We start from the raw sequence: 72,089 nt of genomic DNA on the forward strand, positions 1-72,089 counted from the left end.
AAGATGAGTCAAGTAAAATAATCCTTCCAGAAAAAAGGTATGAAAATGTCTACATTCCCGATGGCTTCGAAAATATAAATGGTCATATCTGCTTAACATCCATCTCTGATGATCCATAGTTATGGCATAAGAAACTTGGTCATACAAGCATGCATCTTATAGATAAACTATCCAAGCATGATTTAGTTATTGGTCTTCCCAAACTCAATTTTTCTAGAAGTCATATGTGTGATGCATGTCAGATTGGTAAACAGACTAGGAACTCTTTCAAAATCAAAGACATTGTGTCCACATCTAAGCCTTTACAACTGCTTCATATGGACTTGTTTGGACCTACTAGAACTGCTAGCATAGGAGAAAACGATATGCATTTGTTATTATTTATGACTACTCACGTTTTACATGGATGATTTTTCTATCTCATAAAGATGAAGCTTTGAAAAACTTTGAGATCTTCTATAAAAGAGTTGAACGAGAAAAGGGATATCTTATTACAACTATTCAAAATGATCATGGAGGAGAATTTGAGAGCAGAGCATTTGAAGAATTCTACAATGATCAAGGATACACTCATAATTTCTCAGCCCCAAGATCACCTCAACAGAATGGGGTAGTAGAACGGAAAAACAGAACTTTACAAGATATGGCTAGAACCATATTGCTAGAATACTCATTGCCAAACCACTTCTGGGCAGAAGCAGTAAGTACAACCTGCCATATTCTCGACAGATGTCTCATAAGGCCAATCTTGAAGAAAACTCCATACGAACTGTGGAAAGGTAAACGACCCAACATAAGCTACTTCCATACTTTTGGAAGCAAGTATTTTATCCACAACAATGGTAAGAAAAATCTTGGTAAATTTGATACAAGAAGTGATGAAGGTATATTTCTAGGTTATTCTATAAACAGTGGATCATTTAGAGTTTATAATAAACACACTTTATCTGTAGAAGAATTAGTACATGTAGTATTTGATGAAAATAACACTTTGGCTGAGAAAGGAATCATTACAGGTGATGAAGATCAAAATCAAGAAACAAATCAGTTAAGCAATCTCCAAGAGTCGACTAACAGGGTAGAAAATGTCACAGAGTCGACTGATGAAATTAGCAACAGTCAACCAGAAGTACAGATAGAGTCGACTACTCCTACAAGCATAACACGACCAAATGAATAGAGGAGTGAACCAAAATATCCTCAGAAGTTTATCATAGGAGATCCAAGTGAAGGGATGAAAACCAGAGGAGCTCACAAGAAGAAGGCAAACTTAGCCTTGATCTCCCATATTGAACCAAAGAAGATAGACGAGGCTCTCAAAGATTCAAGCTGGGTTCAGGCCATGCAGGAAGAACTGGATCAATTTGATAAGAACCAAGTGTGGAAATTGATGCCTAAGCCTGTAGACGCTACTGTAATTGGAACTAAATGGGTCTTCGGAAATAAGCTCAACGAGGATGGAAAAGTCATAAGGAACAAAGCCAGATTAGTAGCTCAAGGATATTCTCAACAAGAGGGAGTCGACTATGATGAAACCTTTGCACCAGTAGCTCGACTAGAGTCAATACAAATTCTTCTTGCATATGCATCCTTCAAGAAATTCAGACTTTTCCAGATGGATGTCAAGAGTGCCTTCTTAAATGGTTTCATTGAGGAGGAAGTATATGTAAAACAAGCTCCTGGATTTGAAAACTCAAAATTTCCTTATCATGTGTATAAGTTAACCAAGGCACTGTATGGACTTAAACAAGCTCCATGAGTATGGTACGAAAGACTCAGTTCATTTCTACTTGATCACGGGTTTATAAGAGGTAAAGTAGACACTACTCTATTCATCAAAAGATCTTCAAAAGGTAATCTTATTATTCAAGTTTATGTTAATGATATTATCTTCGGTAGTGCTAACCCCTTGTTGTGCAGGGAATTTGCAACGCTTATGCAAAGCGAATTTGAAATGAGTATGATGGGAGAGCTCACTTTTTTCCTTGGACTTCAAATCCAACAATCTGAAGAAGGAACCTTCATATGCCAGATGAAATATACCAAGGAGCTAATTCAGAAATTTGGCATGAGCAATGCTAAAGCTATTGGCACACCTATGATCCCGGCAACAAATCTTGATAAAGATGAAAAGGGAAATCCCGTTGATGAAACAAAATATCGTGGAATAATTGGTTCTTTACTTTACCTAACTTCTAGTCGACCAGATATTATGTTCAGTATTTGCAAATGTGCCAGGTTTTAGTCAGCTCCTAAGGAGTCTCATCTGACTGCAGTAAAGAAAGTTATTCGTTATCTCATTGGAACTACTTCTTATGGACTATGGTATCCACGCTCTAACAATTTTAAATTAGAAGGGTTTTCATATGTTGATCTTGCAGGTGACACGGAAGACAGGAAAAGCACCAGTGGCGCGTGTCAATTACTTGGAAAATCCTTGATTTCTTGGAATAGTAAAAAATAAGGATCAGTTGCATTATCCACTACAGAGGCTGAATACATTGCCATCGGACAATGTTGTGCACAGTTACTATGGATGTCTCATCAATTGGGTGATTAAAAATTATTTTTTAAACCTATTCATTTTTTTTGTGATAACTCTAGTGCTATATGTCTTTCAAAGAATCCTGTGCATCACTCTAGAGCTAAGCATATAGACATCAAGCATCATTTTATTAGATATCTTGTTATCAAAGTTGATATAGAACTGTCATTTGTTAGTACCACTGATCAATTAGCTGATATTTTCACTAAGCCTCTACTAGAAGATAGATTCTATCTTTTAAGAGATTTACTTGGCATTATTTCTCTTAATTTCAAAAATTAGGACCTATTTGTATTTTTAATTTCTTATTTGACTAATGTGCAAATTTTGATTGTGTGTACTCATTTATGTATCGCCACCGTTTTTTCCTCTCTTTTCACATCAATCCCTACTTCCCATAAAGGAAAACCCATTTATGTATCGCCTCCGTTTTTCTCTCTCTTTTCACATCAATCGCTACTTCCCATAAAGGAAAACCAATCATCATGACTCTTCACTGACACCCTTTGCTTTCATATACTCAACCGTCAATATTTCCTTCTTAAACTCTGAACCCCTTTCTCTGACTTCGTCGTCTTCATCTTTCAGAAACCCTCTTCAAAAACCCTTTCTCTCAAAGTAGGTTCTCCTATGGCTAAACACCCCAAAACCCATTCTGCCTCTACCAGAAAAAGTACTCGGTCCATAGGCAAACCCTCTTTTCAGCCCCCAGAACCCGTAGACATAGGATCTGACACTCCAAAGGTTTTGCCTTTTCACAGGTAGAACTTTCAGACTACTCTCACTTAGGAGAAAAAGCTCTAGGAAAAAGGCCCATTGAAAATCCTCCTGAAACCCTTACTCCTAAAAAATCCAGAGTAGACCTTTCAAGCTCCTTAGAATCAGACTTCAATTTTTGGGATTCCCCAAACAGGAATTTCTTTCTTGCCCTAAAAGACAAGCTCATTGCTCATGGAAGAATTGTTGATCTTGATGTCATGGAAACCCTCAACTGTAAGGTAAAGGATCTTTTTGCCTTTCAAGGTTGGTCAAAATTCCTCTCTTTACCCTCTCCTGAAGTCTCTGAACCTTTAGTAAAAATATTTTATGCAAATCTTCGCTCTAGTAAGTCTGATATGTTAGAATCCTTAGTTCTGGGTAAGCGCATTATTCTTGATTGTGCTACATTTGACTCAATTTTCTCGTGTAAATTCTCTGGTTTTCTAATGATTTTCAAAAACACTTGGCCTGATGATTTTGAAATTTCTTTTGATCAAGAAAAACGCTGTATTACTGAGTGCCCCTCTGATTCTCTCCCAAACCAGTTAGGTCCTAGTGATGTTAAATTTGAAAATCGTGTCTTAGCCCATATTGTTGCAACCACTCTTCTTCCTCGAACTGGATCATTCTCTACCTTGTCTCAAAGAGACACCTTTGTTGTTTATTGTCTTGTGACCAAACTCAAGATTAAGTTATCCTCCTGGGTCATAACTTTTATGATAGAGAGTGCTGATGATCCCACCAGCCTGCCTTATGGTATGGTCATCTCTTCTATCCTAGAAGCCCACAATATCTCAATCTCAGAATATCCTCTTGTCTCTGTGTCAAAATCCTATAATTCTAGGGCTTTTGCTAGTATGGGGTATATGTGTGTAAAGGCCATTTGGGTAAAGAAACCGGACGGTGAAGTCAAAAGTGTTAAACCTGACTCCAAGGTCAAATCTTTTGTTTCTCTTCACAATGTAAGTGATCTTGCTATCATTGAAAAATTAATTGTCATTAACAACAAGATGACTAACATCCAAGAACTCCTTACTGCCACTCAGTCCATTGTTGGTGACATTCACATAATTTCGAAGGAAACAGGGTCGGACGTCTCCAAGATAAGGGTCGGAATTCAGAGACTTGGAGAAAATACAGTCAAAGCCTTCAAGGAAGTTCATGACAGGATTGATGGGGTCACCGTTGAAGTAAATTCCAGCTTTGATCGTCTGAAGGAGGCCATCTGCAACACTCTTACCTATTTCCTGCGTCACTAGTAGTGGAAATCTCAAACAATTATTTTGTGTTTTGCTGTTTTGGATTGGTTAACCAGTCAACTGGATGTTTTTTTTTCTTTTATGACTCTGCATGCTTATCATGCCATCCTTAGTTATATTGCATGTTTAATGGTTATACGTCATATAATCTGCTTTAGTGGTATTCCCTCTTTGCTGATATCAAAAAGGGGGAGAAAAAAAATATAACTTCTGCAGGTACATGAGTCAACTAATTGAGGGGGGGTCAACTGCAACCATTGAGGGGTAGTAAGCTGCACTCATTGAGGGGGAGTAAAATTACAGGGAAGTTAACTGGTGTTTATACATATTATTTTATCATCATCAAAAAGGGGGACATTGTTAGATTTTAGTTTTAATGATGAAAAATAATATAATTGTGTTTGATATAGGGACTCAAGGAAATCAATCGAAATCAAATTAAAAAGGAAAGTATCAATCAAAGATCAATTAAGGAATCAGCGAAGCAATAAAGGTCCGAAAATAGATAATCATTCAAAGCTGAAGGAAGATATCAATCAGAGGATGATTGAAGCCATCAAGGAGAGAAATCAAAGTTGAAGGAAGATATCAATCAGAAGATGATTGAAGCCATCAACAATAAAAAGGAAAGAAGTACTAAAGTTTCGGCAAAGGCATAGCCAACACAGGAAACCCGGCGGATATCAAGGCTTAAAGATGGAAAGCTATCAAAGTCCACTCATCAAGGAAGTATAACGGGAATTAACCTTATTCTTGTAAAGAATCAATATGTGATTTCTTTCAAGAATCAAATCTCTTGGGTTCGCAAATCTCTCTAAACTCTAAGGCCTCCTAACAAATATATATACGATCGTTTCAGACTTGAAGATATATACTTTGATCAAACCATTTACCCTCTCTTTGTTCTACTTCAAACAAATATTGTAGTTCTACTAGATTTGCTATGTAACAAGTTAGAGAAGAAAGAGAAAAAATCATTGGTGAGGCATTGTATCAAGAAAAGACGAGAGACATAGAAACTGAGCAGTTGGTGTAAAACTACACCATTCACTTTGTACTCAAGAAACCCAATCACTGAAAGAGAACACCCTTGCAACCCAAGGGGACTGGACTAGGATTCACATTAAATCCGAACCAATATAAAAACTCCGGTGTCTTTAATTCCTGCACTTTACTTCTATATTTTAATTTTGTACTTCTTACTATCTCGCTCTTATTTTTAGTCGTCTAATTGGTAAACTAGTCAACTTATAATAGCTAATTTTAAAATAAGCAATTCACCCCTCCCTCCCCCCCCCCCCCCGTACTTTCATGATGTACGTGATATTGATCAAAGGTTCTCCAATTTAAGTGGACTTGGTGAACTTTCAAAAATACTAGTTGAGACAAAGAAGAATATTACTTATCCTCATGTATTCTGCTTAGTGAAACTTTCTTTGCTTCTGCCAGTTGTCACTGCAACCATTGAAAGAGTTTTTTCTGCAATAAAGTTTATCAAGAATGACTTGCGGAATCGAATGGATGATGAATTTTTGGATGGTTGCATAGTGCCTTATGTAGAAGAAAAAGTATTTCGTACTATTTCTAATGAGGTTATTATAAAAATATTTCAAGAGATGAGACCTCGTCGAGTACAATTGTAATAATATATTTAAATTGTGCTTTTAGTAGTAATATTATTTTTGTTGATTACTTTACATTGGTTTTGATTTATACCATAGTTAATTATGTTAAAGTGTTTTTATGATTTAGCTAAATATTGTGGATTTTATTATAAAAATAATCGGTGCACCCATTCATAAAAATAAATTACGTATCTAAAGGTTGAACACCCTTCGTGAAATTCCTGACTACACCACTGCCAGATAGAAGAACCAATTTCAAGTGTCTGTCTTTTATTATAGTCTCATTGTAGTAGGGCTTTTTAGTTGTACCTTTCAGCTTTAACTAGAAGTAACTGTACTAGGTACTCTAAGTGTTGTATTCAAATTAGAGTTAACTTGAAGTTGTCGCAACAGCTAGAGGCGGGTTGCCACAAAGGGTTAGAGGTAATCCTTATGTTTACAAAGAGTTTTGTAAATGCTATTTTTGGCTCAGTGATTTAGTGAAGTATTGAAAAACATCCTACCGGTAGTAGGTCGTGGTTATTTCACCTTTTGAGCCACGTGTTTTCTATGTAAAACTAATTGTGTTCTTTACTTTCTGTATTTATTATTCTACAACGGTAGAATACGGAACACATAGAAGAACCAGACCCTTCTATAATATGTGCACGCAAAAATTGAACACCATACAAATCACCTCCCCCTCCCCCCCCCCCACTCTTGTGTGATATTGAAGTATAAAATATCAATTTGTATCAGAGCAGGTTAACCTTGAAGAGGCTAACAATGTCACGACCCAAAATTCATTATAGGTCGTGATGGCACCTAACACCGCTGTCAGGCAAGCCAACAATAGTTAATTAACTTAATTACTCATTTTAGTGTTTGAAATCACGATTTCCTCCAATTTAATAATAAAAGATGGACTTTACAGAGTAAATAAAAATATTTTCACAATTTCAATACCAAACAACCCATAATCACCCCAAAACCTGATATCACAAGTGCATGAACATCAACTAGGAAGTAAAATAAAATACAACATCTGTCCGGAATACAAATTGGACAGGAAAAATGTAAATACTCTGAAGGAGACTTTGATGGCTGCGAGTCATAATATGGAATGCAGCTCACCTAAGTCCTCGCATTTAACCACTCATCTGCTCTCACGAGGCCACTAGATATATATGTACCTGCACAAAATGTGCAGCAAGTGTAGAAACTCACTAGGGTCTTGCCTATCACTTGGGAGATCAAGATCACTGCCATCAGGATTCAAAGAATATTGTTTCTCCCACTAGATGAATTGATTGGAAATCTCATTTCCTATGAACTTGGGAGACAAACCATGAGGATGGATGTGACTAAGAAGGAAAGGAGCTTGGCACTCAGAATCACTGAAGGTTCTGATCTGGAAGATGATGAAAAGGCTATGATCACCAAAGACTTCAAGAAGTACCTGAGGAGAGCAAAGGGTTCTTCAAGAATTGGAAGCTTCAAGGCAAAAGCTCCTGAGAATAAAACCAATGATGGTTGCTACAAGTGTGGAAAGACTTATCACCACATCAAGAACTGTCCTTTGTGGAAAATTGAATGGAAGAAGGAAAGAGCTTAACAAAGGAACAGGAAGAAGGAACAGGTTCAACCCAAGAAAAGCAATAACAAAGGATCAACCAAGGCTATGGTCACTGCTTGGGGAGAAAGCTCAAATGATGATGATGATGATGAACGAGCACTTATGGCCATTGGAGAATCTGATGAACAAACTGAGGTAAGTGTCTTTCATCTCAAAGACAAGATTAAAGTTTTCTCTAAAGAAAGGTTATCTGAGCTGCTACTAGAGCTAATTCGAGAATATGAGGATGTAAATAATGAAAAGGAATAGCTGTCAAAAGAATGTGTGATTTTGAAAGCTAAGTGCAAAAACCTAGAACTTAGGGCTAGTGAAACTGAAAGTGAAAATAATGTGTTGAAGAACCAGGTTCATGCACTTGACATAACTGTCCTAGAGCTTAGATCTGAAAATCTAAAATTAAAATTAGGAACATGCAAAAAGATAGTTGATCACACACAACTCACTTTAGAAGAAAATGTAGGAAAATGAAAGATGAGTTGTACAAAAGAGATGAACATGTAAGAATCTTAAAGGAGGATCTAAGCAAGGTCAAGCATGAGCTAGAAAGAACTTGTAAATGGAACAGGTCCTCTGATGCACTTTCATGGCTACAAGAACACCATAGTAGCAACAGAAGAGGGCTTGGCTTTGGGAACCCTACACCTAAGTGGGATCCCAAAAGCAAGTACCTCACACTTCCTGAGAACAAGATTTGCACACATGATGGTAACACTGGTCACTATAAGAGTGAATGCACTACAAAAGAAAAGGCAAGTCAAAAGAACAAAGATTTTGTTCAAGGGAAAAATAGGCTGCCAAGTTGGGCTAAAAAGAATTTGATTCAACCTTTTTTCCTATAGAAAGGGACCCAATCTAGTTTGGGTTCCTAAGACTAACCCTTGATTTCTTTTTGCAGGTCCAAGTGAAGGGGAGCAGCCAAATATGGTACATGAATAGTGGTTGTTCAACATATGACATGAAGCAAGAACCAGTTCCTTTCACTTGATGACCTTAAAGGAGGTAATATCTCCTTTGGAAATGGAAAAAAGGTGAGATCATTGGGTTGGAAAGGTAGGTAAGACTGATTCTCAATCTATTGAGAATGTCTACTTGATAGATGGGCTGAAATGCAGTCTAATAAGTGTATCACAATTGTGTGATAAAGGTAACATGGTAGCATTCATCTCTACAAAATGCTTTGTGATTAATCTTACCACTGGCAAGATAGTTTTGCAGGGAAAAAGAGTGAACAACATATATGTTGTGGATCTATCCACACTTTCAAATAATGAACTCACTTGCTTAAGTGTGTTGGATAATGATCCCATCCTTTGGCACAAAAGACTAGGACATGCCAGTCTAAGCCAACTCAACAAACTAGTCTCCAAGGACTCGGTGATAGGACTACCTAACATTAAGTTCAAGGAAGATAAAGTTTGTGAGGCTTGTGCAAGGGGGAAGCAGGTAAGATCCTCTTTCAAAAGTAAGAAAGTAGTAAGCACTACCAAGAAAATGAAACTGGTCCATATGGATCTTTGTGGACCAATAAGAACATTGAGCAGAGGTGGTAAGAGATATGTTATGGTGCTTGTTGATGATTACTCTAGGTTTACTCGGACATTGTTTTTAACATCTAAAGATGAAGCATTTGACATGTTCACTTCTTCTGTTAGAAAAACTCAGAAACAACTAGGTAATCAACTTGCATCAATTAGGTCTGATCATGCTAATGAATTTGAGAATGCTATATTTATTGAATTTTGTGATGAGCATGGCATAAATCATAACTTTTCTGCTCCTAGGACTCCACAATAAAATGGAGTAGTTGAAAGAAAGAATAGGACATTGGAAGAAATGGCTAGGACTATGATTCTTTCTAGCAAGCTGCCCCATAACTTCTGGGAAGAAGTTGTAAACACTGCTTGCTACATTATAAATAGGTGCATGACTAGACCTCTTGTTGAGAAGACTCCCTATGAGTTACTTAAAGGGAGAAAGCCAAATATATCCCATCTTAGGGCATTTGGATGCAAGTTCTTTCTGAAAAATAATGGTAAAGACTCCCTAGGTAAGTTTGATCCCAGAAGTGATGAGGGAGTATTCTTGGGATGTTCTTCACATAGTAAAGCTTATAAGATTTATAACAAAATAACTATGTGTGTAGAAGAAAATGTACATGTGATTTTTGATGAAACTAACATTCTTTCTGAGAGGCAGGAACATGATGATGAGGCAATTGGGATGGTAAGAAACTCAAATGAAACCACAGTCCAGACTGAACCTGCACCAGAGTAAGGAACAGGTGATGGAATAGGTCCTTCAACCTAGGGCAACCTGACAGGGGGAACCGAACAAAGAGGAACTGATCCTCAAACCTCGAGGGAACCTGTCCATGAACTTGTTCCTCAGCAACAAAATATTGAAGGAACATCTAGGTGAAACTAGCTGGTTGTGAAACCTTACAAGTATCAAAGTTCTCATCCCATTGAGAACATAATTATTGATCCAACCTCTGGAATCAAAATCAGATCTTCTTTGAAGAATCTTTGTGCTTTTGATGCTTTTTTATCTCTTATTAAACCTAAAAATGTTGCTTAGGCTTTGCAGGATACAGACTGGGTGAATGCAATGCAAGATGAACTCAACCAATTTAAGAGAAGTCAAGTTTGGCATCTGGTACCAAGACCCAAGGAAAGATCAGTAATGGACACAAAATGGTTCTTCAGAAACAAACTTGACAAAGATGGAGCAGTTACAAGGAACAAGGCAAGATTGGTGGTTCAAGGATATAGTCAAGAGGAGGGCATAGACTATGATGAGACCTTTGCTCCAGTTTCAAGATTGGAAGCAATTAGACTTCTTATAGCATTTGCTGCTTACATGGAATTCACTCTCCATCAGATGGATGTCAAGAGTGCCTTTCTCAATCTCTATCTAAAGGAAGAAGTGTTTGTCAAGCAACCTCCGGGCTTTGAAAGCAAGGAATGTCTTGATCATGTGTACAAGCTTGACAAAGCACTTTATGGACTCAAGCAGACTCCAAGAGCATGGTATGAAAGACTATCAAAATTCTTGCTTAAGCATGGCTACAAGAGAGGTAAAATTGACAATACTCTATTTTTGAAAAAAAAAAGGTAAAGATCTCTTGGTAGTTCAGATATATGTTGATGATATAATCTTTGGAGCAACTACTGTTAAGTTAAGTAAAGAATTTGCTAAACTAATGGGGAGTGAATTTGAAATGAGTATGATGGGTGCGCTTAATTTCTTTTTAGGCTTACAAATTAAACAAAATTCAAATGGAACTATGACCCATCAGTAGAAGTATGTGAAAGAGTTGCTTAAAAGGTTTAAAATGGAAGACTACAAAGAAATTGACACACCTATAGCAACAGCCACAAAATTGGATATAGATGAACCTAGTTCATCTGTTGATCAGAAGTTGTATAGGAGAATGATTGGATCTTTGTTATATCTCACTGTTAGTAGACCTGGCATTATTTTTAGTGTAGGCCTTTGTTCTAGATTTCAAGAAAATCCAAAGGAGTCTCACTTGACTACTATAAAGAGGATCTTGAGATATCTAAAAGGCACCACTAACCTCTGTCTATGGTATCCAAAAGGTAGTAATTTCAACTTAGTGGGATATGCTGATGTTGATTATACAGGTTTTCTTATGGATAGAAAGAGCACCTCATGTATGGCACACTTTCTTGTCTCATGTCTTGTGTCTTGGGCCACCAAAAAGCAAAATTTCGTGGCCTTATCTACTGCTGAAGCTGAGTATGTTGTTGCTGCCTCATGTTGTGCTCAATTGTTGTGAATCAAACAATAATTAATTGACTTTAGAATTGATGTAGGTTGTATCCCCATCTTTTGTGATAACACCAAGGCAATTAGTATGACCAAGAATCCGATTCATCACAAAAGAACTAAGCACATAGATGTTAGGCATCACTTTTTGAGGGAAAACTATGAAAAGGGTTTGATCACTGTGGAATTTTGTACTACTGACAAGCAAATAGCTGACATCTTCACAAAATCTCTAAGTAGAGATCACTTTGAAAGGAACAGGTTAGAATTAGGGATGATTAAGATCACCTAAAAGGAAGCAGTTCTATCTCAAAAATTGGTTAGACAATTTGTGAATTTTGTACATAATTAGATTAGATTTTGCTCAGTCTTATACTTTCACTGGTATACTCTTGTGCCATGTGCTAAAATGTCTCATTAATTTCTAATGATATTATCTTTATTTTCTTGGAAAATTCAGACTTACACAAGAGAATTCTCAGTGAAGAACCTGGTTCATCAAGATTACATGGTACGTACTCTCCACTCCGCATATTTTGAAATAATTATATTTGGATCATGACCAAAAGGAGAGTCCCATTTAACCCTAACCTTCCTCGAGCTTATCTATTAAAAAAGAAATAGTTTCACCCAAGAAGAGTCCCTAACGCAATAATTGCCTAGATTCTAGGGAGCAACGTCATTTCAAACTGACTCCCAGTTTGATTAGACTTCTGAGCTTCTGGAAAAGCTGTCATTACCCAATTAAACTCTCCCTCTTTAAATTTGATTTGGACTTACCCATTTCTCCACTTCTAAACTACCATGCCGTCAAACTACTCTCCCTATCTTCTCTCATCCTTTCTAAACACTCATTCAAACACAACAATGGCGACCCCTTCTGAGAATCCCTCCTCACCACCCAAGGAAACTTCACCCACACCATATATCACACCTTCAACCACACCCACCTCTAAGAAAGGAAGGTTTAAGATGATTGCTCGCAAGGTAGTCACTGGAGGAGAACAAATCAAGAAAATTAATGAACAGTTAAAATCAAGTCAGGCAAAAGAACCCCAGAAATCTAAAGAATCATTTAAGTCTGTAACTGGGGGGGAAGAAACTGTTTCATTTAAAATAGAGTAGGTAACTTCTGGTTCTAAAACTGCGTTTGATATAATTTTTGTAGTTGCTGAGAATCTGGAAAATAAATTTGTTTTGGTTAGAACTATGGTTGGTGTTGAAACCAATAAATCTGGAAAAATTAGTGGTAAAGATAAAAAGAAAAACGAAAACGAGAGTGAGGGTGATCAAGGTGTTGTGAGGGGAAAGGTAAAAGAATGAGTGGTTGAACATTCACCCACTCTTGTTGGTCTGACTGAAGAAATAGGAGCTATGGTATTGTGGATTGAGGAATCTGCTGAAGAGGAAGAAAGTTGGAAAAAATAAGGGGGTAGTGGGTCTGGTGATGCAAGTGCAGCTGAGGGGTTGTTTAGGCTGAGGAAGAGGTTCCAAGAGCATGTTCCATATGTGAAAGAACCTCTTGAAGACCTACTGAAGTGAGTGTTTGATAGTTACAATCCAAAAAAGAAGAAAAGTTCAGGAGTTAAAATTCCTAGAACTGCTAGGGAAAATAAGAAGAGAAAAGTTGCCTCTTCTATCCCTGTGGAAACTCCTCCTACAAGAGGAAGGGCTACAAAGAGTCAGAAGAAGCAGAGTGACTGAACTTGAGAAAGCTTTAGAAGAAAGTAAAAGAAAAGTTGTTGCAAAGGGAAAGAAGAAAGTGGGTGAGCCTGTTGAGGTAGTTGAAATTGAGGAGATGGTCCTGGTTCTTCGTGATGAAGACAAGGCAGAGGAGGAAGAGGTTGCAACTCCAAATACAAAGAAAAGAAAGACTTCCAAAAAGACGTCTCCTTCAAAGAAAAAGTCTGCAGAGCCTTCTACCTTGGCAAAAAGAACCAGGTCTGCCATAAAATCTAGGAATGTGAAAGAAGTGGAGGAAGAAGAGAGTGAAGATGAAGAAGAAACTGATCAAGAACAGAACAAGAAGGAGAAGTTTGTTAAGAGAACAATTTTGAAGGGTAGACTCCTCAGGGACTTGGAGGAGGAAGGCATGGTGATGCTGGGAGAAAAACTACAATTGCAGGGTTGGAAGGACATGGTCTTTTAGATGGATAGAAAGCTTGCCAGAACTGAGATTGTGGAGTTCATGGCAAATTGTGAGATCAAAAATGACAGAGTCACCAGTGTGGTAAAGGGGGTAACTGTAAGCTTTGACGACAAGGAATTGGGAGAGATTCTAGGTGTACCTGCTGAAGGGTACAATGATTACAAAAAGTTGAAATGGCCAAGCCTAGAGAACCTCCCCACCTCCCTTGCCATTACAAGAAAGTTTGCTGACAATGAGTTAGAGCTAGAGACCAAGGTTGTATACAAAAGTGAGATGAAGCATGCCCACAAAATGCTTTTCGAATTCGTTAACAAGGTTGTGTTGCCCAGGCAGGAAAGAAGGCACATTGCCACCTTCATGGAATTGGTCCTTATGGAATGCCTGGATAGTGGGATACAGATTAATTGGCTAGGGTTTATTATCCAGCTCCTTGATAGAGTTCTAAATGGCACCAAAACTTATGCAATACCCTATGGTTTCAATCTCACCACCATACTGGATCACTTCAAGGTTCCCCTAAAGAAATGGGATGTTAGTACAAGCAAAGATCATTTTGGGGCAAACACCTTGACTGTTTATGACTATGAAGTCCATGCTACTGCTAAAGAACCCGGCTCTTCCAAAAAGGTACCTGTGAACAACAAAGTGAGAGCCTTGGTACAAGAGAGTGGGGCTAAGGATGCTAAGATTGAGAGACTGAAGAAGCGGCTGGCTGAAGTAGAAACTGAGATGGGTGCTCTCAAGGCTGAGCTTTCAAAAGGGAAGGAGAAGAATGAAGGCATTCTTCATGATATGTTGAAGCTACTGCAGGCCAGAAACAAAGAACCTAGTCCTTCCCAGCCTTGAAACCTTCCTAGCCTAGTTAGACAAACCAGTGACCCGGATAGGATTTTTTTTTTGTTCTTTTTGCTCATGATCCACTATCTTTATTTTGCTTTATGTTTTGTGGATGACTAGTACCAATGATAATCAATTGTTTTTGTGCTCTAACTATTTGTTGATATTTCTTAGATAGCTAATATCATTAGATTGATGAATTATGCTTGACTCCATAATTGCATTTGAAGTAGCCCCAATGGCCATGAGTGATATCTATAAATTATGTAACTTTTCGATAATGCCAAAAGGGGGAAAACAGGTTGTGCTTTTTTACTTTGGACTGTGATGTTTATAACCTAATAAAACTGGTCCTTGATAATTTGTGACTTTAAAATGGAAAGTGTTCTAACATTGTGTTGATGTTGAGCTGAGTTGAAATGGGTCTTATTCCTATGAAAAGCACAGAATTTGTCATCATCAAAAAGGGGGAATTTGTTGTCCTAAGCGAAGTTTGTTTTGATGATTGACAAATGAACTCAAGCATGAACCAGGTCCATACACAGTGTACACAAACACAGACAAATTCGAGCACAAGGCGTGCATGTGAAGGAGATAAGCTTAAGTGGTTATATCTGATATCTCTTGAACGAAAAGGTTGCATAAGTGATAAGGAGATGGATTCCTTACTCGAAGAGAACTCTATCCTAGATAAGGGAGGAGTTAGAAGTTGAAGATAACTAGAACTCTTCCACCAAGGAAGAGTATAGCATTAGAACTCTAGTTATTTCCTATTCTACTAACTCTATATATTTCAGGATATTCTCATTTTACAGGTACGCACAAACGCTGAAGTTAAATGTGGGTTGAGAGCAAAAGAGCAAGGCATTTTGCAAGTAATTCATGTGTGATTCAAGTGTGTGAACCTGAAGCTACATGAACTAGATAGAAGAACCAGTTTCAAGTGTCTGTCTTTTATTCTAGTTTCATTATGGTAGGGCTTTTGAGTTGTACCTTTGAGCTTTAACTAGAAGCAATTGTACTAGGTACTCTGGGTGTTATATTCAAGTTAAAGTTAACTTAAAGTGTTGCAACAGCTAGAGGCTGGTTGCCACAAAGGGTTAGAGGTAATCCTTAGGTTTATAAAGAGTTTTATAAATGTTGTTTTTGGCTCACTGATTTAGTGAAGTGTTGGAAAAAATTCTACTGGTAGTAGGTCGTGATTTTTTCATCTTTTAAGCCAAGTGTTTTCCACGTAAAAATACTTGTGTTCTTTACTTTCTGCATTTATTATTCCGCAATAGTAGTACAAGGAACACATAGAAGAACCAGGTCCTTCTATAATCTGTGCACGCAAAAATTGAACACCACATAAATTATCCTCCCCACCCCCCTGTGTGGTATTGAAGTATAAAACATCATCCGGATTTACCCAGTGAGCACAACTATTGCTGGGGTAGGTAGTCCCTGTTTTTGGCAACTTGCTAAATTCTATCATGAGGCGATCATCTCTTACCCTAATATTGTTGCTCCAGACCTTACTATTGCCTTTGAGTTTTCTTGCTCTCTATGCGCCAATTAACGTAATACTTTATCTGAGACCAACTTATGATGTTGGGCCTAAGTGTGCCAACGTAAACTAGGAAACTACTACTGCTTGGGCCTAAGTTCCTGAATCGGCAGGAAGAAGAAGCATATCTAAACCCCCCCTCTTACTACCTTTTTAAAAGGTGAGGGAGAAGGATTGAGATTCTCGTAAGTAATGTTCGAAAGCACTATTCCTTGATCAAGTAATTAAGAGATCTTCTTATGCCTGGCTTGCCATTCACTCGATTTTGGGTCATAAGCAGTATGTAGGAGAGATGACCGAGTAATTTGAGGCATAGCATTGAAATTGCTATGTAGGGTTTTTTGTTTATCGAGGGATCTCTCTTTCTGCACTTTCACCTAATTCACTAATGTTAATGACCAAAATATATTAAATAGCAATGAAAAAAGTTCATCCCTTTGTCAAGCACCGTCAAAGTAGTAAAAAAGACAAGTGGGGAAGTAGCAAGCAGGAGTAGATTGGGCTTGGTCGTTTACCGGAACAAATAAAGAGGAGCACAACATCCTCCACACACGATTGGCTAATCAAAGTCAAAGATACCAACTTCTTTTGAATGGGTCACCAATAGAGTCGTCGATTCTTCAGAATCTAATATCCAACCAGCTTTAAAGTTACCCAATTTGATTTCAAGTCTTTTTATATACTCCCTCCGTTACCTATTTATTTTTAGTCAATTTCAAAAAAAATAATTTCGTTCTAAATTTAGAAAGAATGTAACTTTAAACTTACCATTTTACGCTTAATGAGATGATTTATAGCCAAACAAATATCTATCAAATGTGTTTAGACTACAAGTTTCAAAAGTCACCTCTTTTTACTAAAATCCGCATATAATCAAATAGGTTCAAACAAATTGAAACAGAGGGATTAAAATTACTACGGCAGAAATTAAAATTACTAACATGGTGGCAAAGCCTTTATTCTGCTATTTGTACCCTCCTAATTAATAAAGCATCATATGTTCAAAACTTGAATTAGAAATCGAAAATGAGAGATCATAAAGAGAGCAGAGAAATGGCAAGAGAAGAAGAAAGTTTCAAAATTGGGAATTCCACTTAATCCCGGAATCTACCATTCTTGTACTCTTTTGTACTACCGACTAAATAATTAACTCCTAATCTGGTAATCAATTGTTATAACACTTCCAGAAATTAAAGTATCTTCTTATGTACAAGCACAGAGTGAGGGTATTTTGAGGGATCACAGAGTTAATTGTTTGATAAAGCATCATCAATCTCTAATTAGGCCACCAAGAAAATACGAGAGAATATGTTGGTTGACAGGAAAAGAGAGTCCATACGTATGCTTATCCTTTTTCTTCCTCACATAGTTTGAAAAATATTAAAATATTAATAGTCAAATTGACTATCGATATTACTATTAATAGTTAATCACAGAGAATTTTAGTGCATAGTTTATTCTGTCTCGCAATCATGTCATGGCCGGTTTTCCAACCATGCCCCATGACCCCTTGGACGTGCCCCGTGGCGACCTGGCCAGTTTCCCAACGCCCGTCGTCACGGTCGGCCCTGTGGTCTCGGCAGCTCCAAGTGACAAGCGCGCATGTGCTTCTGTCACCCCACCGATAGCCATCGCCAGCGCCCAGCCACAGGCAGATGCCAGCAGCGCCGCGCGCGTAGACAATTTCGCGCGCGCAGACCCTGATGCTAAAGACAAAGTTGCTGCCAACGGACTTGTTTCTGCTTTGTAGAAGACTAAGTCCTTTTCATTGTAAATATAGAGTAGTTTTGCTACATTTTCTTTAACTGTGATTTTCCAGTTTTCATAGGTCTAATCATGTAACTTTGGTTTATTTTTTTTAAGCATTATTAAGGGGGACCAAGCAATCAAAACTTTCAAGCAAGCAAACAATTCTCTGTACTGGTATCTCTCTCCTCCCCTCCCCCGACACCGTCTTGTTTTTCTGTAATAGCTTTCATTCAATGCAATCAAGCTTTCTTTCATTCTCAATCCTCTTTTCTGCTTTCTTTCAATTGCTTATGACATTGGTTTTCCCGTACGGTACTGACAATCTAGTCTAGCGTACGGAGGGGATCTCAGTTGGCTGACAGCAACTGTACTGACATCGGTTGCTTAGCCTTACGTCGCCCTTCCAAGGAACTTCAGGAAGGCGCCGCGTAACAGTTGGTGTCAGAGCGTAGGCTCGACATCGGACGAGGGATTACATTGTAATTACTACCATTTCTGACCATGGTGAATTATGGGGATCGCATCGCGACCCTTGAGGGAACGGTTGACGCATTACGGCCTATTGTGGAAATGGTGCCTGACCTAAAGACCAGCCTAGTGCAAAGGTTGGATGACCTGGACCGCAGAGTGATCCAGGCTGAAGTTGACATAGAAAACATCAGTCGCGACTCTGAAGGAGACCAGCAAACGGCAGCCACAGAGGCAGCCGAAATTTTTGGTAAATTTGAGGTCCTCCAACATGAGCGCGCCGAGGATTTAGCCAACATGGCACAAGAGGCAGACAGGGTGACTGCCATGCAACAAACTATAGACAACTTGACAGGCCAGCTCAACGTTGTCAATGCTGCTTTACAAGGCCTGCTTCGAGGAGGTGGAAACCAAATCGGGGGTATTGTGAACCTCGCCCATGTGGCCCAAAAATTGAAAATTCCTGAGCCAAAGCCATACAGTGGAGCTCGGAATGCCAAAGAAGTGGAAAACTTTATCTTCGACATCGAACAATACTTCGATGCCGTGGGGGGCCTAGAAGAAGCTAAGAAGGTAGCAACTGCTGCCATGTATCTTCAGGGTGATGCCAAACTCTGGTGGCGGGTAAAATACGAAGCCATCAAGGCTGGTGAAGATGCCCTCGAGACATGGGCAGAACTGAAGGCAGCCATACGCCTGCAGTTCTTCCCCGAAAATGTTGAGTACAATGCTAGGAGAAAGCTACGGGAGCTCCGCCAGACCAAATCAGTGCGGGATTACGTGCGGGAATTCTCTGAGCTCATGCTGAACATCCGCGACATGGGGGACAAAGACAAACTATTCACCTTCCTGGAAGGGTTGAAACCTTATGCCCGCATGGAGTTGCAAAGACAAAGGGTAGACACGTTACCTAAGGCAATCCAAGCAGCAGAGTGCCTTGGGGATTATCAAGTGGAAGCCCGGAAGGACAGGCCTCAACAGCCTGTCCGAGGAGGATACAAAGGAGGCCAGCCGAACACTGGTGGCCCTAGCAGAAGTGGAGGAGACCGGAGTGCAACCAAATCTAAGGCTCCCTCCTCAAGCAGTACTAGTGTTGCATCTAACAACAATGATTGGGGGAGGAAACCCCCCTCAGGATGTCGTCATTGCGGCGGACCACATTGGAATAATGAATGCCCGCATGCACAGATGAACGCCCATCAAGCTTTTGAGGATGGGACGGATGACGATGCCGATGATGCGGACCAGACCGAACCAGTTGGTGCATTCAATGCCATTGTTGGCTCTTTTTCTGAGCCCCTAGCGGGAACCAGTGCTGGTATCCGTAAGAAGAAGGACCCCTGTCCAATCGCCAAGAAAGGGAAAAAGAAGGCGAACGAAAGGACTCCTCCTCATCAAGAGAGGACCTTAATGTTCGTTGATATGAAGGTAAATGGCAAGCCCATTCGGGAGATGATAGACACGGGTGCTACCCACAACTACTTAGCCTCGACTCAGGTGGAGCGCCTTGGCCTAGTTGTAGGAAAGGGCAAAGGTCGTGTCAAGGCTATCAACTCACCACCTCAGCCAGTGGGTGGAATAGCCAAAGAAGTACTGGTGAAACTTGGCCCTTATGAAGGAAAGTTTAACCTGCGCGTGGTGATTATAGATGACTTCGAGTTGATAGTGGGGTTGGAATTCCTGAGACAGACCAATACCATGCCCGCACCGTATGCAGACTTGCTACTGATGATGGGAGAAAACGGAGCTAAGCCCTACATTATTCCGTGCATTCCCATGAAGATGGCCACCGAGAACATCTCGGCCTTGCAGTTGAAGAAGGGGGTAAAAAGACATGAACCCACGTTCCTGGCTACCCTCTACATGGAAGATATAGAACGCTCCTCGGGTCCCATTCCTGCACCCGTGAAGGAGTTGCTTCTGGAATTTGAAGACATCATGCCACAAGACATGCCAAATAGTCTTCCGCCTAGGCGAACTGTGGACCATGAGATCGAGTTGGTGCCGGTGCGAAGCCACCTTCCCGGGCGCCATACAGAATGTCACAACCAGAACTCACCGAGCTTCGGAGACAATTGACGAAAATGCTAGACACAGGGATCATCGTGCCCTCCAAGTCCCCATACGGGTCCCATGTGCTATTCTAAAAGAAACATGATGGTAGTTTACGACTCTGCGTGGATTACCGGGCTCTAAACAAAATCACTGTGAAAAACAAGTACCCTATTCCGCTAATGGCAGACTTGTTTGATAGACTGGGTGGTGCAACGGTATTCACCAAAATAGACCTGAGGACAGGTTATTGGCAAGTTCGGATTGCAGAGGGTGATGAGCACAAGACGACCTGTGTGACAAGATATGGGTCGTACGACTTCCTGGTTATGCCCTTTGGCTTGACTAACGCACCAGCCACATTTTGCACCTTGATGAACTAGGTTTTCCGAGAATACATTGATGAATTCGTCGTGGTTTATTTGGATGACATTGTGGTATATAGCCAGACACTAGAAGAACACCTGGAGCATTTGCGGAAGGTCCTAGCCCGATTGCGGGAGCACGAATTATATGCAAAGCTATCCAAGTTCTCCTTTGCTCAGAAACAAATTGACTTCCTCGGACATATCATCGAGGAAGGGCGGATCAAGATGGACCAGCAAAAGATTCAGGCCATCACAGAATGGCCGCCTCCTAAGGATATCCACACCTTGAGGTCGTTCCTTGGCCTATGCAACTTCTATCGGCGTTTTGTGAAAAGTTACTCCCTCATTGCAGTGCCGCTGACAGAACTCCTCAAGAAGGTCACACCGTGGGATTGGGGGGCCAAGCGGGCAGAGGCCTTCGACGCATTGAAAATGGCTATGTCTAGTAGCCCAGTCTTGGCCCTCCCTGACTTGGCCAAACCATTCGAAGTGCAAATGGATGCCTCCGACTATGCATTTGGTGGAGTATTGCTATAAGAAAGGCATCCCATAGCATACGAGAGCCGGAAGCTGAAGGATGCAGAGCGGCGCTATGCTGCCCATGAGAAAGAATTATTGGTTGTCATTCATTGCTTACGCCTTTGGAGGCATTATCTACTGGGAGCCCCATTCGTGGTCAAGACAGACAACACAGCCGTTAGCCATTTCATGACCCAGCCAAAGCTGAATGGTCGACAGGCTAGGTGCAGGAACTCCTAGCGGAATTTCACTTCAACCTGGAGTACCGAAGTGGGAAGACCAATCATGTTGCTGATGCACTCAGTCAGAGAGCTGATCTAGCATCGGTGTGTGTACTCGCCGCCCTAAAGGGAAGCGAAGTAACCACCACCATAAAAGACCAGATACAAGATCTACTCATCAAGGATCCTGCTGCACAGTATTTGGTTGATTTGGTAGGACAGGGCAAGACTCGCCAGTTCTACACAGAAGATAGTTTCCTGAAGGTGAAAGGGAATCGACTTTATGTTCCTAAAGGAGGAGATCTGCGACGGGCTCTTCTAGCGGAATGCCACGATACTCTGTGGGCCGGTCATCCCGGTGAGGAACGCACCATGGCATTGCTTCGCCGTGCATATTATTGGCCTCAAATGGTCGATGATGTCGCTCAGTATGTGAAGACTTGTCTAGTATGCCAGAAGGATAAGTTAGACCGCTTGACGCAGGCAGGGCTCTTGGAACCACTAGCTGTCCCAAAAAGACCTTGGGAAAGCGTTTCCCTGGACTTCATCACCGGATTGCCCAAGGTCGGAGATCTCACAACTATCTTGGTTGTGGTGGATCGGTTTTCCGAGTATGCTACCTTTATAGCAGCCCCACAATATATATCAGCAGAAGATACAGCTCGACTATTCTTCTCTCAGGTCGTCAAATATTGGGGCCTACCCAAAGACATTGTTAGTGATCGCGACTCACGCTTCACTAGCAATTTTTGGACCCAACTCTTTAAGTGTCTCGGGTCAAAATTGAGTCATAGCTCAAGTTTTCATCCACAATCTGATGGCCAGACGGAGCGATTCAATGGCATGCTAGAGGAATATCTCTGGCACTTTGTGACCGGATCGCAAAAGAACTGGGTGAAGCTTCTGGATGCTGCTCAACTGTGTTTCAATTCACAAAAGAGCTCAAGTACCAACAAAAGCGCTTTTGAAATTGTTACCGGACAGCAACCGCTACTCCCACATATAGTGAACGCACCAAACATGTCAAAATCTTCTCGGGCTGCTAGCTTCTCAAAAGAATGGAAGCAAAATTTGGAGATAGTGCGGAGCTATCTTGTCAAAGCCCAAAAGCGGATGAAGAGGCATGCTGATCATAATCGCCGCTTTGTTGAATACCAGGTGGGAGACAAAGTGATGGTCAAAATCCCAAAGCGGTACTTGTTTGCAGGGGTCCATGACTCTCGCCTATTGCAAAAATATATTGGACCCTTGTCCATTGAAAGGCGCATTGGGAAAGTTGCATACCGGGTGGATACCCCAGCTTGGTGGAAAATCCATCATGTTTTCCATGTCAGTCTCCTGAAACCTTTTCGGGAAGATATGGAGGATCCTTCACGAAGCCAACTCACAATACCAAGTATTTGAGGTCCCAATTCAACCGGAAAAAGGCGTGCTGAAGCTATTCTTGATGATGGAGTCATTCACGCCTCAAGAAAAGATCACCAGGAGTTCTTGGTGAAATGGCAGGGATATGATGCAGAGGAGAATACTTGGGAGAGGGGAACAAACCTAAAAGCCTATAAGAGCCTGATTGATGATTACCTTGCAAGAAAGGCACAGAGGACGTCGCCAACTCAGGTGGGGGAGAATGTCATGGGCGGCTTTCCAATCATGCCCCATGACCCCTTGGACGCGCCCCGTGGTGTCCTGGCCAGCTTTCCAACGCCCGTTGCCACGGTCGGTCCCGTGGTCTCGGCAGCTCCAAGTGACAAGCGCGCATGTGCCTCTGTCGCCCCACCGATAGCCATCGCCAGCGCCCAGCCACAGGCAGATGCCAGCAGCGCCGCGCGCGCATACCCTGATGCTAAAGACAAAGTTGCTGCCAAACGGACTTGTTTCTGCTTTGTAGAAGACTAAGTCCTTTTCATTGTAAATATAGAGTAGTTTTGCTGCATTTTCTTTAAGTGTGATTTTTCAGCTTTCATAGATCTAGTCATGTAACTTTGGTTTATTTTTTTTAAGCATTATTAAGGGGGACCAAGCAATCAAAACTTTCAAGTAAGCAAACAATTCTCTGTACTGGTGTCTCTCCCCCCGACACCGTCTTGTTTTCTGTAATAGCTTTCATTCAATGCAATCAAGCTTTCTTTCATTCTCAATTCTCTTTTCTACTCTCTTTCAATTGCTCATGACATTGGTTTTCCCGTACGGCACTGACAATCTAGTCTAGCGTACGGAGGGGACCTCAGTTGGCGGACAGCAACCGTACTGACACCGGTTGCTTAGCTTTACATCGCCCTTTCAAGGAATTTCAGGAAGGCGCCACGTAACAGTATGCTTATCCTTTTTCTTCCCCACATAGTTTGAAAAATATTAAAATATTAATAGTCAAATTGACTATCGATATTACTATTAATAGTTAATCACAAAGAATTTTAGTGCATAGTTTATTCTGTCTCGCAATCATGAGATATTTTAGTAGTGCATGTCACTTGGAGCTTTTGTTTGTCTCTGCAACTTGCCAAGTACCAGGCACGGGCGGATGCGGACTTGAGGCTGTGAATCCCATTGAATCCAATATTTTTAATACAAAACTTAAATATACACATGCATAAAAGCACTAAACTTTAAATAAATTTATGAGTATAATTACTTTAGTACTAGTAATGTTTTTTCTTTTTTAAGGTCGGACCACCAAATTTAAATCTTAAATCCACCTCTGATACAAGGTCTTACATTTGGTAGGTAAGTAACTAGCTAGTCAATCTCCAAGCTCTTCGTTTGTTTCCTTTTATTTTCCCTTTTAAGGCTTCATTTATAATTAAAATATGATCATAATATTTCTTCACGCACAAAATACAACTGTACAGGAGCAGCATGCTTTTCAGCAGTAAAACCTGCTGCTCACAAAAAAAATCACCCTCATTTATCTGTTAAAATGTTAAAATAAGACGACCTCAAATATTACAACAAAAATATGTAACATAGTGAAATGCATATGTTGCAGCATATCGTTTTATACATTGGGCAGCTTGTCTTCGCCAACCAGCCATCTCGTTAATTGGCTCGGATCAGCAACCAATGCCTTACATGACTTTGGGAAAATCCCAAGATCTGCACCAATTTGGTCATATGCCTTGAGAGCAGATTCCATCTCTGCTTCAATAGCTGCATCGTCCATAGCATCAACTGAACCTTTCAGGAGAAGTTCGGTGTAATACTTTTCCTTTTCAGCATCATGTTCGAAGGGTTCCATCGCAGGCCCCTGCTAGTTTACATAATATCTTCTGAGTAAGGCAAATCCAAAAACATTCCCTCTTCCATAACATATAACCAGGTATTCAACAATAGCACATATCAAGGAGGAATATTGCTAATCGAAAGCCCAAAGACAATTGTTATAGAAATTCACAGTTACTAAATTTTCACTCATACTTAGCTAAGTCCTGAATATTATTGAAAGTAGCCTAACATGATAAGATCTGCTCTAGTTCATCTTGAGATAAAATTGAAACGCTTATGACTTAAACCAGCAAAACTTAGAAAATAACAAAGCACGGATACAGACAGTTGTAGACATATCTGTTACCTGGATAAGTTCTGCATAATGTCGGTAGATTTCACTGCTTTCATCTTGTTCACCAAGTAATGTACCACCATACCAGCCATTAGCCTCATTTGCTGCCGTCATTGTAAGGTATCTAGAAGAGGATTAAAATAGTGGGTGAGTCTAAACTGAAATAAAAGAGTAATACAAAAGGAAAAGTATTTTGTATATACAGTAATTTGAAAGGAACCAAACGAAGAAATCAGTACTTTTAGTGCCAAATGAAGGAAAAATGAGGAATTTACTACCAGCCCCTTTCCTTCCTCATTGTACATTTATCTTAACTTTTATTCAGGGTTGGTGGGGACATACACAACATACAATAAACCATGTCCGATGAAACTAATTCTTCTAGGCATAATCAGAAATTAACCCAAAAAAGGGGGTTCAGCATTAACTAATCCTTCTGCTGCAGAGAGACAAACAACTTTGATCAGGTGACTGAAATAAAGAGCAAAGAAGAAGGTGGCGGACTAAAACATATGACATTCGAACTTCAATTTGTCAATAATACTTCTTATTTAAATAAAGTAAGCTTTGAAGCTTTATTCCCTCATATACTAGATGTAGGGCGCTAGGCTGACTAATATAATGAAAAGATCAAACAGTAATTCAGTTTTCAGTTTTTCTACAACATACTAAAGCAAATAGATAAACCACCTAAAAAATACTGGAAAATGAGGTTTCAGGCTCTAAAAACTTTTAACGTTCAATCCATTCCCTAGTTAAGATAGAAGTTAGCTTAGTAAACTTTTTGCACATTTCGTATTTTTCCAATTGAACTTTAAGAAACAAATAAACCGTGTAAGCTCTATGCCAGCATAAGCTAGTTAAACATCTATTAAAAACAAAATAAAGTTTATATTTACCCAAATGGCCAGATATTAATGACATCTACAAGCTATTGCATCATCATCATTTCAAAGGTGGTCTAATCAACTTCGCAACGGTGAAATTTCATCAATTGCTACCTCTCAAGAAAGGAAAATGGTAAAATTATCATTTTCTATAGCATTGCACAAATAGCTGATGATGAACCGTAGAGTTGATCATATTTCACTCTGTTATGAACTGTAAATTCATTAAAAAAAAAATCGACTTCTGCACCTTCATCAAGTATTTTCCAACACGTATTTTGCGATGAGAAAAAAAAAAAAGAATGGACAAGTGGAATTATGACACTCTGGCTTGACTTATGTCTGAGGTGCACACTGGTAGGCTTGTATAACAGGTAAAGAGCCGCAGCTAATTGCTTAAAGACATCAGATAAGCTCATAAATGAGCTACAAGAAAAGTTCTGAGGGTAAAATACCTTTCAAAGATATCTTCTTGATTCAGATCAGGAACACCAGAAATCCAGCTAAGATCACCAAGACCATCTACTTTGTCCTCACCAGTGGAAGCCCCATTAGAAACTGCATTCAAAGACACCTTAGATGCAGAATTACTATCATCATACTTCCTCTGTCCAAAAAGCCAATTCGGGCTCTTAAGCTGTATTTCACTGCAATAAAGAATATCAAACATTATTCGCTAAAGAAAATTTGCTGGTCTCATATTGCAAATTTACTCTACAGAGAAAAAATAAATAAACTGAAGATAAAAACTAAAAAAAAAGCTAGTTTATCAGAATACACAAAAACAATCTTTAAAATCTCAAAGAAAGTGTGGAAAGAACGGGTTCGAGGCTCAAGCTTTCATTTCGAATTATTCGGATGAAGATGTTGGGGCTGTTTGGGAGCCTATAAACTTGGATTAGTCTTAGAATAGTGTCTTTTCTGTTTTATTTAGTTATAAGTACCAACACCCGCACTATGTCACGCCTTACACCTAATCATTTTCTCTTGGTATAAGTATGAAATAAATTTGTTATCAGAACTTTGGTTAGCTGTTCAACCAGAATAGACATGTATTTTCTCACTTATATGTCAAGTCATAAACAGTAAAGAAAAACTAACAATATATCATGTAAAATAACTTGGTCAATAAAATTTAAAAGGGGGTAATTTTGAAATTATTCTTCTCAAATCTCCTTTCCAACAGCTAGCATTTTCATGATGTTAGTAGAAAAAGAATAGTAAACAAAGGAAAGAATTAGAAAACTAAAAGGAAAGGATATGAAATAGGATATCATTTGTTTGTACATATATCAGGAGAAAACGGCATTACTTCATTTTATCATTCAGTAAGCTCTTTGACTATTTTTTCCACACTTTTCCGTCAATATTTAAGAAAACTTACCATTTTACTTTATATTTTGTATGATAACTGTAACAGTTTGTATTTACCACTAAGATGCTAATGTAACTTTCAGATCTATGAAAAAATTAAAGTACTTTTTCTTTTAACAATTGTTGATAACTAATAATTTCAATTGATTATAGAATTTCTCTCTTTATACCATTATTCAGAACTAACCATTCGAGTAAAAGAACAAAAAAGAAGAGCCAACAAAGAATAAAAAGAAAAAATTTCTATATGCAGACACTTCTCACCTTTTCTTTTTTGATCTGTCATGTTATCTCCTTTCTCAGGGCTCAAACAACATACAGAAGTATCTTCTATATCCATTTAAACATGCATTAGTTGTCCACAATTTCTAATAGGGATCAGTAATATTAACTTCAATAGTTTAATAGTGTATTTAACAGCCACTACGCCCCAAAACAACAAGTAGCCATTGTTGTAGCTAAGTATCTCTTAGACTATTGAACCTAACATTTCAAACTTTGGAAACTAAAGCTTGAAATCCCTGTAAAAGTATATTGAACATTTTAACGGTTTAAGAGTATATTTAACAACCATCCCCTAAAACAACAAGTAGCCGTTGTTGTAGCTAAAATCTCTTCGACTACTGAAACTAATATTACAAACTTTGGAAACTAATGATTATCTAAACTAATACTTGAAATCCCCGTAAAAGTATATTGAACATTCAATAAAAAAGTTTAAGTAAAAATATAAGTATTACAATAATCTTTTTAATGGAAGTATTAAATTAAATGGACTAACCAATCAATAGGAAGGTGTCAGTTCAAGTTAAGTGAGACAAAAAAGAATTGATGTGTGTTAATTGATAACCATGTAAAGAAAAAGGTGTTCCTCATCCCTTAGTTCTTAGCATATCAGCCCATCCCTTCAACTCAAACTAGAGAAATGGCATAAATCAAAATTGAGAATCGGCCAGGACGGCATCTCATCATTTAAGACTCAAAAAATTTAAACATAATGAATAAAAAGGATGGAACAAGTTAAGTACTGCTGCCACTTAGCATTTCTGGACATATTATTGACAGATGTTAGTCTTATAACTTGAGATTTTAAGGGTAAACTTTTTCATGTATAAAGATGGAAGCTGTCACTTTTAATTCTCCAAGCATGTAAATGAACACTACAGGAGAAATAAAAAAAAATTAAAAGAGCACGTCAAACAAAAATATATGCTTAACTACAGTCAACACTTACGCTGCATCAGGTGCCACTCCAGAATTCCCTGATTTTTGATCAGTTTCACTACAGAGCCGTACATTCTTAATATTACAGCATGTTCTTTCAAGCAACTTGTCAAAGGATGTCAACTTCATGCGCAAGAAATCTTCCCTGCATGCTGGAACAGGGGCTAGTGCGGTTCCTTGTCCAACAGCACTGGTATCAAATGACAAACTGTGCCATAAATTAAGATGGCATCTATTAGTAAGCAGACCAAGTCATATGTTAGAAGAGAATTTTTTTCTTGAATCTTTCCTTACAAATACACAGTTCTCAAAAACGAGGGCTTAAATCAACCTCTGTACTTCAGAAACATTCTGTTTATTCAAGAATCCAATTGATGTTACTCAATAATAGACAAGTGAAGTTGTAGCTTGACAGGAAAAAGAGTCCATATGTGCAGCCAAAAATCCTTATCCATTTTACTTCCCCAAATGTTACTAATTTGAGTGCAGCATCGCAGTTGTCACAACACATCAAGCCCGCGCAAGAAAAGAAATACATATTTTCTGTTCTACTACTCCCTCCATCCCAGTTTAAGTATCCTACTTTGATTGGCACGAGGTTGAGAATTTAATTTTTATTTCATTTAAATACCAGTTGTCCACGGAAAAAATTACCTCTTGATAAAGTTGAAAGTTCTTCAATGAAAAAGTGGGGAGATGGTAACTTTTTAATGGTAGGATATTGGAAAAACATTTAATAGTCTAGTAAAAAATTTCTGACAGCCAAAATAAAAAAGAAAGAAAGGTAAGTGGAAAAGAGGAAACCCTACTCTGGAATGAGATCGTCTCCTATGCCAGATACATGGAGATAATAGTCAGAATCCAACTCCCAAAGTGCAGGTTTCCCTTCCTTAGGTTGGAAATATCCCAAGAATCTGGAAAGGAAGAAAACCAAGAACAAGTAATAAAATGTTGAGCAGCAAAATTTTTCAAAACATTTGCAATAAAAACGCACGTATTGAGAATCCCACAACTTCAGATGGAAAATGCTTAACCACCTAAAAGCATGCATCAACAAGGAAAATTACATGGCAAGTAAAAGTTTAGGGAATGAATATACAAGTTAATTGCATCTTGCTTTTCACCATCCGTATATGCATTGCTGTAATATCGTTTGATAGACTTGAGGAATTCCCTTGACTGAGTTGTAGCTTTCCACTTGCCCTGCCTTTCTGGAAACACCTAGTTTAACCAAAACATCTATTCAACAATATGAACAATTTCTAGGAATCAACATTTAATCAAAAACATTTAGAGAAATTATTTTATTAACTCGGCAGTTAGAGTCAGTGAGCATACGGTGTTGTGCGCAGCAGATCCACCATACTGTTGAGCAAGAGCATCACCCATACCCTGGTACATATCCATGAGCGCAGCAGCAATGCTACTGTCAGCATCCAGTTTAGGCCTATCAGACAAGCCCATAGCATGGAGTTGGCGACCTAAAGCTTCAAGACCATAAGCATATTGGGCAACATTTGTTCGGTCCAAGCAATCAATGCAGTTGGTGCGCAGCACTCCACTTTGAAACCTTGGTGCATTCTCATCATTATCTTTGCCAATTTGTTGGCTATTATCAGCCTCTCTTTCTTGTTTGATCAACGAATTCAGAATTTCATTACTGCTTCCAATCCTTGAGAGCTCTCCTGAATTTGCTCTCAAATCTCTAAGAGTAGAATCCCTGCACGAAACACCATGAATCAGTTAAATCTAGTCATAAATCATTTGTGCATCAATGAAGTTAAGTTTCCATAATCTAGACAAAATTCACAAGGATAAACTCTGCTTAGCAACTCATTCACTCTAAAGAAATAGTACCTGGTTGCTTAACAACTACACCTAAGTCTTCAATAGAAGGAAGTCTTCAATAGAAGGGACACGGAATTCACAGGGTTGGAATTTTTCTTTCAGAGGGCTTCTAAATGGTATTGAAATTGGCAGAGTGGCTAAAATGCTGAAGGTTCTGGAGGTTCTCCGTGGTACCAAAAATGCCAAGGATACAGTTATAGGGAATGGAGGAAACACCAAAACGTTTTCAGTCAGCTCCGCATACTCTCTGCTTTCAGAAGGTGCTCAATTATCAGTTTAGCCATGGAAATGCATATGGAAGATTAAAGCCCCATTTAAGGTCACATGTTTTTCTTGGCTAGTAGCCAGGAAAGCTTGTCTGACTCATGAAGTTTTGCAAAGAAGAGAAATTCCTCTGAGTTTTTCAGAAAGAGGAAAAAACTAATAGCCATCTTTTTCTACATTGCAAGGTAACTGATATTCTGTGGCAGTTATTCCTTTCCCTGGCAGGAATTCAATGGGTAATGCCAAAGGATACCAAGGACCTTTTGTGGTGCTGGAATGATATCCAAACAACGAATAGACAGAAGCGGTGGTGGAGAATGATCCCAACATGTATACGGTGGACAGTGTGGACAGAAAGGAAAAGTAGATGTTTTGAGGATAAAAATAGTTCCATACAAAAAATTAAGCTGAATTGTTTTTTGTCGTTTCAATTCTGGTGTAAAGAGAACTATATAGAGGATGCAAAATCACTTGTAGATTTCTTAGTTTCCTTTTAATACACAAGGCCCCCTGTAATCTGTACATTTTTCTTTTGGATACCAGTACCAACTTGGTGCTGATGGATATAATGTTACCTTACTCCAAAAGAAATTAAAAAAAATTGTACCTGGTAGGATATCTGAATGTTACATGGAATGTTAGAAACATATTGGCCACAAGACCCATAACAGAATAGCAACACCATCTTATGACCAAGGCCAGATATGGATTTCATAGCAAATAATGTGGATGATTATACAGAGCCTACGACTAGAATAACGATAATTAACTTATGTCTGTCAGGACAGCAACTACTTCAAACTCGAGCAACTTTACTTGAATATGATTTTACATAGGTCCATGCTTTCAAAAATACAAGTGCCAGAATAATGTTAGAATTGTCTATCGAAAAGTATTCTATAACTTAGATACTGGTTAGAAACTTCAATGACCAGAAATTTAGTAAAGGAATCAACAACACAAAGACTATTGCTATAATTGATATCTTGATATAGCTCAATAAAAGCTGCAGTATTATTATCTTTAATTTTATTTTTCTTTATCTTCTAGTTAGAAACGAAGTAGAAATAATGTTCTCTGTTTTTTGAAGATAAGGCTCTATCTATTAATAAGTTTCTGATCTAGTCTTATCTTTACACTTAAAATTCCACGTAGTAGCTTTAAAATTTCTAACTTGTTCAGATTCACAATTCTACTAGTAAGACATTGAAGTACTTTGTTGGGAAGATGTGAAGCCTTGAATACCACTAGACTTGATAAATAGCACTTTATGAATTGAAATGTTTCACAGTTCTCCTCTCTTCTTGTTCTACAACCCCCCCCCCCCCGGTAACTGAAAAATTCTCGAGGGCCAGTGGCACACAGTTCGAAAATTGGTGGATAATGGACCCGCCTCTACTTAAATACCAGGCTCTTGTCTGCAGCAAGGTTCAAACCCGTGACATGCGCCTAGCCCACACATCATGTGTTGCGCTTTTACCACTAGACCAAAACCCTGGCGGCAAACTCCTCTCAATACAAAAAAAGCTGGAAATGCACAATTTCCACATTCAATCTCGGTGTCATAGTCCAGGTTCCACTTCATTAGGACTGCTACACTTTTAGCACCAACTACTAATATCATACTTAGTCTACCCTTGAGAAATAACAAAATCTTCAACATTCAACTGACGCCTCATGATCATACAAGTGGAAGCCACAATGAACAAGCTTATCCCTTAATCGTTTGAAAGTTGGAGACCATAATAATAATTTTACAAGACACAACTGCAAGTAGAAACTCAGCCTACTCTAAGCTGGTGTTTTGTAGCTAAATCTTATCCAGTGAGGATTTTTCTTTTCTTGATGCTATATCTTTTGGTGTTGGATACTCGTCGGATTCGAGCTTTTTAAATAGGGAAGAATAATGTAGTTAGTAAAAGATTGTGGTATTCTTGCACCGATAGTTTTTATCTCTCACTTCATTGATAAACAAGCCCCCCACCCCACCCCACCCCCCCCAAGAAAAACAAAAACTCTAGGTGATTTCCCAAACCTTGGTTGGCAGAGTTACCTGGTACCTGTGTTGGTAGAAGTCTAGAAGGTAGCACAAACTCGGTACAATAATTGAGGTGTTCGCAACTGGCTTGAACACCACTATTACCAAAAAATTCTGGTATTTTTACCTTGAATATTCGTTTCTCTTTACCTTTTAGTTAGAAATAAAGTAGAGATAATCTTCTCTCCTATTTTGAAGACAAAGTTTTATCTATTAGTCAATTTTATCAAAGGCAAAATAGAAGCATGAGGTCCACAATGCACAACGTAAATAAAGGTGCACTTTATTTAGAAAGGGGTAAACGAAGAAAGAATAAAAGTATATATACTTAAATATATGTGTGTGTGTATAAACTTCATTACTTCAAGAATAATAACGATATAAAAACCATAATTCGAGAAAAGAATTGAAAAGGCTTATGTGAATATTATTGTTAAGAGTAGTTCTCTTTACGAGGAAGCTCATATGAGATGAAGCACATGCTTTAGCACTTTAGTGCCTGCACTGAAGCATAGCCTAATCGAGGAGAAACACCTTACACCCGACCTCTTTTGCACCTAACTTCAAGGTTTAAGTGTCCTTAAGTGCACATTTTACAGCACTGCTATTAGTTAAAAATAATATTATCTTTTTTATATCAAGTATAATTTTGTTGATAATGGAAAAGCTCACATATAGAAGAGGTATACCAAAAAGTAAAGAATCTTCACAAAGATATAATCCCTATGAAAGGTAAGATTAGATAATCTACAGAAAGATTACATCTCTTATCTTTTTAGTTAAAGATAAGAGTATGAGAGTGGCGATATACGAGGATCCAACCTCGATCATCGAGAGCTTAGCTGCTAGACCTCAGACATAGGGATTCTCGGAATGGAACGTTCTAGTAATTTTAAGAGTTCTAACTTATTCAGAACTCACAATCCTATAGATAAAACCCTCGTGCACTTTATTTGGACGTGCACTTTATTTGGACAACTTAAACATAAGTTGACTTGATCAATAACCCTTTCTGAAATTGATTTCTCTTAATTTTATCTAATTTCTCCTGATTTTGTCTATTCTACTCCCTTTTCTTCTCCTTTTATGGTGCTACATCTTACCTTTATTCAGATCTAAGCCTTCATTCTGCAAATAACCAGTTATCACTAGACAAGTTTTGAATGGAAGAAAGAAAGAACAGAAAACAGTTTACTCCTCTTTGATACAGACTGGTTCACAAATAGAGAGGTAATCCAATTTAAATATCACATTCCTTTCCCAGCAATTTGTACTCCTCTTTTCTCTTTGCGGCACTCTGAGTCTGAGAAGCAACAGTAGTGAAACAGACTATTGAATTTTTTTAAGGAAAAAAAACAGAGAGAGAGAGAGAAGAGAGGGGGAAAGAGCATACAAGTTTACAACATCCTTATCGCCAACTTCATGAAAGGTCGGAAAAAAACTTATAGAGACGAGAGAAAGAGAGACAGAAGAACAAAATGACTAGCGTGGAATAGAGAAAGAAGTGAGTTATGATGTCTAGCTAACTAGCCTCACCTTAGCATTTGCAAGTTCAGTAAACAACAAACCAGGCTCATAGTAATAGCCTGTTTGGCCAAGCTTCTCACCATGCCAAAAGTGCTTTTTTTCAAAAAAGAGCTTTTTTCCTCAATTTGAGGTGTTTGGCCAAGCTTTTTTTGGGGAAAAAAGTACTTTTGGCTAGAAGCAGAAGCAGTTTTGAAGAAGAAGAAAAAAGTAGCTTCTCTCCGGAAGCAGAAGCATAAGCAGTTTTGACTTTTCTTCTTGCCAAAAATACCCTTTGCAAAATATTATATATACCAAAATAACCTTAGTTTAAACTATTAAGTAATATAAAATGACTTTTGGGATGAACTTTCATATTTATTGAATGATTTTTTGATATATTTAAATTATCTTGAAAGAATAAAGTACTTTTCAATTTTATTTTTATATTTACTTAAATAAAATAAAAAACTTAATTATTATCTTTAATAATAAATATTTGAAATTATTTATCTACTTATATAATATTAACTATTAAGAAAATCTCTTATGTCCTTATTTGTAATTTGACACTTAAAAGCACTTTTTGAAAAGCTTGGCCAAACACAAATTATTGTTCAGAAGTGCTTTTCAAATTGATTAGCCAAACACAAACTGCTTTTCTCCAAAAGTACTTTTTCGAAAAGCACTTCTCAAAATAAGCTGATTTTTCCAGCTTGGCCAAACAGGCTATAAGTAACTAATTAATGCCTTGCAAATATGATACTCAATAGTTCAAGCACAAATGTCAATAGATGCATGAAAATACCTCGCAGTGCTTGTACGACTGAGTTGTGTAGCCCGCCTTTTAATAACCATTGGCTTTCCACTGTAGTAAAACCCAGTTAAATCAAGTGCTTCACTCGCCACACCACCCAAAACTGCTAATACATTTGCAGACTTGCTTTAACACCGGAAACAAGGATGAAATTAGCAAAAAAGGATTGAAAAGATTAACTTATTAGGATAATAAGGGGAAAAGGGATACCTCTTTGCAAACTTGTGAAAATCCCAATGTATGAATTTTAGGTGATTTTCTTCAGAAAGTATCTGATTTAGGTACCCAACTGCATTAGCAAACTCACGCCTCAGCATCATTTCTCGTGGCCTTTTCTCAACGGTCTGCACTCATTGCATTCATAAATGAAACAATTGAAGAAAATTCTAAAAGGCAAATATTCGATGCTGGAATTCAAATACTAGAACCATTTGAAGTAAATAGTGCCCAGGAGGTGGACAAACCAAAGTTAGTCTGATCTACTTAAGAAGCAAACACAATGTAAATTTTCTGGATGCCACCAAATTCAGTTTTGCACAAACCTTGATCAGATTAAGTATGATTATTGGGTTTCCATATCTCCTTGCAAGATCTTCAAAATGCAGTCTTGTTGCTTCATAAGTAGGATCATATCTTTGTACTTGTATCAGAAAGGAGACAAGTAAGCTCATTCAAGTCAGAATGGAAGTACACATGACTCCACCTTTAAAATTTCTAGTAACAATCAGGTAGAAGAATTTAGTTGCTCTTACAGATTATATCTGGTTTTGGGCTGAATCTTGAAGCTTCTTGTGACCAGAAAAGAGGAATTGAGCCCCTCATTTGAACAACAGAGCTCATTTTTCCTTTGCTTGAGCCAGCTTCTTCGTCAAGCACAATTTGTTCAGTTTCAACATCATTTGCCACTCTTCCATGATCATTAACTCCCCTTTTCAAGTAACTGCAGCATGAACATTTACTGGTAAGACTTTCGCGACAGATACTGAGGTTACTAATGGAAAGATCACATAAGTGCCAATTCGCACATTAACAAGAATATTCAGATTTCCTACGTGAGAACAACAGAGACGTGATGGTTTTCTAGCAAGGCAAAGCTTTTCAACGTTTTTTCATACTCCCATAACACTCTAAAGCCAGACCGACCTAGATAGAATTGTAAGTTACTCGATGCCTTTCAGAATGCTTTTGAAATGTGATAAGACATGTTTCATTTTTAACAACCTGCTAACCATAAACCTCTTAGCATATGTAGCCAATCTCTCATCAGCCAATAAAATCATGAATATGAATGGCCCCAACCAAGAAGTCAAAAAAAGCTTCTTGTTTTATTTCAATCTTTAAGTTTCAAGGCAAGTGAAAAATTAGATCACCTCCGATTTACCAAAATATGAAGCATCTAGAAACAAGAAAGAACAAAGATACAAGAGCGTTAATTAGGATTAATAAGAAAACAGACTGCACAATATCGGCAATTCTCAACTGCAATTCCGTCTGCACAGACTTCTTTATCCGAAAAGGAGTTGTCTTAGAGATTTCAGTTTGGAACTAAGACAAATGCTTGTATATCTACTGTCTCTTTTCTTCAAGGTTTCCCTGGTCCGCATTATGTAGTTCTGTAGTATGACCGATCAGCCGTGTCTGTAATTCCCAACTCTAATTCAAGAGTTAATGCAGCATGTATGAAAGCCAAAGCAGAAAGAAACATGTGCCAAAAATCACTGGTAACTTGGCAGTCCAGTAGATAATGATTGACAGACCGACATGTTACCACAAAAAAAAAATTCAGCGAATTTTTTACCCCTCTTCTGGAGATTGTATTGAATCTTCCAGATAGGTTTCCAAGGAAAGATAACAAAAGGATGACCTCTCCTGGTATTTCGTCTAACCATGAAAAACGGAGTCTAATGACAAGCTATGAAAAACTAAATTAGATGGATTGTAATACTGAGAATCTATGTTGTACGGACTCTCCAAAAATGTTGCCGCACCATGTCAGATCCTCCAAAAATACACTACTTTTGGAGGATCCAACACGCAACACACTTTTGGAGAGTCTGAGCAACATAGCCGAGAATGGGAATTCCCATGCTACAGAAACGGGATAACTGAAGCGGTGAACAGTTGATGACTGCCACCACATTCCCCTTACCAGTTACTCTCCATCTTGTTTCCTTTCTTGAGGTGTAAATATTAAACCAGCTAGTAAATGGTGTTCCATCGTGAAACCTCACCCATGACTGTAATACAGAATTTAGTACGTCTTTCTGTTCCGCAACCAAAGACATGAACAAATTCTAATGTCTGTTCCTAGATTTGCATCAAAACACCCATTGAATGTCGTATTATGGTGTTTATATGGGATTTTTTCTCAAGATTAAATGGCCCATTAACATATCCATGATCTACTATTTTGTGATCTCTAGGATATCCTATCTCTCTTTAACTAGCATCACGGAATGAGACAGATATATACCTCATTTGGCTTTTTTATTCTTTGGGGAATTTATAGTATTCCTGGAGATCAAGATGATAAGTGGATTTCCAGATAACAACAAGAACACTGCAAATGATTGATACTCGCCTAGCAAAAATTGTGAAATCCAAGTGGACGGTACATAGCAAGGAAGCCACAGTTCAATTTAGAACTTCCCTAATATTTCGGCAATCCAAGCAAGGACATATGCTAACCTGGGTTGTTGTTCTTCCTCCTTTGGTCCTTCCCTGGACTAAGCAAATATAGGGGAAAATAAAGGAATGCAGATGCAGCACAATGAAATTGAAGAATTGCTTCATGAAAGCAGAACATATTTTTAATTGAGGCTTAGAATTTGTACTATTTGTGCGAGCACATATGAAAACCAAGTCAGGCATATAATGGCAAGGTAGCAAGTTCTCAGGGAGACACAACCTAAGAACGGAGGGAAAACAACGATGATGCTCAAATACAATTTAAATAGAAAAGTATATTAGGATGTTCTCTTGCACATAAATGTCATAAGTGCAATGTCATATGTCCATGCACAGTTACAGATGACATCAAGCATTCAAATGGTCCATAGAAGTATAGAACTACATCCTCATCTAGGTCTTTTCACAGAATGGTACTTAGAACGTGGCACAGTCGTGACGAGAGCAGAATGCCTGGAAGTGCTATAACACCCTTGTTCTCCTTTTCAATTTTCAAATTACCATTGTGAGAAATCAAAAAACGGGAGAAAGAAATGAGGAAACACGCGAAGACTAAAGTCTTACTCTTGAATCCTTTTATGCGCATGTCTTAAATCGTGCATAGTGTATTCATCCGAGGTGGGACACGAACACTACATCATATCAAGTATAATTAGCTAAACTTAACTCTTCTCCATCTCAGGGTGGTCCCTTTTGGCCTTTGAACTGTCTCAATCTTGAAGATTAATCTATCAAAGAGTTCTATATATGCAGTCAACATTGAAAATTGCATTGAAGATTTGGCTAGCATAATGGGGTGTAGAGTTGACAGGTTCCCTTCTATATTTGGGGCTACCTCAGGAGCTAAAAATAAAACCTAGATGTATGGCAAGGGGTTGTTGATAAGTGTGAAAAGAAACTAGCACCATGGAAGAAGCAATATCTATCTTTTGGATGGAAGATTAACCTAGAAAATTCTGTATTGGATGATATTCCTACTTATCTAAGTCACTCATACCTATTCCAGTAAAAGCTGAAAAAAGAATAAAACAGATTTTTTATAAGGGAAGGAGGGATGCAACACGAGGACTTCCAAAGGGGTCACCCATCCTAGCACTACTCTCGCCCAAGCACGCTTAACTTTGGAATTCTGATAGGATCTAGTGCGTTAGTGCTGGTATGATCGTCCAAGAACAAACAGCTTGAGAAATAAGTTTCTGTGGGAAGGTAATTCAGTGAGAAAGAAATTTCATCCAGAGAGATGGCAAGAGGTAATGAAGGATAAAAGGGGAGGTGGAATGGGAGTAAGAAACTTAAGAATGCATAACAAGAGTCTACTTTTCAAGTGGCTATGGATATTGAATGAAGACAAGGTGGAAATTTGGAAGAAAGTGACTATTACTAAGCATGGAAAATTGGATTGTTGGCAGCTTGCCCTGTATCAGCTTCATAAAGGAGCACAATCTGAAGAAATATTTGCCAGCTCTGGGAAGAGTATCAACAGCAGGTAAAGTTGAAAATTGGAAGTGGAAGGTTCGTTATGAACTAATTCATGGGTGTGTGATGGTGTACGAAGAATTAATTTCCTACACTTGCAGCGAACAAAGACTGTACGACGGCTGCCTTATCACAAAAAAAAAGTACTGTACCGTGGCTGATGATTATGTAAATAATGGATGGAATTTCTTTTTTAGGAGACATTTTAATGATTGGAAGGTGGATGATATTAGTGAAATCTTAAATTGTTGAAGCCAGTGAATCAGATGATAACAAGAGGGATAGGCTCTAGCTAGCTGACAAAGCTGAGATGTTGCAGAAACAAGCTGAAACATGGGAAGAAACTGGCCATGGAAAATGATTTGGAAAACAAAAGCCCCTACTAACATTGTTAGTTTTGGACGGGTGGCTGCAAAGAATGCTTGTTTAACACAAGCCACTATTCAGAGGAGGGGAATTCCAGAGGTGGGGAATTCACTGTGCTGCAGGTGCTGCTTTTGTGAAACAGCTGGAGATATAACCAACCATTTATTGTTGCATTGTGACTCAACCTGGCAGATCTGGTCATTTTGTGGGTTTTTGGGGTGCAGTAGATGATGCCTAAGGATGTAAATAGTCTAATGGCAAGCTGGCAGGGATAGAGCATTAGAAATAAGCAAAAAAAGATCTGGAGAACCATCCTATTCTGCATCATGTGGACTATTTGGCTGGAAAGGAATAAGAGATGCTTTGAAGAGAAGAAAATGATCAAAATAGTCCTTAATGTATTGGGGTTGCTTTATTTTGGTCCTTCATATATACACCCTAATAGAAATGGTCCTTAATTTATAGAAAAAGTGAATCATTTTGGTCCTAACCCTAAATCTAACAGAATTGTCTAAAATCTCAGTTAAATTTAACCCTCTTTTCACGTGAATCTCATGTGGTTAGTAACAGATAGGGTCATTCATTATTTTGCTACCTTTTTCACCCATTCTCTTCCCAGTTACCTTTTTCTACTCCCCCCCCCCCCCCATATACGTCCAAATCCATGTCACCAGCTCGACTCAAGCGGCATTTCAACTTCTGACGAAGCCAATACTCCAGTCCTCCTCCACGCCTGACATTGGAAAAACTGATGGGGTGTCCATCTGCTTCATCAACGGCATCTCCGCCCATGTTTTTCCGTCGTTGGTCCTTGCATTCATGTTGCCACTCACGAGATGAAGGTGAAGATGCCAAGGACTTGCCCTTGATGTAGAACAATGAAAATTATGGAATTTCCAGTAGTTCTTGCAACAGAAGGCCAATATTGGCTAAAGGAAAGAAAAACAGAGCCTTTTATTATGGGAAAAGTCATGATATTTACCATGCATTAGAAGACTCTAGTATTTGGGAAAAGAATGTTGCTTGCTTTATTGTGGGTGATACAATAGAAAAATCAGCTTTTTGTTCAACTCTGGAGGCTGAATATAGGAGGGATAGGAAAAAATGGAAATCATTTGACCTTTCATAAATGACAAGCAAAATAGAAAAGCTTACAGGTCTATGGAGCTTTAGGAAAAGCAGATTTGTGCAGGGGCGTACACAGGATTTTTGTAAGCGATGTCGAAATTATAGAACGGAAATAAATAACTTTAATTATCATAATTTTTTATATAAGATATAGCCTTGGTCCATTGGTTTTGTTGAGTCTTAGGTTAGAAAAGGTCATGAGTTCAAGTCTACTTAATCACAATTTTTAACCACATAGGCTCTCTCAAATATTTGCCAAAAATATGTGCTAGTTGAGGTTCGAACATGTGACCTCTTAGAGCAGAAGCAAGCACATAACCAACGTGCAAGGATACAATCTGTGTCAAGTGATGTCATTTTTTTCTACTTATTTGATTCCTCACAGTATTAATACATATATTTAGTAAAATTTTCCGACAAAGCCGGTGTCGCGTGACACCGCTACGTTGAACATGCGTCCGCCCTGGATTTTTGGAGACAATTACAAGATGACACTCTTTCAATTTAATATACAAGACAAGGATACATTAATTAGCAAGAAAATGAAAAGTTTTCATGATACATTACTGAAGATGGCATGAAAGCTAAAGCACACTCAAAGCACTTGAGCTTGTTGATGGTGCTTGTTTACAGAAAATTAAAAGTAAAGAGGTATCATGGAGGAGGACCAGATTCTTGGCTTGACGGAACTTGGTCAGAAGTTGAAGAAGCCTGCGCAGCTTCTGGCCAAAATGATTCACATGGAAAGAGGATTAACTTTAACTGAGTTTTTAGACAATTCTGTTAGTTTTTAGGTTAGGACCAAAATGATTCACTTTTTCTGTAAATTGAAAACAAAAAAAAAAGGACCATATCTATTAGGGTGTATACATCAAGGACCAAAATAAAGCAACCCCAATACATTAAGAACTATTTTGATCATTTCTCAAGAGAAGAAAGATCATTTATCTTTAGTTAAATCCGAAGCCATTAATAGTTTATATTTATGGTGCAAGGAACACATGGTAGAGGATATGGAACATCTTTTTGATTTTCTGGAGTCTATGATATCGAAGATATAATGGAGTCTTTGTAACTCTCGCATTGTACTTTTGCAATACCTCCTTGCTACTAGCTTTAATAATATTACCTTTTCTTTATCAAAAGAATAATAATCAGCTATACTTAATTCTATTTATACTTAATTATTTAACTCTCTCCTTAAACTAATGCACAAGTTTTATATACCGAGCTTGCTACAATGGTAACGCGTTCAAAGATCGGTCAGGGACTTGGAGAATATGCCTGCAAGCTGATTATTAGACTTCACAAACCTCGTATCTTTTCTCTGATAAAGTGACTATCAACTTTTATGTGTTTGGCCCTATCATGAAATAGTAGATTTGATACAATAAGAAGTGCAAACTAATATTTACGCACAGATTCTGCTACTCTCTCCAAATTTCATTTCTTTGAGTAAAGGTTATCCATATAAGTTCACAAGTTGCACTGCAATGACTTGATATTCAGCTTTTCTATATATCTGAAACCATGTTTTAACTCTTGCTTTTCCTTGACATCAAATTACCTCACCTTCTCAAAAAACAAAGACATCAAATTACCTTCAACTAGAATACCATATTTGGAAGTAGCACACCTCTTAAAAGGTGATCATGCCAAATTAGCATCTGTACACCCAACAAACAGCTCATTTCCCTGATCCTCATACAGTAATACTTTTCCTAGAAGAGATTTTATATAATGAAGGATGTGGATCACTTGCATTAGATTGAGTCTAGAAAATGACTTACAACACTCATCGAAAAGCCAGTATCAAATCAAGTAATTGTGAGATAGTTCAACTTTCAAACCAACCTCCTATACCTACTAAGATCACTTAGAGGCCCCTCCTGACTTGATAGAAGATTAACACTCAGAATTCCTAACAGAGTCATCGAGCCTGCAATGGTCATTTTATATTATCGAGAATGTTAAGAGTAAAATAACAGTGCATGATCTGGACTAGGCAACCCTGATCCCTAAGAAGTACAGAATCTATCGAGCTCCTTGGTTTGGAAGTGCGGAAGCCGGAAAGAGATTATTGAATTTCTTCTGTCCACGCCTTGGTGGACAGAATTACCCGGTACATGTGCTGGTGGCAGCAGGTACCCATTGGAATTAATCAAGGTGCGCGCAGCCCGCCCACCATGGTTAATTAAAAAACAAAAGGGTCCCCTCTGGATATCGAATAAACACAGAATGATCCAAGCAAGTAATTGATAGGTTAAAATCAACTATAAATCATTATACACTCATAGACATGAAAAGAGAAGCTGATACCAAAACTAAAGCATTGGCGATGGATTAAACAAAATTTTGAGCCCCAACATAACAAACATGCAATTTAACAGTGTCCACCTTGCTGAAACGTGAAATTCCATATCACTTGTCATCTAAAACTCTTATCCCAACTAATTGCATAGAACAAATATCTTGAGCAAGTTACTTAATAACTCAAGAATGAAGAGTAAATAGCTCCGATCTTAACCCACAATTTGATGCAAAAAGATTTAAGCCACTCTGCACATAAGATTCTAAAATCTGTTTCCTAGACACGTGAAAACTTGTTCACTCATAAGCCCATCCGTTATAAAAATTAGCAGCATATATTAGCTTAATAATAAGTTTCAAGTAACTCGTAGTAGGAAACCTCATTAGAGACTGAAAGATAAACAGAAACAAACAACAAATTGACCTTGCCCGTTTAACTTATCCTAAGACAAGTTATTTCCTCCCATTTCAGTTTACTTCTACCAGAGAAGATAAGTTTGCTTTCTACCACTTCTTAGTTTGTAGAGTTATTCAGTGTAACAAAGCTGGCAAGCAAAAGAAAAGCTTCTGGAAATTATGAGAGAAACAATTAAAGAAAAAAAGAGGGTAGTGCATACCGTGTTCCAGCAAAATGCCGAGAACGCCTAGAAACAAGAGAAACACTGAAGTTTTTTCCAAATATTGATAGCCTAGTCTGCAAGCATTAAGCAAAGATTAGATATTAGGTGTCCAAGCAATTTATCATCAACTGGTCTGAAATACTCAGGGGATTGTCGAAGGGATATATCACAACAAATATGAAAATAGAAAATTAAAGAAGAAGATCGCAAGTTAAGTATGCTGAAAACAGGTAGATAATCTCATTTTCAAAATAACAGCTCAAGCCAACTGGTCAAAACCTCATATTTGGAGGACCACATTGATTTGGACAAAAAATCCTGAAGTATTTCTTATGAAGAATATTTATAAGGGAAATGGATCTGTCTCATGGTTATGTACTTGTCATAATGACCCACTTAAAAATGGATTAAACACAAAAAATATACATACTGAACTCATTTATTTGTACATGAAGAATCAGACGGTTGGCATGAAGCTCAGATAGGAAATGAAGTTCATAGTGATTTGCGATTCAAATATATTCAATGGTTAGTTTTATATGATAGGAGTTGGAGGGGAAATTACACAAGCTAACCCATTTCACTGTAATTAGCCATCTCAGAATCAGATGCAGGGAAAAATGTTTAGTAAATTTAACTTTCTACACTACAACCTTGGATTTTCATTTCCATATCAATATAATGAAGGGTAGAGAGGCGGACCCATTATCCACCAAGTTTCGAACCATGCACTACTGGCCCTCGAGGATTTCTTGGTTATCAACAAAAATATACGGAAAAGTAAGCAAACACCTGCTTAAAGTGCCCATGAACTAAAGCAATTGTCCACATTGTGTTCTTGCATCTTGATCGAATTGTATGTGTTAGATAACTATTCCAGACAAAAATATTGTCATACGGCATCCCATCCTCACCCGTAGACAAGATATTCTTCTGCAAGCTTCGCATTATTGGATAGGTATAACTGTAGAAAAAATCTTTTGTCAAGTCAACACTGGACAAAAGCTTCTTGTACCTGCATTTATTGAAAATTTAGTTAGCCAAGAAACTAAGGGCCAAATATTTGTTCACTAAATCAAACAGAGAGCATAAAATTTGAGAAATTAAACATAAACAAAACTAAAGTTGAGTGAAAAGGAACTGACACAAAGCAATGATGATTTTTTCATAATTTCCGGATCAGATGCAAAAGCAGTCATCTTTGAAGGACTAACTAAGAACATATACCGAATAGAAATGATGAACAATTCAAAGAAGAAGCAGGAGAAAAATGACCGATGAAGTACTTTCTCTGTACAAATTTATATGATACTCTTTCTATCTTGGAATGTTTATAACTTTCAAATATTCAAATTCATTTAACTAATCAAATTCTTTTAGAACTAACTTTCCAATTCACAATTTTAATATTCTCAACTATTACCACTAATATAATACGTAAGTCAAACTAACATCTAAAACTCGGTCTCAATCAAACACCTTCATATGAAATAGAACATGGGCACACTACTTTGCAATCATTATTTCTAAAGAAAATTATCTCAAAAAGGAACATAGCAATGGCAATTTTCTTCATTTCTTGACCTAGAAGTATGTTACTCGGACTCTTAAAAAAGGTGGTCGGGTGCAGTGGCGGAGCCACCTTATAGGAAGGGGTGTCAAATGACACCCCTTCGCGGAAAAAAAAAAATTATATGTATATATACTATAGGTAGGTAAAAAAATAAATTATATATATATATATATACTATGTATTGACTCCCCTTAATTTCCTAGTATGTTTACTTTTTATATATTTTGATACTCCTTAACCAAAATTCTGGCTCCGCCACTGGTCAGGTGCGTGTCGGATCCACCTAGCAGACACTGTGCTTATGCTAGTACAGTTGGTTATGCTACAATAAGTGAAGGATAGTTTTGAAAGCTGACAAGGGCAAAAGATCAACAAGGCAAGGTAAAGTTTTTGGATAACTGGTCCTGCATGCATCATATGGAATGCGTGGAAGTAACGAAATCGTAGATTTTTTAGGGCAAATTTGAGGTTCTGCAACTGCAGATGCTTGAGGGTAAATTTGAGGCTGTACAAATTATATGTGTTTATACTTTTTGACATTTTTGTGTAGGATGAACAATGTAATGATATGGATACTCTGATGGACTCCTTAAAGAGTATGATCCTTTTTGTACATCTTTGCCCCTTCTTGGCACAGTATAGTTAATAAAAGTACCTCACCGATCAAAAAGTTAAACCCAAATAGATATATTACGGCTGGATTAGAAATGGCCGCTTAGTCAAAACATACAAGAAAGGAAGACAGCACTTTAATCCAACCCTCAGTATACTTTTAAACAAAAAAAAAAATCAACATTACCTATTAAACAATGAAAGAGAAAGGAAATCATATCACTAGCTCAAAAGACATATAAACAGTATGCAACAAACAAAAGCTTCTCATTCCAAAAGATTCAACCAAATAAACCAAACCGCTTACCTTAACTCAGTTTTCGAATGAGCAACATCACTTTGGACCGACACATGAGGTATCGTAATAATTTGTGTCTCGTCTATACTATATATCGCATGACCACATACACATCCAATTTGGCGCCTTCTTGTCACCAACACAAGATAATATGACTCCAAGAATTTAATGCAACCTAATAATCAAATCCATCAAACAACAACAACAACAACAACAAAAAACTTAGCACAAAAATTCCTTTAAAGCATGAAATTTTAGCACTAAGATTAACTAACCAGCAATGCCATAAACTTTAGCCACAAAATTCAAACCCCCAGTAGCTCTATTCCCTTCAGCAATGCGTTGAAGTAAGTTTTTAACTTCCTGAGGCGGATACACAACTGGGTCTTCACTTATGTTAAGATCTGAAGGCTCCATTCTATCAATTTTTAGCACTCTAAAGAATTGCTTATTCCTATCACTCCCTATTAAGTAAAACCTCTGCAAAACACCAAAATTGGAATCAATCATTACCAATTGGGTTTTCCTCAACAAAATAAAAAATTAAGTAAAAGGAAGTGAAAATTGTAACGTACAGCACGTGTTTCGTAGAGGCGAAACTTTTCGAGGGAATAGGAAGGGGGGCTGGAATCAGAGGGATCCTTTGAAGAATTTGACTTCAAATTCTCGGTTTTCGCCATCGAAAATTAAGAATCAATGAAAAAAGTGATCGGTTTCTTCACAATTTAAAGGGTTTTGAGCTTCGTTTGGATCATCAGAGCAAATTATAGGCTACGGTCTCTTTTCATTACAACTCTACTCAAGTCATGCTTTCTTTTGTCGCCTGATCGGAAAGTTTTCCTGGTTTCTCTTTCTTATATGTTTCTTTCGTTTTTTCTTCTTTTTGTATTTTTTTTTTATATATATATATATATATATATATATATATATATATATATATATATATATATATATATATATATATACACACACACATGTTTTATAAAACTATTCGAGTCATGTAATACACAGTTTTATAATAATATTAATATTTTTAAAATAAATTTTTGAATAAATAATTACAAATAAAAGAATATAATATAAATTTTTATGAATAATTGGATCTATCATATACACATTTTGATAATACTAAAGAATACAACTAGATAACATTAGTAGGATGGGTTTATGCATATAGATCTTACTAATAAGGACAAATGTTTGCACCTAAATGAGTTAGTTATCACACATATGATACATAATCCTTGCTTTCAAAATTGTCGAATAAATTTGTACATGAAGGATGATCAATTTAAGAGCCTGTATGGCCAAGCTCAAAAACTGTTTATTTTGTAAAATATTTTTGTTCCGAAATACTTTTTGAAAAAATACTTTTGCAAAAATAGTAGTTTGTATTTGGCTAATTTATTTGAGTATTGCTTTTTCTTAACTTATTGTGTTTTGCCAATATTTTCAAAAAGTACTTTTAAGAATTAAATTACGAAAATGAATAGTAAATGTTCAGTTTGCAATTAGTATTAATTTTAAAAATTATATATTTATTATTAAAAAATCAATTAAAATATCAAACGTATAGTAAAAATATAAATTGAAAATCCCAATCAATATAAAATATAATTATTTCAAAGCAATAATATTGAGTATTTGGTATTACTTATTATTTATATGACAATTTGAATACATCAAAATACATGATTCAATATAAATTTAAAATCAACTCTTAGGAATAGGGGGAAAGAAAATAAAAATATGATTAAATAAAAAAAATAGAAAAAAGATATAGTAGAAATAAAAAAGAAAAGAAAAATAAAGTGAGATTTATTAAATTAATGAGGGATAATTTGAAAAATATAAATTTATTGTAAGTTTTTTTTGTCTTGAACAAATTAATTTTCTACTTTTACTTCTGCTTCTTGGAAGAAGTTAGAATTTATAACTTCTTCTCAAAAGTAGAAAAATTGCTTTTGATGCTGCTCAAAAATACTTTTTCATTTTGGCCAAATACCATAAATTTTTCAAAAAGTACTTTTTTGACAAAACGAAAAAATATATTTGGCCTCCTAAAAGCTTGACCAAACAGGCTCTAAGTGTCATTATCCTCGACCATTCAACAGTAATTTGCTGGTTGATTTACATATTAATAATGTTGTGACCTTCTCTTTATCCTTGGTTGAATGTATTTTTTAACATTGAATCCTGAAAAATATTTTGAAGTATAACACTAATACATCATAATCCATGAAAGAGAAACAAACTTTTTCAATGCATCTCACATTTCTTCATAATCAACATTTATATATGTTACAATTGCCACAAATTGTACTGTTATTTAAATTGTCTTATAGCATTTTTAGCAAGAAGAATACCAAGACTCTTCTTTAATTTATTTATAATATATTTGTAATCTTTCCATTGAATCTATAATATAAATCCTACATATAAACACTGGCTAATTAATTAGATTATATCATACACATATGAAAAAGAATGCATGTTGTGAAAATGCTTGTAAAATGTGAACATGTATTTGCAAGTAAGCAATCCATAATATATCATCTATCTTCACTTCTTTGAATTTTTTTTTTAATTACTACTTGATATTCTCTACATATTTTGTATTCATGGTATCACTTGTATTGTACTTTATGTTAAAATGTATCTTCCCTTTTGGGGGGAAAAGTATCAAAGAAAATATCGACATGTATATCAATATCAATTTTATAATTAGAAATTAAAATGTGCAATCTTTAGGAAACAATAAGACCATTTTTGCCCCTAAAGCAATTGACCTACAGAGGAAACCAGTAGAAAATGTGCACTAACTCTGAATTTGATGGCTAGTGATAAATTTTTAAAGTTTCACGAGTTTCGTAGACCACTTTAACTTTTTTGTCCAATTGAGAGTAGCTGGGGTTAATACGATTTAATAGGCCATTCATTAATAATATAATATACTCTCTTCGTTTATTTTTACTTGTTCACTATACTAAAAATATATTTTCACTTTTACTTGTCCACTATCTATATCTATATCTATATTCTTTATTATATATTAAAGCAAAAAGTTTGTCTTCTCATTTAGCCAAGTGGCAAGTTGTTATTAAGCCAAGTGGCAACCTATTAACAATATACTTGGCAACTTATTTAAACCCAATTTTATCGCCACTTTTCTAGAAAACTCTTTTCTAGAAACTTTTCACTGCTTAATATTAATAATATGTTTTCAACTAAATAAATTGAAAAATACTAAAAATTACAGAAACACATATATATATATCTATATATATATATATATATATATATATATATATATATATATATATATATATATTAATTAAAGAAAGTTTGCCTTCTCATTTAACCAAGTGGCAAGTTGTTATTAAGCCAAGTGGCAACTTATTAACAATACACTTGGCAACTTATTTAAATCATTTTATCGCCACTTTTCTAGAAAACTCTTTTCTAGAAAATTTTCATTACTTAATATTAATAATATGTTTTCAACTAAATAAATTTAAAAAATTATACAAAAATCTATATCTATATATATATTAAAGCAAGAAAGTTTGCCTTCTCATTTAGTCAAGTGGCAAGTTATTAAAAAGCCAAGTGGCAACCTATTAACAAGATACTTGATTTCATCTGCTTAAACGATTGCCGACTTGTGCACCGCTTGGGTCAGAAGAATTTCTCAGTTTCCGATCCTGAAATAGACCAAATTGTAACAATGAAATTTATAGTAAGAGAAAAATCATTTTATCGCCACTTTTCTAGAAAACTCTTTTCTAGAAAATTTTCATTACTTAATATTAATAATATGTTTTCAACTAAATAAATTTAAAAAATTATATCTATATATATTAAAGCAAGAAAGTTTGCCTTCTCATTTAGCCAAGTGGCAAGTTGTTATTAAGCTAAGTGGCAACCTATTAACAATACACTTGGCAACTTATTTAAATCCAATTTTATCGCCACTTTTCTAGAAAACTCTTTTCTAGAAAATTTCCATTACTTAATATTAATAATATGTTTTCAACTAAAATAAATTGAAAAATACTATATATATATATATATATACACGACCCAACTGGTCGTTTTGAGTATTACAGCCTCATTCTCTCATTTACTGCTCAACTTATGCTTTACAGTTATTTTATGACTTACCGGATTAGTTGGATAGGGTCCGGAAGGATTTCGGAGTGAAATGAGACACTTAGTCTCATAATGAAAAACTTAAGTTGGAAAAAGTTGATCGGATGTCGACTTATGTGCAAACGATCACGGAATTTAATTCTGATGATTCCAATAGTTTCATATGGTGATTTTGGACTTAGGAGCGTGTCCGCAAAATTATTTGGAGGTCCGTAATGGAATTAGGCTTGAAATGGCGAAAGTTGAAATTTTGAAAAGTTTGACCGGGGGATTGACTTTTTGATATCGGGGTCGGAATCCGATTCTAGAAATTGGAATAGGTCTATAATATAAAATTTGACTTGTGTGCAAAATTTAAGGTCAATCGGACGTGATTTGATAGATTTCGGCATCGGTTGTGGAAGTTAAAGTTTTAAAGTTTATTGATTCTGAATTTAGGTGTAATTCGTCGTTTCGATATTGTTAGGTATGATTTGGCCTCTAGTAGGTCAGTATTATGTTATGGAACTTTTTGGTATATTTGGTTGAGATTCCGGGGGCCTTGGATGAGTTTCAGATGGTTAACAGATCAATTTTTAGACTTGGAGTGTTGCTGGATATTTTTTGATATCTGTATCTGGTTTCCTTCTACGCGATCGCGTGAGAAGGTCTGCGATCGCGTAGGATTAATTGGGGGTTGTTGAGTTTTGTTCTATGGGATAGCGCGCAGAAGAATGCGATCGCGTAGCTCTAAAATTTTGTGATTTGCGAACGCGTGGCTAAGGTCGCGTTCGCATAGAAGAAATGGAACAGAAGTAGAGGTCATGCGTTTGTGCTTCACGATCGCGTAGGTTTGTGCATCAGTGATCCCCGTTCACGTGAATTCAACCGCGTTCGCGAAGGCCAAATTTGGGGGCAGTTTCTTTTGTGCTTCGCGATCGCGTGAACTAATCAGCGATCGCATATGGTCAATTTTTGGCAGTGAAAATGTGTGCTTCACGATCGCGGGACTTGGGTCGCGATCACATAGAAGAAATGACTGGGCAAAAAATTTAAGTTCTGAAAATGGGACTTCCATTTTACCGATTTGGATCTCGAGATGAGGCGATTTTTGGGAGATTTTCAAGAAAAATAACGGTGTAAGTGTTCTTAACTCAATATTGGTCACATTACTCGAATCCATGGTTGTTTTTAACATTTAATGGGTGAATTAAGTTGGAAAATTGTGAAAACTTTCTTGATTTAATTTGAAGATTTGAGGGTCGAGTTGATGTCAGATTTAAGTAAAATTTATATGGTTGGACTCGTGGTGGAAGGGGCGTTCATATTTTATAACTTTTGCCGGGTTCCGAGATATGGGTATCACGGGCGATTTTTGAGTATAATTTCAAATTTTGGGGAAAAATAATATTTGATATGGAATTATTTCCTATAATTTTTATGGGCTGAATCAAATTATTTTGACTAGATTCGAGCCGTTTGGAAGTTGATACGCGCAGAATGGAATTTCTAGAGGATTGTTTAGCTTGCTCGACATTAGATTCGGCTTGTTCGAGGTAAGTAACTCTTCTAATCTTGGAGCTGAAGGTATAAACCCTGAATATACGTATTATGTGAATTTTTTTGGAGGTGAAGCACATGCTAGGTGACGGGCGTGTGGGCATGCACCATAGAAATAGTGACGTAATTGTTCCGTGGAATTTTGTATTGAAATAATCTTGGAATTTTCCATGCAGTTTTATGTGTTAAAGAAATTGAGTTGAGAATCATATTAAAAATCATGTTGAGGTTATGTGCCAGTATTATTTGGACCCACATAGGTCATATTGTTGTGAATTATTTATTTTAAATTGAAAATTCATACTCAATCAAATTCATTTCATTACATATCATATCTAAGTCTCTGTTGTTATTTATTGATACATCATATCATTATTTTCGGGTTATTTTCATGACATTATGAGCCCAAGAGAGAGACTGGAGAGATTGATGACTGAGGGAGGTCGAGGGCCTGACTATGAGGATATTCTTGGGATCGGGTTGCACGCCGCAGCAGGCCATGTTGGCTTTATATACATTATTATTATTATGTTGATCGGGGCTGCCCGCCTGCAGCATGCCTTATACACTTTATTATAGCACGTGAGTTGTCCGTGCAGATACAAATATTGATACTATAGCACGTGAGTTGTCCGTGCAGCACGTGAGTTGTCCGTGCAGATTATAGCGCTTGGGCTGAAGGAGCCCCTCCGGAGTCTGTACACACCCCCAGTGAGCGCAGGTACCTACTGAGTGCGAGTGCCAAGTGCCGAGCGGACTGAGTGACTGTGAGGACTGAGTGATTGGGAGGACTGAGTAATTAGGAGGACTGAGTGAATTGATACTCTGAGAGTATGCATATGGTCTTTATCACTGATTTGCATTGCATTGACATGCACACATGACATAAAGGCATAGAAATGTATTTTTCTCATGCTGTACGGTATCACGTTATTCATGATTTCTCACACATGTTGACAGATTGGCATAGTGATACATTTGTTTTACACTGGTTATCTGGAAAGAAAATGAAACATATTATTTATTATGAAAAGGATTTTTGGGAAAATTACTATTTTCAACTTACTCATATTTTTGGCAATTTCGGTAAACGATTTGGGTTTTTCACTGATGTACTTGAAAGGCAGAACTATTTTCAGAAATCATGATTCAGCTGAGCATTTTATATCTGGGTTACTCCTTTTATTACTTGCTTTATGTTGTTATGAATTGTTGTTGCTTATGGGAGTTGGACTTTGACCTTGGTACAAGCTCGTCACTACTTTCAACCTAAGATTAGGTTTGTTACTTATTGAGTACATGGGGTCGATTGTACTCATACTACACTTCTGCACCTTGCGTGCAGATATTGGATGTTGATGTTGCTGTACTCGACGGGAGCTGAAATTGAAGACGTACATGCGCTCTGGTTGTAGCTGCCTCTTGTTCATGGTAGCCTTAGATTTATAATAATCTATTTATGTACATTTCGAATAGATGATGTATTTATTTCATACCAGTTTTGTAAATTCTAATCTTAAAAACTCATGATTTGTACTACTAGTTCTTGGGGAAATATGTTAGTTTTATCTATTTTTTTTAATTAATTATCTTATTAATTTTATTGGAATTGGATAGTTGGTAATTGGCTTACCTAGCGGGTTGGGTTAGGTGTCATCACGACTAGTTAGATTTTGGGTCGTGACAATATTAAAGCAAGAAAGTTTGCCTTCTTATTTAGCCAAGTGGCAAGTTGTTATTAAGCCAAGTGGCAACCTATTAACAATACACTTGGCAACTTATTTAAGCCCAATTTTATCGCCACTTTTCTAGAAAAGAGCTAGAAAACTCTTTTCTAGAAAATTTCCATTACTTAATATTAATAATATGTTTTCAACTAAATAAATTTAAAAAATACTAAATATATATATATATATATATATATATATATATATATATATATATATATATATATATTAAAGCAAGAAAGTTTGCCTTCTCATTTAGTCAAGTGGCAAGTTGTTATTAAGCCAAGTGGCAACCTATTAACAATACACTTGGCAACTTATTTAAATCCAATTTTATCGCCACTTTTCTAGAAAACTCTTTTCTAGAAAATTTCCATTACTTATTATTAATAATATGTTTTCAACTAAATAAATTGAAAAATACTAAAAATTACAGAAACACCACATTTTCAACAAAAGTACCGTCTTTCTTGTTAAAGGCAAGCTTCTTATCTCTATCTTTTTCTAAAAACATTCCCAATTCGCCCAATTCCCAACGTGTTATATCACTTTGTCATGAAAGATGAGAATAAACTCAGCAACAAGAAGCAGTGTATGTTATACAAAATCATAAACGAGCTAACACCTCCTCAGATCGGAATATTTATTATCTAAAATTGAGGAATTTCTTCTTGGAAAAGATTCACAATTTCCCAGCAACTATTACATTTTATTACCTCCAACCAAAATCCAACTCGAGGTATGTTTGAGCAGATGACTTCCTCCTTAATTTTAGATATAGACCCTAAATTAGTTGTTTGAAATTCAAATTTTTATTTGCCCAATTTTATGGGCTGAATAAGACATTTTCCGTCTCTTTTTATGGAAATATATTTTTCATAAAGTAAAATGCCCCTAAATTAGTTGCGTGGAATTCAAATTTCTATTTGCCCTTACATTTTATGGGCTGAATCATACATTTTCTGGCTCTTTTTATGGAAATTTCTTTTTCATAAAGTTAATGCCCCTAAACACACGTATTTTGTTTCTTATTTATAGCATGCAAAAAGATTATGCGAATATATATTATATACTTTACATATATATAGAAACTGAATTTTTTTGTATTTAATTACTACTTAGGGTATATCTTCAGTATATATATATATATATATATATAGTTGCACCGAGCATATACTTTAGTATAGACAATTCTTTGATCAAATTTTCTCTAAGGCAAAATATGACCGCAAACTTTGACTATATCAGCGATATATCGAGTAACAAGATGAGTTGGAATTTAAAGGTACGAGTAGTGAGATTGTTGCACGTTCCAGATCGCGACAAATCAGACAATACCGTCTCCCTTAAATTAATTATTCAAGACGAAAATGTGCATTCTTTTTTAGTTGTATTTATTTTTTCCCGTAATTTAACTACAATCTCCATCTTTTGATTTGTACTATGGAATTCATTAGGTTATACGTGTATTTAATCAACTGCAATTTCAGTTTTTATGGTCTAGATGGAGATACCTCGAATTGTTAATGCAGCTAACTCTTCATCTGCAATTTTGGTAGAAAAGATTTTTGGTATACTTGAAATTATTTGTAGTTTGCGAAGTTTGACCGGAAGTGGACTTTTTGGTATCGGGGTCGGATTCCTATTCCAGAAGTTGAAGTAGGCCCGTAATGTCGAATGTGACTTATGTGCCAAATTTAAGGTCAATCGGACGTGAATTGATAGGTCTCGTCATCGAATGTAGAAGTTGGAAGCTCAAAAGATCATTAATCTTGAATTGGGGTGCGATTCATGATTTTAGCGTTATTTTGATGTGATTTGAAGGCTCGACTAAGTTCGTAATATGTTTTGGGACATGTTGGTATATTTGGTTAAGGTTCCGGAGGCCTCAGGTGGATTCCGGGTGGTTAACGGATCGAATTTGGAGTTGAAGAAAGAGCTTAAGCAACTGGTGTCTGGTACAATTGCACCTGCGAGAAAGGGCCGCAGGTACGAGCCCGCAGGTGTGGCGTTATGGTTGAAGAAGCGGTCCTGGACCACCTGGGCAAAAGGGCCACAGATGCAGAGTTAGGGGCGCTGATGCGCATCCGCATGAGCGGTCAAGGCTCCGCAGAAGCGTGACCGCAGGAGCGGGTTTTGTCCGCAGAAGCGGACTTGGCTGGGCTTGATGGAAAGTCGCACCTGCAATGGGGAATGTCCACAGGTACGGAGCCACAGAAGCGGCTTGTGGAACGCAGATGCGAAAGTCGTCTGGGCAGAAGGGTTCTTTTAAAATCGGGATTTGGCCCATTTTCTCTCATTTTTCATTTGGTTGGAGCTATTTTGGAGAGGTTCAAGGGGAGATTTTCATCAAGCATCGCAAGGTAAGTGATTCCCACTTATTATAAATTAAATACATGGATTCTATGAGGATTTAAGCATAAAAATTAATAGAAATTGTGGGGTTTTGGTAGAAAACCTAGAATTTGGTATTTTAGATTTTAACCACGAATTTGGGCATGGAATGAGAAATAAATTATATATTTGAGTTCGTGATGTCATGGGTAAAGTTATCTTCGAAAATTTTCAGAATCCGGGCACGTGGGCCCGAGGGTTATATTTATCGACTTTTCAAGCGTAGTTAGAAATTTGTTATAAATTGGATTATAATAAGTATTAGAGTGTATATTTATGGATTTGCACGTTTATTGACTAGTTTTGGAGCGATGAGCATCGGTGTGAGTCGTTGGAAGGGCTTTGGAGCTGGTTATGGAATCTCGGAGCGAGGTAAGTCTCCTTTTTAACCTTGTAAGAAGGAATTAACCCCATAGGTGAATTAATTTAATACGTGCTTCTATTTGTGGGGGCTACATACGCACGAGTTGACGAGAGTCCGTGCATAGCTACTATTATGCTTATGTCCGGGTAGTTTAGAACCCAAATCATGCTATACTTGCAATATTTGCAACCTTATTATTAATTTAAATTGCTTAAAACATATTGAACTTGGTAAATAAATTTTTAAAAGGTTAAACTTCGTTTTTCTTGACCGTTAAATGAGAATTGACATTTCTTGGATAACTGCTCCTTAAAGAATTCTTGATTGACTGTTGAATGTGTTTATCTTTTGTGGAGCGGGCCGAACGCCTCGGCAGATTAAATAGATGCATTTATGGTTCGCGTCGTTCGACCCTCGGTAATGCACAGTTTAAATATTTATGTTGGAGCAGGCCGTACGATTTCGACATGATTTGCGCATGATTTAATTGATTGCTTTGGAATTTACAATAAATGATATTGCCTCGTTGGCCTGAGATAAATTGTTAAATAATGGGAAATAAATTTGGAGAGTTCTTAATTATAAAAGAACTGCTTACTGACTTCAAAATATTGGGCTTGCAACCATATTATTTAATCCATGCCTAATTTAATTATATCATTTTATTTATTTATAGCCAATAGTAAGTGTTAAAATCGACCCCTCGTCACTACTTCTTCGAGGTTAGGCGGGATACTTACTGGATACGCATTGATTTACGTACTCATACTACACTTGCTGCATATTTTTGTGTAGGTGCATATATATCTAGTGGCCTTGTGAGTGCAGAGGCGCGGTTATTGCGAGAACTTAGGTGATCTGCATTCCACGTTACGACTCCGCAGCCAGCAGAGTCTCCCTCAGAGTATTTATATTTTTCTGTCCAATTTGTATTTCGGACAGATGTTATATTTTATTTTACATTCTTAGTTGAGACTCATGCACTTGTGACACCGGGTTTTGGGGTGATTATGGGTTGCATTGTATTGGAATTATTAAAAATATTATTATTTATTTTGTAAATTTTATCTTTTACCATTTAATTGAAGGAAATATGATTTCAAAAATATTAAAATAAGAACCAAGTTAAGTATTTATTTTTGGCTTGCCTGACAGCGGTGTCCGGCGCCATCACGACCTTTAATGGATTTTGGGTCGTGACAACATGGTATCAGAACTCTAGGTTCACGTAAGTCTCACGAGTCATGAGCAAGTCTAGTAGAGTCTTGCGGATCGGTACGAAAATATCTGCACTTATCTTTGAGAGGCTACAGGACTGTTAGGAGCACTTCTCTTTCTTGATTCCTCATCGTGCGATTTGATTCCTTGGTTCGAGGTAACTGGCTTGCCTAACCTTGTGTGGGGGAAATCCCCTTAGGATTTGGTACTGTTGTGATATGTGAGCGCCGTGTACGTGAGGGACGAGTACGTACACTGGCTATTTGTTGTAAAACCCGATTTAATTTGAGTTATACCGTTTAAATGAGTATTAGTCTGTTTTCATTCTTATTTGAGCTATCCCAATATGTGTAGTTGTCCTGTTTAGTCTAATATCGCATGACTACATGCTTTAACTGCTTATTTGAACTCTGTGAAGCATGCCTAGTTGATTCTCTATTTTTCCTTGTTCTTTATCAGTATAACTGTAGAAATCTGGTCATTAACTATTGTACTTATCGGTTTGAGCTGTGTGTTTACTTTTGAGACTACAAAGTGGTTCCTAGGGAGTTCTACTTGCACATTTACTTTTGAGACTGCGAGGCGGTTCCTTGAGAGTTCTCCTTGTATATTTACTTTTGAGACTATGAGGCGGTTCCTCAGGAGTTCTCCCTGCACATTTACTTTTGAGACTACGAGGCGGTTCCTCGAGAGTTCTCCCTGTATATTTACTTTTGAGACTACAAGGCGGTACCTCGGGAGTTCTCCCTGCATATTTATTTTGGGACTACGAGACGGTATCTTGGGAGATCCACTGTTGTTTATCCCTGTGTGTTGTACTGTTGCCTTGCTGTGTTTCCTTTTGTTAAATTCTAGTCTCTTATTATACTGTATATTCTCCTGCCTTATTTATTATTTACTAGTGGGCCTGACGTAACCTTGTCACTACTCGACTGAGGTTCGACTTGGCACTTACTGGGTACCATTGTAGTGTACTCATGCTATTCTTCTGCACATATTTTTGTGTGCAGATCCAGGTAATTCTTATCAGCCCCGCTATTAGCTGAGAGTGCTTGTTGTTGTACGGAGACTTTAAGGTACATCTGCCGCATCCCCAGACCTCGGAGTCCCCCTCTATTCTCTAACTATGTCATTTACCTTTTGTATTTCTTTTATTAGAGTCTGATGTATAGATATACTAGGTTTCCTTCTGTAGTTTGTGATTCACGATATTTCGAGTTTTGGAAAACTGTGTACATCTAGTGTTTTGGTTATTGTATATGCCGAGCGACATTATTATTAGTTATTCTGTATCTAATGCAGTTAGCTGTTTAGTTTTGCTTCCATTATTGATATTTTCGCAATCTGTTAGGCTTAACTGGTCGTAGAGACTAGGTGCCATCACGACATGTCTCAGAGGGATGTTTAGGTCGTGACATAAAGCATCTCTACTGCAAACTGAAATAGTACCTGTGATAACAACGTCAGATGACTCAGCCTCATGCTTGGCTGGAAAAACATAACATCGGGGCTGGGCCCCACCACTCTGAACTACATCTCTAGGACGGGCCCTAGCTGGCTGGCCTCCACCTCTAGCAGCCTGACCTCCACCTCTAATGGCCGGACCTCCACCTCTAGCTGCCTGATCCCTACCTCTAGCTGTCTGAGCGGGTGATGAAGCACCCGGTGCCGGGACCATCTCACGAGAACCCTGATGCTGTGAGCTGCCCGATGCCCGAGGGCAAAATCTAGCAATATGTCCTGGATCACCACAAGTGTAACAGGACCTCGGTTGCTGTGACTGCTGACCCTGAAAGTAACCATGTCGACCTGAGTAACCACCCTGAAAACTCTGGAGCGGAGGTGCACTAATAGGAGCTGGTGGTGCACTGTAGGCTAGCTGGTCGAAATAAGGCATATGAGGGCCACGACCACCTGAGGCACCGTGGGATGCCTGGAGTGCTGAATGAAATGTCCTAGGAGGATGGACTCTACCAAAAGTACCCATGTCTCCAGATGAGGCACCGCTGAACCTCCCGGAATGACGTGGTCACTTGTCAGACCCCTGACCTCCCTGAGCAAGAACCATCTCGACTCACCTGGCGACATTGGCAGCTGCCTGAAAAGAAATCTCACTCCCAGTCTCCTTAGCCATCTGCAATCTGATAGGCTGAGCAAGTCCATCAATAAACCTCCTCACCCTCTCTCTCTCTTGGTAGGAAGCGGAAGAAGAGCATGACGGGCCAAATCCACAAAACGTGTCTCATACTGGGTAATAGTCATACTGCCCTGCTGAAGACGCTCGAACTGACGGCGGTGCTTCTCTCTCAATGTGATAGGGAGAAACTTCTCTAGAAAGAGCTAAGAGAACTAGTCCCAAGTAAGAGCAGGCGATCCAGCCGGTCTGGTCAACAAATAATCTTTCCACCATTTCTTTGCGGAACCAGTCATATGAAATGCAGCAAAATCGACCACATTGGTTTCCACTATACCCATGTTCCGTAGCACCTCATGATAAGTGTCAAAATACTTCTGGGGATCCTCTGAAGAAGCACCACTAAAGTGAACTGGAAAGATCTTGGTAAATCGGTCCAATCTCCATAAAGCATCAGAAGACATAGCTGACCCATCGCCGGCCTGTGCCGCAACAACCGGTTGAACTATCCAAACTGGTGGGGCTACTGGAGTCTGATACTGGGGAGCTTCCTGCTCCGGAGTGTGAGTAGCGGGAGTCTGTGCTCCTCCCCCATCCTGAGAGACGGCTGGTGCCATATGAAATGTATTAGCCTGGGCCACACTCTCCATAAGTCCTACCAAATGGACCAAAGCATCCTGAAGCACTGGGGTGGAGATGAACCCCTCTAGAACCTGGGCTGGTCTAGCAGGCACAGTCTGGGATGGAACCTCCTCCTCAAACTCCACCTGGGGCTCCACTGCTGGTGCTGCTGCTCGAGCTCTGTGATGAGCTCTGCCCGTGCCTTGGCCTCTAGCGCGGCCTCGGCCTCGACCTCTAGCACGGCCTCGGCCTCGACCTCTAGCGCGACCTCGGCCTCGACCTTTGCCCCTCGTAGTAGCTGCCACTAGGGGCTCCGTCTGCTGTCCAGCTGAAGACGTAGCACGTGTTCTTGCCATCTGCGGAAGGACAAGAATAGAAGAGCTCAATCAGCAATGATAGAATAAAATCGCATGACAAAGAATAATAGAAGTGAAATGGTTCCTAAACTTCATAGCCTCTGGAAGATAAGCACAGACGTCTCCGTACCGATCCTCCAGACTCTACTAAGCCTGCTCGTGAATTGTGAGACATAGGAAACCTAGTGCTCTAATACCAACTTGTCACGACCCGGAATTCCCACCGTCGGGACTTTGATGGCGCCTAACATTTCACTTGCTAGGCAAGCCAACGTTAGAGAATCATTAAGCCACTTCTTATACATTTCAGTAAATAACACCAAATAAGCTATAGCGAGTTTAAAATGAGCGCGAAAATATATAATAGCCTCAATATATATATACTACTACCCGGATTTGGAGTCACAATTCACGAACTTCTAGGATTTACTACAAGTAAAAGTCTGAAAGAAATATAACTGTTTAAACAAAAGAAACACCAAAAAAAAATAGAAACGATAGACGGGGACTTCAAGGTCTGCGAACGCCAACAGATCTACCTTGAGTCTCTGATGAACCAGTCCGAGCTGCTATCGCCTCTCGATCAGCGGGGACCAATATCAAAATCTGCACAGGAAGTGTAGAGTGCAGTATCAGTACAACCGACCCATGTACTGGTAAGCGTCGAGCCTAACCTCGACGAAGTAGTGATGAGGCTATGACAAGACACCTACATAACAAACATGTGCAATTTAACAGTATATGTACAAATAACAGCAAGGAAAAACTTGACAGGTAATATCGAGAGGGGGAACATGCTGAGGGGAATACGAGATAGAGAACTACAATAGAATGGTAACTTGAACGGCCAATATACTATGAACCAATAAGAACAAGTAAACATAGTAAAGGAAAAATGCATGATATCACCCTTCGTGCTTTTACTCTCAACCTCACCATAAAATCAATAGAAACGGCACGACATCACCCTTCGTGTATTAACTCTCATAACATGGCACGGCATCACCCTTCGTGCATTTGCACTCACAATATGGTACGGCATCACCCTTCGTGCATTAACACTCACAATATGCCACGGCATCACCCTTCGTGCATTAACACTCTCCCTTACCATAATGCAATGAGCAAATAACAACAGGGAGATAGAATAACAAGTACAAGCCTTACTTTAACATTTGGTTCCACAATATCAACCTCAACTTCAGAATCAATACTCAATTATCACCAGGAGACCCCTAAACATGATAAGAACGATCAATTTAACAATACTAGTCTAAACACGGATAACATGAACAAAGGAAGCTATAATTGCAATAAACTAAGCCCCACCTGCGTGCTTTAACCCGACTACAATGCATAAGTACTCGTCACCTCACATATACATTGTTCCCCAACATTTAAACATGTAGCAAATAGACAAACAAGTCTTATTCCCTCAAGTCAAGGTTAACCACGACACTTACCCCGCTCCAAAGGCCACTCAATGCTCAATTACTGCTTTTCATTTAGAATCCACCTCCAAACCACTCGTATCTATCCACAAATGACTCAATAATATCAAATATTGCAAAAGAAATCAATTACAATACATAAATTTAGATTCTCCAAACTTTCCCCCAAAAACTCAAAAATCGACCCCCGGGCCCGCTTGGTCAAAACTCGAGGTTCGGACCAAAATCCATTCACCCATTCATCGCCGAGCCCGATTATATAATTTATTTCTAAATCTGACCTCAATTCAAGGTCTAAATTCCAATTATGCAAAAATCCCTAATTCTACCCAAACCCCCAATTTCCACCATAAAAAACCTAGATTTTAGGTTGAACACTCATGAAATGTAATGGGTAATTGAAAGAAAGTAGGTTAGAATCACTTACCAACGAATTAGGAAGAAAATCTTATGGAATAATCGCCTTTAGGTCTTTTAGTTTTGAAATTTTTGATAGAATGGCAAGAATCCCGTAATTGAGACTGTTTTATCACTGGGCGTCAGTGTTCATCGCGTACGGGTGAGCATTGACGCGTTCTCGAAGAACAGAGCCCTAGTGGCTTACGCGATCGCGGGAGACACCACGCGTTCGCGAAGGTATAGCCTGCCTCACCTTCGCATTCGCGAGACATGGATCACGTTCGCATAGAGTCACCTTAAGCCCCCTGCCCAACCTAGCTAAAGCTATGCGTTCGCGTATGATGGGTCGCGTAGAGCAACCCCCCCCCCCAATGCTCCGCGTTCGCAACCATGGTCTCGGGTTCGCGTAGTGAAAAATCCTCCCCCAACCCAGATCCCCTTTGTGATCACGAGAATGTCTTCGCGATCACGAGAATGTCTTCGCGATCGCGAGAATGTCTTCGCGATCGCGAAGCACAACGCACCAGAACACCAGCTTCAACAAAACACTAGATTTTCTAAGTCCAATTCACCCCGTAGCTAATCCGAAACCCACCCGAGCCCTCGGGGCTCCAAAACAAACATGCACACAAGTCCTAAAATATCATACAAACTCGCTCGCGTGATAAAAAAAAAGTAATGCCTAGAACTACGAATTAGACACCAAATCAAAGGAAATTTTCAAGAAGGCTTTAAAACTTCTATTTTCACAATCGAACGTCCGAATCACGTCAAATCAACTCCGTTTCTCACCAAATTCGACAGACAAGTCATAAATATTATAGTGGACATACCGGGCTCCGAAACCAAAATACGGACCCGGTATCAATAAATCCAAACATCAGTCAATTCTTAAATATCATAAATCTTTCAAACTTTCAATTTTCAACAAAAATCAATAACTCGGGCTAGGGAACTCCGAATTCAATTCTGGGCATATGCTCAGGTCCCAAATTATGATACGGACCCACCGGAACCGTTAAAATATAGATCCAGGTCCGGTTTCTCAAAACGTTGACCGAAGTCAACTTAAATGAATTTCTAAGGTAAAATTCTTATTTTTATTAGTTTTTAACATATAAGCCTTCCGGAAGAACACATGAACTGTGCACATAATTCAAGAAAGGCTAAAATAAGGTATTTGAGGCCTCGAAACATAGAATTAGGTTCTAAAACATAAGATGGCCTATCAGGTCATCATAATTGTAACGACATGACCGGTCGTTTTGAGTTCTAGTGCATCATTCAGAGGTTTGAGACCCTGATCAGCTTCACTTAAGGTATTATGACTTGCACGCATGGTCAGAATTTAATTGCGGGAAGTTTGAAGTTGATTTGGAAAGAAAATTCTAATTTAGGAAGCCTTAAGTTGGAGAAATTGACTAAAGTGTGATTTTTGAGTAGACGACCTCGGAATCGGGATTTGAAGGTTCCAACAGGTTCGTATGATGATTTTGGTCATAGGCATATGTCTGGATCGAGTTTTGAATGACCCAGGAGCGTTTCGACGCCTATTATGGAAGGTTGACATTTTGGAAGAATTTCATAAATTTTAGATGAAGTGCCTTTCAATGATATCGACGTCCGTTTAGGATTCCGAGTCTGGGAATAGCTCCGTAAGATGATTTTTGTCTTAGGAGCGCATCCGAAAGTGGATTTGGAGGTTCGTAGGTCATTTTGGGATCATTTAGGCGAAAGTTGGAAATTTGGATAATTTTAAAAAGTTTGACCGGGAGTGGACTTTTTGATATCAGGATTGGATTCCGATTTCGGAAGTTGGAATAGGTCCATAATGTCGAATGTGACTAGTGTGCAAAATTTGAGGTTAATCGGACGTGATTTGATAGGTTTCGGCATCGATTGTAGAAGTTTGAAGTTTCAAAGTTCATTAAGCTTGAATTGGGGTGTGATTCATGATTTCGATGTTGTTTGATGTGATTTGAAGCCTCGAGCAGGTCTGTGTTATGTTATTGGACTGGTTGGTGTAATTGGACGGGGTCCCGGGGGCCTCGGGTGAGTTTCGGATGCTTAACGGATCGATTTTTGGACTAAGGAAAATGCTGAGGCAGCTGATACCTGGTGTAATCGCACCTGCGTGAAAAGGGCCGCAGGTGCGAGCTACAAGCCGGCTAAAGTGAGAAATGGAGGGCAGCCCAGAATCTGCAGATGCGAAAGATCGAGAGCACCTGCATGAGCGCAGGTGCGAGAGACATGGTCACAGGTGCGGCTAGGCTCGCAGAAGCGGCCCTCCTTGTACGCAAATGCGGAGCCCGGCCAGGTAAGGGAAAGGCGCACCTGCGAGACATTTGCCGCAGGTGCGGCCCAAAGCACCGCATGTGCGAAAGTCGTTAGGCAGTGAGGGTTCTTTTAATACGGGACTTAGGCCATTTCTATCACATTTTCATTCACTCTTGGGCGATTTGAGAGCTTTCAAGGAGGGGATTTAGACCTAGCTTTGTGAGGTAAGTAATTTATACTTAATGTGAGTTTAATACATAAATTATGGGTTGATTTTAACATGAAAGTTGGTAGAAATTGTGGGATTTTGATAGAAAACCAAGAAATTGGTATTTTTGGATTTTGACCACGAATTTGGACATGGAATTCGAAATAAATTATATAGTTGAGTTCGTGAGGTTATGGGTAATAGTTATCTTCGAAAATTTTCGGAATCCGGGCACGTGGGCCTGAGGGTTGCTTCATCGAATTTTTGAATGGAGTTGGGAATTGTTATGAATTAATTACTTATGAGAATTAGAGTACATTTTGATTGGGTTGCATCTAACTTGACTAGTTTGGAGCGTCGGGCACCCGTTTTAGGTGTTAGAGAGGCTTTGGAACCGATTTTGGAATTTCAGAGCGAGCTAAGTCTCCTGTCTAACTCTATGAAGGGGAAATTACCCCTAGGTGTTGTATATGGATATGTGCTACTTGTTGTGGGGAATACGTACGCGCGAGGTGACGAGAGCCCGTACGTAGCTACATTCATGTTATTGTCCGGGTAGGCTTAGGTTCACATCATGCTATAGTTATACTATTTGAGTAGTCTCTCGCTTATTAATTCCCTTGCTTTACATTCTATTTGAGACTAGACTTGCTATTATAGAGACTTCACGGGTTCACGGTTAGCCAACAGATAATATTCCTCCTCTTACGGCATGGCTCCGGTATATATATATATATATATAGGATTTTCATTAAATAAATTACAACTCATATGTTTATTCATGAGTGGGGTCAAGGACACATAAAAGCTTCTTATTCTAATGGGATCGGGCCATTCGCCTCGGTAGGATTATATATTTCACTTCTTATGGGATCGGGTCGTTCGCCTCGGCAGGATTTATGTACCACACTCTCATGGGAACGGGCCGTTCGCCTCGATAGGTTAATAGATGCATCTATGGTCCGTGCCGTTCGACCCTCGACAGTGCACATTTTTATTTTTATGTTGGATCGGGCCATACGCCTCGGCATTTCCTATATCATATCTCCATGAAATCTTGCGTAAGACTTGGCAAGAAGCCAGTGTATCGGTGAATTCCTGGATTTGAATTTTGGTAAGCTACTTGATGAGATTCACTATACCTATATATATATATGCTCCAGTTAAGGAGGGAATTTCTAATGAAGAGCTTGAGTTCCTCGTAAAGAGAGGGGATTTGTACCACTTGATCTATATTTGTCTATTTCACTTACTTACTCTGCCTCATATTTACTTACCTCTTTACTGTACATGATATTATTGGACCACTAGTAACTGTCGATGTCGACCCCTCGTCACTAATCTTCCGGGGTTAGGCTAGATACTTACTGGGTACATGTTGATTACGTACTCATACTACACTTGCTTCACCTTTTGTGCAGGTACATATGTGACTAGTGGTCTTGTGAGAGCAGAAGCATGTATGCATGCGGGGACTTACGTGAGCTGCATTCCATATTACGACCCGCAGCCGGCAGAGTCTCCTTTAGAGTATTTACATTTTTTCTGTCCTATTTGTATTTCGGACAACTGCTGTATTTTATTTTATATTCCTAGTTAATGCTCATGCACTTTTGACACCGGGTTTTGAGATGATTATGGGTTGTTCTGTATTGAATTTGTTAAGAGTATTATTATTTACTATATAAACCCCCATTCTTTACTATTTAAATTGATGGAAAAATATGATTTCAAAAATAATAAAATGAGAACCCAATTAAGTATTTATTTTTGGCTTGCCTGACAATAGTGTCCTGCGCCATCACAACCTTTATGGATTTTGGGTCGTGAGAGCCTGGTATCAGAGCCCTAGGTGTACTTAGGTCTCACGAGTCATGAGCCAGTCTAGCGGATCGGTGCGTAGACGTATGTACTTATCTTCGAGAGGCTACATGACTATTAGGAGCACTTCCTTTCTTGATTCCTCATCGTGCGATTTGATTCCTTTGAGGCTTATGCCTTTATTTCCTTCCTATTCAATCTTATGCGACTAGAAGTGCTTGTTATAAATTTGGAATCGAGGAATTGTAATGGTACTACAGATGTGGTGTAGGATGTTTCTCCCTGTGTATTTGATTAGGCTATTACCGTCGCCTTGCAGAAGGTTGTCCTATCGTTTCAGCTCAGCATCAGTATTTCCTATGGTTTTGAGATTTAGCATTAATTGTTATGACAATCTGTGCATTTTTATCGCACTGTGTTTGTGTAATGGTAGGATGCCTGTCTATGAGTCGAGGCAGTGAATGACTTGAAAGGAGGATTTACTCAATGCATGATTCAGAGGTTCAGTATTGTATTTCTGTCGGAGGAAAGGCAATCAAACTAAGAATGTTCAAGTTTGGGTTGATGGAGTGACGATACTTGGTATTTTCGAGCGTGGTGGAATTTTCATCTATGATGTGGTGTTGTCGTCCGTGTTGAACGTGTTAAGGTTCGCCGATGTTATGGTCTTCTTCAATTTGCCTTCGGGGCAGGGTGTTATGAAATAGTGCATGAGATGTGGTTGTTAGAGATAACGGAGTGTAGCAATTTCGGAATGAAACTGGTACTTCTAGTATTAATGGCTCGAGAAAGATGATCTTCTAAGAGGTTTAGAGTTTGTGGGGACTCATGTGATCGAATGTTATATTAATCGATTCGGGTTTGGAGCAATAATTAGGCAGCGAAGGACGAGGAAGGACATATGGGAGGTGTCTTGCGGTGGTTGAATTGTTAGGAGGTCAAGTGTGAAAAGTAGAAGTCGAGGAGTTGCCTAAGAGAGAGGGTTTGACCAAAGTGGGAGAGTGGCAGAGTAGTTATGGGTTCCGTGGTAGGATGGCCACATACCTTGAGGGAAGCTTAGAGCAATTTGGGAATCGTGATGGGCAGTGACTAGGACCATGGATTTTATTTGGATGCAACATGACTTCGAATTTGGAATGCGTTGTTAGACTTTTAGCTGATGTCAATAGGGAAGAAGGAAGCTTGGCGGGTCCCAGGATTATGGAATTGTAGCTTCAAGCTAAATGGGAGAGCCCCACCATCTATGATTGGATTGCATAGTTGTCAACTTGTGCGGTTTTTGGTTATCGGTGTATTGGTGGGTTATTACGACTAAGGAAAGAAAACATCAGTGGTGAATTGGAGCAAAGGATTTGGGGGAATGTGTGCTATATTTGGCCTTGTTGATTCGTGTTCATGCTTTGGGAAGACTCAGAGTTTATGCTTTGTGTAGATGTGATGTACAAGGAAAAGAATTCAGCCGGTTACTTCTTTGAGAAAGTGTTCATGTGCTAGCAGGGCCTTGGAGTTTGATCATAAATGGGAATGGTCCTAGTAGGTTAAAAAAAATAAAAATAAAAAAATAAAAAATAAAAAATAAAAAATAAAAAATATTTATTAAAGTGAGGTGCCTAAGGATTTCGAGCCAGTAGTATGGTTAAGTATTTGAGCTTTTGCAGTAGATTATGAAAGGTGTCTTGGAGTGTTCTGCATTATTGTCGGTCTGCGGTGTGGCATATGAGGAATGGGAGAAAATAATTTCGGATTCATAGAGGGGTTTTCATAATGGGTGTACCAGTTGAAGATGCAAATATGCGCATAAGGAGGGCATGAGATGGTTCGTGGGTTTTGGAGACAATGTGGTCTCGCGATATAAGGTCACTCAGGATGAGTGCGGATTTGGGTTCATGATGTTTTGAATGGGGCTATTATTATTCCTAAGGCAAGTCTAGAGTAAATAAGAAGAAGTTAGATTCGGTTAGCTATGGTTGAATCGGCATGATGGTGGCAATGATCAGTTCCTTCAGCGTATTGAGTTATACATGTGATTTATGGCGGTATGTGCAAGGTTTGACGGCCCCCTTAATTGATTTTATTTGGAGGCATTCGAGAATTATGGCCTGTTATGTGTAGATGGATCCCGGAAGAATTATGGTGGTTTAGACCACCACTCGAGGTTTGTATTTTATGCGGTTATGGGAATTCAGTCACATGTGGCAATGGTCCTCCTGAAATGAGTTGAGTAAAAGGTTTCTATATGATGAAGTGTTTATCCTATTAGTGGATCATGGGTTATTATTGTGGAATTCTGGTACTCTCACGTATTGGCATGTTAGGTGCAGCGAGCGGCATGGGTAATTGGAAGCTGAAGATCAAGGTTGTGGTTCGGTGTTGATAAGAATGTCACGAGCTCGGATGATCAGGGAAGAATTCAGATGTTTAGAGTAAGCTGGTATTGTCTTTAGCGTCACCTAAGATTGGTGTCCTGTGTAAGAGGCTTTGTGTACTGATTTGCGGCTTCTTGATTTGCTTTACAACATTACTGTGACCGGTGGTATGGATGTGTTTGTTACCTGATGCGTAGGGTCGTGGGAGTGTATCCCACAGAAATATTATATAAGTGTGACATGTAGTCACTTGATTGATTAAAGATTTAAAACCAAGTATGGAGATTGTGGTACTATCGCAAATGTGAGAATTTATGCCTGAAGGGCGGCGATCGATTCATTTGGCTGTGGAATGTGGAAGTTTGTTCCGGATTTGACGGCCATTCTTATGTGTCGTGAATAGGTCATTGTGGGTCCTTGAGAGGCTATTTAGCCAAGCATGGTATGATCAGAATCGTTTTGAGATCCGTGGATGGGTCTAAATGTGAATGTGGGCTCTATATCAGGCCAGGTGTGCTCATCTCAGCATAGCGTTGTTTTCGGAAGGGTCTTCGGGCCTTGGATGTTATTTCTGTTGTCAGCTATTTCATGCAATACTCTATTGTGCCATGTGGGTTGTGAGACAGTTTGATTATTCACTCTCGTATTGAGATCCCGTATAGTTTGTGGTATGGTGTGAGCAGGATGGCTCTCGAGTTGCAGATCATATATCGCACCTTAGTCGTGCTTGATTTTTATAGTGTATGACGCTACCCGTCTCCCCAAGATTTGTATTATGCACTTGGCGTGCTTATGGTTGATATTCAGGCATTTTGTGTGTATGAGCGTTGCGGCTCGATATGTGTTTTCTTTAGATTATTATGTATGGATAAGGTGGCACGCCGTTATTTGTATATAGTTGGATCGGGTGGCACGCGCCATAGTTGTTTTGGATTGGGTGGCACGCTGCCACGAGTATCATGGTTGGATCGGGTTGCATGCCGCAACGGTATCATGTGTGGATCGGGTTGCACACCGCAACAGAGTGTTATTGAGTACAGTTTTCCATATCTATTATTGCGTGTTTTGCTTCTCATTTCCTGAGGAAGGTTCATAACATCCTTTCGGTTGTTTAATTAGTTACGCGGGTTGAGTAGTTCTTTCCAGAGTTCATTTTTCCTTATGTATCGCCTTCGAGTCTGTAGCTTGTTGGCACATTATGGCATCATATGAGATTTTTGGCAGTGTTTGAGGTGGCTTATTGCCTGAGCATCTTGTACTGAGTGAGACAAGATTATTGGACCTGGGATCAATGCGATCGGATTTATATGAAGCATATTAAAGAGTAAATATTATTATTCAGTCCAGAATGAGGTAGTGGTTCTTGTCGGGGGGAGAGACTCCATAAATTGTGATTCGGCAGGTGGTTATGAGTTCTACACATCTTCTCTATCGTGGCAGTATTGCAAGAGTTGGAACAGGACTTATATGGGTCATGAGGTATGTTATGAGCATCAGATTCGTGGGATTTTGGCTGTTGTTATCAGGGGATGTTATTAAGGTCATGTGAATTATGCGGTGCATGGTGTGGATTCCGCGGAGGTATGCAAACATGTATTGGTGCATCGTGTAGTGATTAATACGGTGTTTATATGTTGGAAACAAACCTGGTAGAGGATTTCAGATGTTGAAATTTGGCTCTAAGGCTTATTTGGCTAGATAAAAGGGAGGATTTTCAGGTTTGCTCTAGCAAATATGCTCAAATGTGTTGTGGTAGCACGGGTAGGTGCACGAGGTGTTAAACATCAGTTTCAGACAACTCCAGAGTAGTTCTTAGCACGTTCGCGGACGAACGTATGTTTAAGTGGGAGAGAATGTAACGACCCGACTGGTCGTTTTGAGCTCTAGCGTGTCATTCAGCGGTTTGAGACCGTAAGCAGCTTCACTTCAGGTATTATGACTTGTACGCATGGTCATAATTTAATTTCAGGAAGTTCAGAGTTGATTTGTAAAGAAAATTCTAATTTCGGAAACCTTAAGTTGGAGAAATTGACTAAAGTGTGATTTTTGAGTAGACGACCTCAGAATCGGGATTTGAAGGTTCCAATAGGTTCATATGATGATTTTGGACTTAGGCGTATGTCTGGATCGGGTTTTGGATGACCCGGGAGCGTTTCGACGCCTATTATGGAAGGTTGGCATTTTGGAAAAATTTCATAAATTTTAGTTAAAGTTCCTTTCAATGATATCGACGTCCATTTGGGATTCCGATTCTGGGAATAGCTCCGTAAGATGATTCCGGTCTTAGGAGCGCGTTCGGAAGTGGATTTGGAGGTCCGTAGGTCATTTTGGGATCATTTAGGCGAAAGTTGGAAATTTGGATAATTTTAAAAAGTTTGACCGGGAGTGGACTTTTTGATATCGGGGTCGAATTCCGATTTCGGAAGTTGGAATAGGTCTGTAATGTCGAATGTGACTTGTGTGCAAAATTTGAGGTCAATCGGACGTGATTTGATAGGTTTCGGCATCGATTGTAGAAGTTTGAAGTTTCAAAGTTCATTAAGCTTGAATTAGGGTGTGATTCATGATTTCGATATTGTTTGATGTGATTTGAGGCCTCGAGCAGGTCCGTGTTATGTTATTGGACTGGTTGGTGTGATTGGATGGGGTCCCGGGGGCCTCGGGTGAGTTTCGGATGCTTAACGGATCGATTTTTGGACTAAGGAAAATGTTGAGGCAGCTGATACCTGGTGTAATCGTACCTGCAAGAAAAAGGCCGCAGGTTGTGATGACCCAAAATATCATCTTTAAATTTAATAAATAATTCTGTGTTCTAAGACCTCGAAAATCACCATTTATCATTCCTCGACTTGTGTGCGTAGTCCGAATAATTTTTCGGAAAGTTTTTATGTGAAAAATGGATTAAAATGTGAAATAGAGCTTTAAAACTCAACTGAGTTGACTTTGGTCAACATTTTGAGCAAACAAACCCGG

At 38.3% G+C, this 72,089-nt stretch overlaps 2 protein-coding genes and 1 pseudogene across 2 annotated transcripts in view; 1 reads left to right on the plus strand and 2 right to left on the minus strand.

Moving 5' to 3' along the window:
* The window catches only part of LOC107826083 (uncharacterized), a 1,641-nt gene extending 1,522 nt beyond the window's left edge, over window positions 1-119 (plus strand). The window contains exon 3 of the mRNA XM_016653028.2: window positions 1-119. This exon is cut by the window's left edge and continues 400 nt beyond it. Coding sequence (XP_016508514.2) covers window positions 1-119 — 119 coding nt within the window.
* Window positions 120-24,275: 24,156 nt separating this feature from the next.
* Window positions 24,276-46,983, minus strand: LOC107801870 (phosphatidylinositol-3-phosphatase SAC1). The gene is made up of 16 exons (XM_016625274.2): window positions 46,665-46,983; window positions 46,365-46,569; window positions 46,099-46,264; window positions 44,399-44,621; window positions 43,604-43,680; window positions 35,771-35,958; window positions 35,561-35,658; window positions 35,229-35,362; window positions 35,010-35,144; window positions 29,887-30,268; window positions 29,648-29,769; window positions 29,358-29,462; window positions 28,559-28,756; window positions 26,406-26,597; window positions 25,076-25,187; window positions 24,276-24,751 (listed from the first exon to the last, which is right to left on the minus strand). The coding sequence occupies exons 1-16, from the start codon at window positions 46,767-46,769 to the stop codon at window positions 24,503-24,505; spliced, it is 2,691 nt and encodes an 896-aa protein (XP_016480760.1). The 5' UTR covers window positions 46,770-46,983; the 3' UTR covers window positions 24,276-24,502.
* LOC142180404 (5S ribosomal RNA) lies at window positions 38,758-38,874 on the minus strand (annotated as a pseudogene).
* Window positions 46,984-72,089: the final 25,106 nt, after the last annotated feature.

Source organism: Nicotiana tabacum, chromosome 4, assembly GCF_000715075.1.
Source record: "Nicotiana tabacum cultivar K326 chromosome 4, ASM71507v2, whole genome shotgun sequence".
NCBI classification, from domain to species: domain Eukaryota; kingdom Viridiplantae; phylum Streptophyta; class Magnoliopsida; order Solanales; family Solanaceae; genus Nicotiana; species Nicotiana tabacum.

Bases quoted from the DNA above. Each gene is read 5' to 3' on its own strand.
- LOC107801870 (XM_016625274.2), bottom strand. From the start codon at position 46,769: ATGGCGAAAACCGAGAATTTGAAGTCAAATTCTTCAAAGGATCCCTCT. The intron at 46,265-46,364 runs GTTAGTTAATCT...TTTGATTATTAG, and splicing joins TAAAGTTTATGGCATTGCTG to GTTGCATTAAATTCTTGGAG. The intron at 29,463-29,647 runs GTATATTCATTC...CTTCCTTTCCAG, and splicing joins AAGCAAGATGCAATTAACTT to ATTCTTGGGATATTTCCAAC.